Source organism: Tachysurus vachellii, chromosome 25 (genome assembly GCF_030014155.1).
Source record: "Tachysurus vachellii isolate PV-2020 chromosome 25, HZAU_Pvac_v1, whole genome shotgun sequence".
Lineage (NCBI taxonomy): Eukaryota > Metazoa > Chordata > Actinopteri > Siluriformes > Bagridae > Tachysurus > Tachysurus vachellii.
The window spans coordinates 3,950,255-4,022,343 of NC_083484.1; the positions used below are offsets into that span (position 1 = coordinate 3,950,255).

The following is a 72,089-nucleotide window of genomic DNA, read 5'->3' on the forward strand; positions in this document are numbered from 1 at the left end:
ATATATAATGTGAGAATTCTGATCTGTAGTACAGTATCATTGGTGGTTCGATTCCAGCCCTGGGGGTTTCCACTACTGTGATTAAATAAAAAAAAAATTCATGGACTAAAATGTTCTGCATGGAAGATCCAACATCCATCTGCAAGAGTCTCTAATCTTTAAAGGAGGTTTCACCAAATAATAAATGTGTGGGAGCCAATAATTTTGAAGTCTTTGTTTGGTAGGAAACTATTTGCACTACTACGTCTATGGTAAATTCTTCTATTTTTAAAACTGTTGGGTTTAATATAATAATAATAATAATAATAATAATAATAATAATAATAATAAACTTTATTTTCTATAGCGCCTTTAAAAATAGCATCTCAAAGCGCTTCACAGAAGAAAAAGGAAGCATACAATTATACAAATAATACGTTAAAATAAGTAAGATATAAAAACACACCAAATAAGAACATACTATCAAAACAGTTAAAAAGTTTAAAAAAATCAATTTCAGGTAAAAGGGAGGATTTAAAGACACTAAGGGATTCTGCTTGCCTAATCTGAACAGGCAAGGAATTCCAGAGTCTTGGAGTTACAGAAGAAAATGCCCTATCACCCATAGATTTTAAACGGGTATGTGGGATGATTGAAAGTCCAGTTTCCGAAGAGCGGAGAGCAGGGATGTAGGAGGTTAAAAGCTCAGTAAGGCAGTGAGGAGCCAAACCATTCAATGCTTTGTAGGTAAGCATAAGAACTTTAAAATCCACCCAAAATCTGACAGGGAGCCAATGTAAGGACTCCAAGACTGGAGTGATGTGATCCCTTGTCCTGGTTCCAGTCAGGATTCGGGCGGCGGAATTTTAAACCAGTAATAATATAGTGCTTTTGTATGTTTAAACTCCATCTATTAGAAATTGTATAATATATTATAAAATGAATGGATTTTTCACTGCATATTTACATTTTTGCTTATTTTTCTTTGAGTGTGCCAATAATTATAAGTAACTGATTATTTACTTATTAAAATTGTCTTGAAAGCAGAATAAAAAGCTCTCAAATATTTATCCCTGGGCTCCACTTGGAGAAGCAGTTGGATTATAATTGAAGGTGTCTCTTGTCTAGGAGGCTGATGGGGGATAAAACCCATGAGAGATCTTTCATTTGAGATGGTTGCTTCTGATGATACGTGGTCTGATTCTGGTAGCTCGCATTTCATCCTGGTTTGGATTTCTAACAGGACTGAAGTGCTTCTTTGAGTATCTTTGCTTCTCGATATGAACACGGACATCCTGCTGTGTCAATCACGTTGAGTTTTTCAGCGTGATCGTTTAGCTTCATCAAGACTGGTCACCTATTGTCATGAAAACATACAAGAACTAATCGAGATATCTCAGCTTCTTTCCTCACCTCCTCCAGAGGATGATACACTTCATAATCATACTGGAACACTGATCTGCGCTTTCTGTTTGACCGATACCCCGTCTGTTTCTCCATTTCCCTCTGCACGTCAGAAATAAGCAGTCTGTTGGGAACAGCAGGGGGCAGAGTGCAGTGAGACACCAAAAAAAAAACTCTTCACACAATCTGTTACTTTACAGTGTTCAAGAACGATACACATTTATACAGGATTATAGCAAAGGAAGAAGATGACTTAGGAAATTGTGCAGCATAACATATTCCGTTTATTCTGTTTACCTTCCCTTTTCCGAATTTACTTGAGCAAATCTAATTATTTATTATCAGAGCATACACAGATACAAGTATATATAGTGTCCAAGGTGAAATGTTTGAATAAAAAATGAGGGGAATTTTAGCCAAAAACGGCTGGATGACTGATGTGTGGAATGTATGATGAACGTCTGCCCAGACCGGCATCCAAGCCATGGGCCTGCAATAATCTTAGACAACTTATGAGGACAGCAAGCCTAGAGGAAAGTCTTACTCATGCTGAACGTGCGCCCGTCTGAGCAGATTTTTGAGACGTGCTGTCTTGTCTCGTCCCACATGGACGTCTACCTCTTTGCCCTCGTGGATAAGGTTAGAGCTGCTGGGCTGCCAGAGGTCCACCTGCACAACATCATGGGGTCAGATGCAGCCAAGGACCCAAACGATATTGATATCAAGATTTACAATGAAAGCTTTAATGACTTCAGTAACATCAAAATTTTATTGGTGTGCGTTTGAAGTTACAAAGAGAGAGAGAGAGAGCGAGAGAGAGAGAGAATGTGTGTGTGTTCTAACAAGCCACACAGTCCAGCAAAATGAAAACATATGGTGAAACCCCCTATAGTATCCATGTCTCTCTTCCTAATCTGCAGGATCATTGTTCTTGTCTTACCAACCAGCTCCAAACATGACCTCTAGAAAGCTACACACAGGCAGGATCTAAATCGCTCCTCTTTTTCCTACAAGTGTCCTTCAGTTTCACTTTAACGTTAATAGCCACTAAGGGTGATGAAATGTTCTACTCGATATCAGGAAGACTGAATGGTTAGGACACATGCCTTACACCTCCAGGGCTCTCTGTGTTTGTGTGTGTGTATTTACCCTGTGATGAGGCCGGGGTGTCCCCCAGGCTCCAGTTTCTCTGTGACCCTTTGCAGAGAATGGAGGCATGGATGGAATCAGGAAGGAGGCTAATACTTTTGCTCAGCACTAAGTTAATGCTCCGAAAGTCTTAACGCTTTGCTCTGAAGCTATTAATAAGTCAAACAAAAAGCTCTGACAAGATCCAGAGAAACTCCCACCAAATTGTAGGCATCGTACTCCGTGTGTGTGTATATGTGTGTTTATGTGTATGCATACGCGTGTATGTGTGTGTATATCTGTATATGCTTGTGCGTTTGTGTGTATGTGTGTGTGCCTAATCCCACAGCTCTAGCTCAACAGCTGCATCCCATTTCAGTACAGCAGCATGTTTGCTTGCACACTCACCTTTTAATGACTCAACTGTTTTTACACACTCGACACTGGAGAAAGTTCTCCTTGTTCTACTAGAATCGTGTCCCTCAAACAGCTAGAGTCTGGGTTTAATTCAGAAGTCCTGGCTCTCTAATAGTAGGACCACGTTTACTGATCGTTCTGATACGCTTTTAAAATTTTAATAAAATACCTTGGTGCTTTTTTGTATGCTGCTTATGATGCTGTAATTCAATCTATATTGATCATTATAAATATAAGACATTCTGTTAATGTAGTAATAAATGTCATAGTACAATTTGTCTCATTCAAAATTATTGGCACCCCCACATTTATTCATTCATCTGTTGGATCTTGCAGGCAGCTCCTTTTCAGCTTGAACTCTTATATAGTTAAATGCAATAACAGACTTTCTGAAGCTAAGAGCAGATTAAAACAATAAATCCGAACATTGTAGCTTGCTTGCATTTATTCCAAATACTACATTTATTTTTGTTAAAAGTATCTGATTAATTTTATTAAAATAAATACTTTTGCCAAAATGATGTACAAGCTAAAGTTGTCATTAATGCATAAATATTGTTTTTGTCTGTTATTATTACTGGAAGTTTCCTCCAATAATTCCTATTGATTCATTTAAAATAACGATTAGCTGTTTTTTAAGAGCAACACAATCAGGCAACTTTTCCTGCAATCCTGCAGTAGGCAAATAAATCTGATATGTTGTTACAGGCAATACAAATCTGAGGCAATGTCCACGATGTACACAATGTTCAGCTGCCACAATAAAAAAACCCTAACTAGCAACTTTTATACCGTTCCGATTCCAACCTGCCTCATTCTCCGACAGCATCGTGTTAGCGTGAATCATCTCTAAGTAAATGAAAGGACCTACAGGCAGCTGTGCAAACATAACACACTTGTCCCTGAAGTAGCAGCTTCCAACAGCATGCCGAGTCAATTTGGGCTCGAGGTCAAGTGCACGTTTCAAATATTTGTGACGCTTTAGACGAGACGAGACACTACAAAGTTTTTTTTGTCCTTCAAGGATTTTTAGGTCTTTAGAAATCTTTCATTAAAATACCACAAAATTCGACTTTTAGAAATAATTTTTAAAAAATTCCTTTATTTGGATTTTACTTCTTCACTCCCAATCGCATTTGTATATTGTTAAATATATTGTGTATAAAATGTGTGTAAATGTTTGCATTTATTCTAAATATTATAAAAAAAAGTATCTGGTAAACACAGTGATACAACTATAATGTTATATGTTAATTATGTTAATCACTACATCATTTGTGTCCAGATTTTGTAAGGGTGCCAATAATTATGGAATCACTGACATAAGGAAACATTTCAAATGCCTAAAAGCTTAACTTAATACCTTCAACTCGAACAAAACTTCAACCAGCGCAAGTGTCTTCTGTTTTATTCTCAAACAAAACTAGAAACTAGAACAATCCGGCTCTTGATCCTGTAATAAAAAACAGCAGCTTTCTCTGTTCTAAACAGAACATAATTATTCCCAAATGGAGAATCTCTTGAGTGACTTGCACATCCCCCGGACTGTTTTTCAGTTCCACTGTTAACACACAAGCTCGTTATCTCTGCTTGTGATTGCCATCACTTGTTCGTCATATTCAAATTTTATTTAATGATGATACCAACTAACTGTGCTCAACGGAGTTAAAACATTCAAATTCAATGATGAAATCACTTCATTTGACTGGAGGTCTGTTTTATCTACAGCATTTTTATTTTTATCACATATACATTACAGCACAATAAAATTCTTTCTAGGCCCAACAGTGGCAGCTTGGCAGTGGTAGGGTTTGAACCAAGATCCTCCGTTCAATAACCCAGTGCCTGAACCGCTTGAACCACCACTGCTCCATTTATTCTGCTTAATGATCTGGTCACTTAGACAACAATCCACATGTAACGATAAGACATCCATCTATCTATCCATCCATCTAAAAATGTATTTTCTGGGTTTATCCTAGTTGGGAACCTGGAGTCTATCCAAGGGGACTCGGGCACAATTTAGGGGACACCCTGGATGAAGTGCTGACTCATCACAAGGCACAATCTCTCTCTTTCTCACACACACACACACGCACATTTACACAGTAAATACAATTTAGAGATGCCAATCAGTCTATAAGTAGCATGTCTCTTAACTAGCTAACTAAAAATTCAAAACAATGAACAGTAGGGGATTCCATTATATTTATTCATAACTGCAGATTTCTGGCCATTAAACTGTAAAACTAAAACTACTACACAGTGGAACCTTCATAACATATCCACCAACTGGGTCAGAAATTATCCAACGAATTGTTGTTGTTCTTTTGGCTGCTCTCTGTTCAGGGTCACCACAGCGAATCATCTGTCTTCATATTTGATTTGGCGCAGGTTTTACGTCGGATGCCCTTCTTGACACAACCTTCCCATTTTATCCAGGCTTTCAACCGGCACAGAGAGTTAACACTTCAGTGTCTGGGTTAGAACCCTGCCCAGGAATCAAACTCGGGCCATGGCAATGATAGCTCAGGATCCTGACGCTGGACCACCAGGGGGACATTGAAAATTATCAACGAACAAGCGAGGAAGTCACATAACATACCTCGAAGCACACAGTGTATGTGTTACATGTACAAATCTGAGGTGTTAATGAGTAAAATAAAAATGACTCACTGTTATGTTCTGGAAAAGCTGTTGGAGATAATGGATCTCCCCTGGACTGCTGGGAATTATTCTCAGTACCTGATCACTGCAATAAAAACAAGGTTACTAACAAGAAGGTCATACATCAATTTACTGTTTGAAAACTCTTGTAATATTTCACTGAAAATTCTCACTTCTATCTAACTGAAGGCCTAACCAAGAAACCCCAGGGACAATGTTTTAAAGTCCTAGGATTTGAACTCACAAATCAAACTCGGTCGATAACTCAGAAATTTGAGTTAAGATGTAAAACAAAAATAAAATAAAATAAAATAAAAACAGCCACTTATAAAGTGGATGAAGAAAAACTTTGTGATCATTTTTATCTAAACAGATTTTAGAAGGTAACTATAGCTATTTGTGATCTGAATCGGTTTCTCCACAGACATCATAAGAACACATCAGACAACAATCAATGGTTAATGCGCACACATTTATAATTACAGTCATTACATGTTTACATGCACCGGTGGTCCGAAAGTATTAGACTTTAGTCATATTGAGACATGATCAGTTAAACAGAGATTGTCATAATCCAACTAATCCAATATTCAAGGATTATTGAAATCCTTATCAAACTTTTGTGACATCTCCAAAGACACGTGTGATGCTAGATTGACAACGGAGACATACGCGGAAAAAAGAAACAAAAAGGTATAAGAAAGAGACCTCAGTAAAGGTAATAGTAATAATTGTAATAGTTCTAAATCATTGCGATGAGTCTATTTTATTGACCTTGTTGTAAAAGCTGCATTCGCTCGTAAGCACAGCGCAAGCTGCAGGCCTGAAGCTCTGCATTGTTTGATAATTGCATTATCACTGTGGTAAGAATGTATTGCATGAACCTGGAGGGAAATTCCAGGCATGTGCATTCACATTGTAAACAGACTACATCCAAATGCTACGATAAACAGATTATTTATTCCAGGACGTTTCACAGAGGAAGTGAAGTGAGCTACTGTGTACTCGTAATCAAGTGGCGTTCACGGATAAATCATCCTGAAAGTCAGAGCTAGAGTCTGAAAGTTTCCAAAGCATGAGTCAAAGACCTACTACTTTCACAGTAAAAGGCCCATAGGCGACGAAATGATTTTGTACGATGACAATTATAATACAAACAAAACAGGCCCATAGGTATGTGTGAAAGGGTTTTAATTTTCCCACAGTTCACGATCCAACTGGTGAGTGTCTCTAATTGACTTGGTGCTAACTGATTCAAACTGAAGTTTTAAACAAGAAACATGCAAATTAAAAAGATTTTATTCCAGTTCAGTTTATATACAGTATAATAAATCGATGATATCATTGTTGTCACATAATTTGTTTTGTTGATTAATTTATTAAAAATGCATGAAATTCCTACATGAATTACATCGTATTTTAACTGGTGCAGTGTTAACATCCTTCTTGGGTGGCAGGCGTGTGGCATTTTCATCTTGTTAGTTCAGCTGTGATTGGATTGAGATTAGATTAAAAATCTTTTTTTTTCATTTAAAATAGATATAGGTCTTTATAACCAGAAATATAACCGGAACTAACCAGAAAGTTTATAACAAGTTTTAGAATTGTAAAAAATAAAAGAAAAAAAAGAAAGCAAATAGAGATTTGACATTTCTTAAAAATCCGATATGTTAGGTCACAATGATTAAAATTGTACAACGTAGTTGCTTTTAACACAAAATACGGAGTCCATGCCAGCTCGAGTGCACACTGTCCTTACAGCAAAAAGGGGAAAAAGAGGGATCCTGCATCTGATAGGTTTCCTGTGGGGTCTAAGATTTCCTTCTAAAAACCACAAGGAAGGTGAATTGGTGACTCTAAATTGCCCCTAGGTGTGAAACTGGGGTGTAACTGGGATCACATCCATGGTGTATTCCCACCTCGTGAACGATGTTCCTGGGATCCAACAACCACAATCCACAATCTGTTCCACCAGGATCTGAGGAAGCCCAGAGAGCAGATAAAATGACTGACAGGAGGTCTATCCAAACACAAACAAGCATTCTCATACACACAGTACTCAAGTTCTGAGGTCATGCCTTAAACCTAACCAAGCCATGACCTCACATTCTAAACGTCTTCCAGGTCAATTGTATGAATAAACCCAAATGAGCATGAGCATGAGTCTCAAGGTTTCTTCCTTATGTCATCTCTAGGAGTTTTTCTGCCACCATTGCCTCAGGCTTTCTCATTAGATATATATGTTACAGATAAATAGAAACTCAATTTTAAACTTTTTAAATTTTATTCTGCTTCTATGCTTCCTTAAAGCTGCTTTCAAACAATGTCAGTGTTAAAAGCGCTATACAAATACATTGAAATTAAAAAAATTCAAAATTGAAATTATTTGTACAAGTAAGAAATAAATAAAAAATGTGCCTTTAAATGCACCTTTAAAAAAAATGCACTAGTAGAAAATTCTACTCTAAAGGGACAATTATGTAGGTGTGTGTTGGTGTCTGTTTCTGGGATATGACAAAATACAAAATCTGCAAAATAGCACTTCTTGAGCTTCGATGACTCATTTTGCACTTTCCTTTAATCAAATCAGTCCACAAATCTCAAACACTTATCGACAGCCCTGTACCTGTCTTTGTTTTTAGTGAGCAACATCAGCCTTCCAGGCGAAGAGGAGATGAAAGATGGTCTTTATGGTTTGGCTGACACCTACAGTACACGTTCCATGACAAAGGCTGGGGGAATCAGACAATACAGACAATGACACCATTTGCATCACTGAATACCTACTTCTAATATTAGCAAGTGGGTAATAAGGGTGCAGCAAGTCAAAGCTGCAATTGTGCTCGAAGAGGGAATTGGCGATTTCTTCCCTAATATACACCCTGCGGCACTGCGAGCAACCGAGACTGCTCCATGATGTCACAACTATAGTGTTTCCTTTGTGCTGGGCTGATTTGTGTCAAATGGTGTGGTTGGAATGGTATTAATGGTATTTTTTTTTTAGAGAACCTGCAGGGTGTGATGTGAGCTCATACCTGCAGAGAGATGATATCTCGTTTAAAAGGCAGAAGATTCCAATGCAAACTCTTAAATCAATTAAGCTTCGATAATGATATTGACAACCTCTAAACAAGCTTACTTAATCAGTTTATAAGCTGATTGGTTAAAAGAAGCAATTGTCCTTATTTATGGTGTTTTTTTTTTTTTTTTTATAAACGTGAAAAGAATTATCCTGGGAGAATAAGGGTTATCACATGATAGTAAAACTGACTACATGATTTATCTGCACAGTACATGAGTATATGAGCTTCATGTTAGACAGCCTAGAAGTGATATTGGCCAAATGTAATTCTTTTGCCTAAATCTAACTACTTTGCTGGACAACTTAAGCTGTTCGGATAATATATTTTCTAGGTCAGACAGCTCCTGCTGGAAATGTAATAATGTCTTATCTAAATACTAACTAGCTTTGATTCAGTAGCTCAGCTTAGTTACTGCTAGGTTAAGCAGTATATACTGTAGCTAGCCAATTGTATTCTTTTGAGCAGCTAACCTAGTGAGCTAGCATTAGCTTGTTATTAGTCAAGGCTAGTTTCTCAGGTCTCAACAGTCATGCTAGTCAGCTAAGTTAGCTTGGTTGCTGTTACTTCTCCAGTACTAGCTATTTGACTACCTGATTTATTAAGCATTCAATAAACATGCTCATTGTGTTTAATTATGCAAACACGTAACATTGTCAGACAATTGCTGGCACCAGCTGACTGCCAGGTAGCGCACACCTCACATTACACACGTTACATGCATATTTGTAGGGTCATGTCTGTTGAATATTATATAAATATATCCTTGGCTTCTGACAGATTTGTTTGTTGCTGCTGAGACTGCAGACTCCTTCCAAAAAAAAAAAAACTTCTCTTCACAAAAATTCTGGTCCACTGTTGAAGTATAGTGTATGTTATCTTAGCTGTGGCATAACAGCCATAAATAAAGGAACAAACCCAAACAGATCATATATCAATTTGGATATTAACCCTTGTATGATGTTCGGGTCTGTGGGACCCAAATTCATAAACATCAATAGTTTTGAAAAATGTCGCTTCCTTGTAAATTTGTTGATTTTTTCCCACTCATAACTTGATTAAATTTGATTTTCTTTTTTTTAATTACATTTTATTAAAAAACAACAAAAACGAGTAGCACTTTAATTAAAAATTGTGATGTAATAAAGGTAATTAACGGTTGGATGTGGAATCCTACAACAAAGAGAATCCTACAACAAAATTCAGCACGATCAAAACTTTTATGTTAAATACTCTACAGATGTTTACTTCATCCCAATTACACATTTGTAGAGTATTTAACATAAAAGTTTTGATCGTGTTGAATTAAAAACCCAAAAAAGCAGCAGGTCCACCAGACCCACGAACACTGGCTGAGTAACAACATACAAGGGTTAAAATCTACCCCTGTGCTGTAATGGCTCACACATGCTGCTTGCCTTATTTTACACCCTCTGAAAGGTAAACGCGAGCTATAATCCGCAGCACAAAACAGTCATCCCTACTGGAATTTACTCCAGAGTTCAAGCACGTAAGATGCCACACGACCTTTACAAACCGCAAACCTAAATCAACAGCATCTACAAACACACATGACAGGGAAAGAAAGACCAGCATTCCTACAAGTTGTATTCAGCATGTCTATACTTGTCTCGTCCACGTCAGCGGACACAGAGCTGTCGTGCTATTTTCACACGTAATTAAAACGTCCCTATTAGGCATGAGCTCATAGTTGATTATATGATATACAATGATATGCAGTATACAACATTATCATATGCAATTAAATGTTTTAATATCAAAATCAGAGGAATGAAATCAGACATTTTCGATCAGTGGGTATAAACAAGTTCATTATATTCTGTCAACAAGTTAAGTGTGAAACGTGTGTTTTTCCCTCTGTTGATAACCTTATACAGAATTTTAATGGTTAAAGTAAACACCTTCAAAATTTCTAAGCTCATGAACAAGCATTTGTTCATCTCAGAGAGCTGACATGAATTTGAGTAAATTTGGGTGAATAAAACAAACTGGGTTTTTTCTGAACTTTCCTATGTATAGATCACCCCTAGTAGGCTAGAGAAAACCAAAAATACATAAACACTACAATTCGTAAAGCCCTGAGGGTCTACTGTCTGTCATATGAGCTTCATATTAACCACCATTGTGGAGTTAGATATGACAACAAAAAAGGAGAAAATTCCATTTCGGAATAACACCGGGAATAGGTGTTAATTAATTATAACATTACTAACAACAGGTTTTGGCCACGCCCCTTAGATATATTTACAGAAAGAGATATTTAAAGCACTAAACAGATAAAGATTGTGTCACTGTGTAACACACCTACGGCCCACGGTCTAATGTTTCTTGGCTCTGTCACTGGAATGGTGTTTCACACCTAACTCTAGTTAAACATAATTACAGCTGCTGTACAATTTAGAATTTATATTCTTTGATATTATGGGGAACAACATTTATATTCTTATAGTATTTTTGCCTAAGTAGGTAGACAGCAATGTAAAGGTGATGTTCCTGAGATAAAGTCTATTCCATACGGAATATATCAGTTACAGCCTTAAGATATTTAGCGCTTCTTCACAACTTGGTGTGATTTACAGCGTGCATTGTGGCTTTTATGTAATGGCCCTTGCTCTTTTTTCTTCTGTTATTCCTCCATGCTTTGACACAGGAAAGCTGGAATCCTTTTAACAAAATCCAGGAGCGTAGATTTATAAAAATAGAGGAATCCTTGTTGATGGGCTTGCTCCTTCATCTGACGCTAAAACACATCTCAGGCTTGGTGATATAACGTAGTTCACAATTATTTGTTTCATATAATAATGTCATATTAAATCAATTACTGTGTTTTAACCCCATAATGTACAAGCGTCTCATCGATTTATTCATCTCAAAGCATATTTCCAGTATCTAATATGAATTAAAATTATTACACTACAGTAAATAAAAGGCTGTCACTTCCTATATAGCTGACCAGTGTCTGCAAGCATGGAAAAAAAACCCAGGAAATCTCACTATGAATGTCTGCCGTGACACTCATATTGAACATCCTTTCAACACACATGTTGTTACTGTTTCATTTATTGTACAGTAACACTGATTGATAATCAGTTTGACTCAGGGTTCCTCACACCGTCTCAGTAGGTTGTCCCCTGCTGCTGTGTTCATTAGGGATTTCCATCTTAAACAATAAAGATATTCGACTTGTTACTAGTGTCTCCTTTTGTTTGACCAAACAACAAGAAAATAGAGTGTAAAAAATACACCAGAGGCTATCTGTTGGCATTTAAGGCTTACGTGTTTAAAATGTCACATCAGCTATCTCTGTGTTTACTTTGTCAGTGGAACATTTCCTACTGCTCTTTCACTGCTACTGCTAATTACTTCCTGGAACAGCTGGAAAAAAGTAGTTTTTTTAAATGTATTTTTAATGCATTTCTTTCTACTTTATGAGATATTCTGCATAAAAGTGCATGTGAAGCCCAGAATTGGAGATTAGAATTACTGTATTAGAATTAGAGTGAGAGAAAAAGTAAGGAAAATGTAACAATTGTAGCTTGTTAGTTAGTGAACATAAGGAGATTTATGAGATGTTGAATCGAAAATATTTTATTGATATATAATGTTCCAGCATTGCATTGTTTTGGGATCAAGCTTAATTTCTTCATTTCTGTGATTTGCCTGAGAAGGACTGCTGGAACAGAGCAATGCTCTCTGATCAGAATTGAAACTGTAGTAAAGCCTTGATTAGAGAAGCAGTCCAAAATGACTGAGAATCACCATCAGCTAAAAGTTCAGACAATCATACTTTATTTCCAGTAAAGACACAATCAGAGATAGTCTTTAGCGTGAGAAAGGTATCCAACAGTTACTACCCAATTCTCTTCTACACTAAGTATTATTATCTAGAATCATGGCTGGATCAGTGTTCCCAGATTGTCTGTTTCGATCCCATTCGTGCTTTTAAACCTGCCACAAGTCACAATAAACCATCAGCAACCTGGAACTCCTCCAAATGAATGTTAAGACTAGCTCTGCACAAATCACGAGCAATCAAACTGCAGTCTGAATGATATCAACCAGCCCGTTCTTTACTCTGCCAATTCTGTCATGTTATAATAGGCCTTTTGGCAACTCTAGAACTGATTTTATCAAGACTTTGGTGATAGGTATTTAATGTTATTAGATATAGCTTAATTACAGTTTGGAATTTGGACTCCACAATCAAGAACCGAACATGTGCCAGACTTTTTTCTTTTTAAAGTGCTTCAACATTACTCAATATTTATGTGACATAATCGTGTAGGTTCCTGCATAAATCACATGCAGCTATCACTAAGAATCTTTCCAGTACTTTGCACAACATTTATTAAAAACTATTTTAGTAGTCTCTCTATAGATTATGGCTATATTTACTGGCTGAAATTATTTCTTGCAGCTACTCCATGCACAGCAAGTTGTTAGCTGAAAAGGACAGAAGTTGCATCTCCATATATATATATATATATATATATATATATATATATATATATATATATATATATATATATATACAAAATAACCATACAAAATAATATCATAGTATTATTTTACACAAATAAAAAAGCTGCAATATACTTTTGGATACAGCCTTCAGATATACACATACACTTTCTTCACAGGTTATTTTGTCAGTAGAATTTCTGAATCCTGAATCGATACATAAGAGTCGATTCACACACAATGAGCATGATTCGACTAATTTGGAAAATTAAAAAGTAGGGAATTTGTGTCTAACATTGGGAAAACGTAATAAATGTTAAATGACAACAGACGTACAACAAGACGAGATCATCACTGCTAGAGTCTCAGGAGTAGCTCATTATAAAGCTAGAGCAATATTTTTATTATGGTACAAATCTCTGTTTTTCATCATATTACGTGTAACACTGTGTTTTGATATTTAATTAAATCTTCTATATGGCTTTTTTATGGATTACTTAACAACATCCGAACACTGCCCAGCGCTGTGCTTTACGTTTTTATGGAATAAAGTAAAATATTTACTTGTATTCGTCTCATGGAATCGACTCCTCACTCAATCGACTCAATTTTATATTCTCTTTAGGTTGGTATTGTTTCCATGAGGAACAGCAGAGATCAGAAGAAGAAAAAAGCCACTCTCTTATGTGTACTTAGTTTCACAAGAGAGAAATTAGTGAATAAGTGAATAAGTGAATGAATGACTGTGTCAGCTTCACTCACCCCGAATAGCGGTTGTTATAGAGACGGGCGCTCGTGGGCTTACAAAACACAATCCATCCGAGGAGAAATGCAGCGCACGCGCTCTTAACTTCCGATGCCATGTTAAAGTAATAAGGAATAAAGCACTTTGCTGCAGGTTCCTCACATTATCCAGATCTTCATGGAGAGATGAGAGGAAATGCTGCCGGGTTTGGCCCTGGTTCCCGGACTGCAGAGGTGTGATAAAGCTCAGGTGGGGAACATCGCGCGCTCATCTCGACTTTTTAAAGCGCGTGCGAATCGCACCACGTGACCCGGTGTCCCGTTTTGGGCTACAGCACTATAACGGGGTTGCCAGATTGGTCTTAGTGAACTTTATCTGTATGTGAATAAACACCCTTATAAGCTTTGAAAGAAAGAAAGAAAGAAAGAAAGAAAGAAAGAAAGAAAGAAAGAAAGAGTAACGAATAGACAGACAGTCACTAGCAGAAAGGTAGATGAATTAGAATTAGAGAGATACAAGTAAATAGATGGAGTGTGTGTGTGCGTGTGTGTGTGTGTGTGTGTGTGTGTGTACAAGTTTGGTATTGATACACAGAAACCCAGATACATAACAGATACATACATGAGTTCGAATCCCAGGTCCATCAATCTGCCACTTCTGGGCCCCTGAGCAAGGCCCTTAACCCTCAATAAAAATACCAATTTATCACACAAAACAGGGGGCACGATGGCTTAGTGGTTAGCACGTTCGCCTCACACCTCCAGGGTCGGGGTTCGATTCCCGCCTCCACCTTGTGTGTGTGGAGTTTGCATGTTCTCCCCGTGCCTCGGGGGTTTCCTCCGGGTACTCCGGTTTCCTCCCCCGGTCCAAAGACATGCATGGTAGGTTGATTGGCATCTCTGGAAAAATTGTCCCTAGTGTGTGATTGTGTGAGTGAATGAGAGTGTGTGTGTGCCCTGCGATGGGTTGGCACTCCGTCCAGGGTGTATCCTGCCTTGATGCCCGATGAAGCCTGAGATAGGCACAGGCTCCCCGTGACCCGAGGTAGTTCGGATAAGCGGTAGAAGATGAATGAATGAATGAATGAATGAATCACACAAAACAAATCTCTTGTTACCAGTACACACAAGAGAACCCCAACTAGATCTGTGTTTTTCATGACGTGAGCAGCGCTATTTGCCTATTTGTTTTGCTGTAAAAAAAAAAAAAAAAGTATGTTTATGTTTTCCATGCAGTATATCTTCTTCATTTCTCTCTGTGTCAAGCATAACAAGCCTTTTATTTTCATATCGCTGTGAAGGGATTCTCTAAACAGAGGCCTCCTCTTGACTTCTCAGTCCCTACATGCCTGCAAAAGGTTCCTGTATTTATCAAAGTGTGCTGAGATTAAAAGTCTGACTCTGACGCTTTGTGTCTGAATGGCAGCCGTACATTTTTCAAATGCTTTGCTCTGTGTCAACAGCACACCACCTGTTTGACACTCAGTTGCTTGTGCAACAAATGACTGGCTGAAACACACGCCGGCATGACAGCATGGTGCCCAGATTGTGCCAGGCCCCTTGCATCCACTAAGGGCAGAAATGCTACTCTTTTTGCCTCTCGCTTAAAGCACTTTAATGTATGAAACAGACTGGAGCCTTTTAGATATAAACAACATCAACTGGAATTTAATTAAAAGCCTATTAAATGATGCTCTCTCACTTTATTGCCACAAATCTCAGTGGGTTTTTGCTCTGTATTTATTCATCCAAATGGGTAAAAGGGGAACGGCACAAGGGCGTATATGCTGCAAAAGGCATTATAGTAATTCATTAGGCATTTACTTTTTTCTTTCTTCACTGACTCATTGCAAATCATGGACTTTGAACCTGCAACCTATCAGTGACTCACAACTTATACAAACAAAATATATTCGCACATATATAAAACAAACATATATTAATTTCTATCTCTAAAGTTAACAACTTTAGCACTGACATCGAAGAATTCTTCCTAAAATACTAGGGTTATGTGACTATTATGTGGATGTCTCATTTATAATCCTCTTATTGTTAGAGTTAAAATAGGTAAGCATGCAACCTACAAATCCCCTGAATGAGCTTTTACAATAGAAATGATAACGAGCGCATTAATATAAACCTGAGATTTGACAAAAGATCCAAAGAACTTCTGTTACAGGAAATGAATCATCAGCATCTTCCTAAACAGAGTATAGAATCCCAGTCTGCTGTGGCATAACTGCAATCAGATAAATCTGGCAAAGTTTAATAAGACAAGAGGGATTTGTATGATCTGATTACAACACTAAAGCATGTGTGTGTGTGTGTTATTTAATCCAGTCATAATATTTATACTATAAAATTTTAGATGATGTAATTCAGTGCAGAGAAAGCACAAAAAAAATAAATCTACCACCCCGGCACTCCTCGTCTGGGTGAGGTAATGCGAAGACGTACAAGCGTATCATTATCATTAGGTTCTTGCTGAGCTCACCTGAGCTACGTAATCAGACTGTTTAGTGGATTCAGCAGATTCTGTCTCCGGAGGTAGGAAAGAACAGAAAGGTAGATATGTCGGACAAGGGGAAGGAGTAAAAAAGTATTAAACCCCTACTGAAGCTAAGACACTAGCAGGAATATTAGTAGAGAAGTAGAGTATTAATCTGTGTGTGGAAAATTGGTGACAGGACAACCAAAAGAGCCATAAAATAGAGCAACACTCAGAAAATGCTGAAAAGAAAGAATCATAATTATCTGCGTAACTCTGGACAGCAGGTAATTATGTTTCTTACTGTATGTAGACTCATATCTCTGTAGAATCAGATAATTATGATTATGTTGAGTTCATTGTGCACTTGAAGTCCTAGTCCTCTGTGTTGTTCTATTTTGTGGCTCTTGTGGTTGTAGAGCAGTGGTAGCTCAGTGGTTAAGGCTCTGGGTTGTGGATCAGGGTTTAAGCCCCAGCACTGGCAAGCTACATCTGATGAGCCCTTGAGCAAGGCCCTTAACTCTCACTGCTCCAGTGGTGCTGTATCATGGCTGACACTCTGTTCTGACCCCAACCTCCAAAAGTTGGGATATGCAAAGAAAGAATTTCACTGTGCTGTAATGTATATGTGACAAATATATCTATGACGTGTGATGAACAGTTTAAAAAAAAATTACAGATGTGATAATTAAAGTTATGAATAAAGTAGCACTGCATAGGTAAGAATGTGAATGTACAAATTTGTTGCGCAACGTAGCTATCATCAATTAGCTGTCACCGTGGAAAATTCCAGCATTTACTTTCATTTCATTCCAATCCTAAAACCTCTCGACCTTTTGGAAACCGCACTAAGACGTTTTTGCTATCCGCGCCTCTGGGCTGCAATATCCTGAAGCGAAATGACCCAGAGGTGTTTGTGAGTAGAGACGTACAGTCAGGAACACAGGAACATATTCACAAACTGCTGCACGGATTCTACTCAGGGTTTGTGGCAGGATGGAAAAATGTGCTTACGTAAATAAGGACCATAAAGAGGCAGGGTTTTCTTGAGTACTTTGAATTGGGCCTCCGGAAAATGTCCTTAAAACAAACACGGCTACAGGGCTGTTCTGTGGTGCGAGGTTTGGACCACCTCTGATTTTTTTTATGTAGGTTTCCTCAGACCAGTATGAACATGGAGCAAGAAAATTAGGATTCATAAACTAAACTTAGACAACACATAAAGCCACAAATTCAATTCTTATTGATTGTTAATTTTGATCATTTAACGGCATCTTTAAAAAATATAAAATAAAAAAATATCGTTGTTAAAGCTTTGAAGAAACATTTATTTTCATTTAAAGAAGAAGTCTACAGCCGCAACACTTTTCCATCAGTCTTCGAGACTTTGTGATGGTCAGTTTCTCTGTAACATGAAAAACTGCTTTTAATGTCTTATAAATTTAAGAGATCTGAGAAAAAAAGACTGCTGTAGCTGATATAACGGTAGTGATAACAGGAACTCACTCTTTTTGTATGAAATCCACGAGAGTAAATTGATTTTTTTTTTTTTTTTTATATTTTTTTAATAGTTTCCTGCCTTAGTTAATACAGAAACTACACAGCTGGAAAAAAATGATGGGAGATGATTAAAACATTTCACAACATTATTTTCCTATAACAGTATGCTCTGTCTTGTTGGATATCAATCCAGTATTAAAGGTCAATTTTCATATCAGAGATTTCTTTAATATTATATGTCATTTTATTAAAAATCTTAATGTAAAATCTCTAATACCAGATTAGTCAAAAGTTATTGAAAATTGAAGCAAGACAGTCTTTCTACTAGAGCAGCGCCTTGAAGGCAAAGAAGATAATTTGATGGTTTGAAGTTGAACAGCAGAGCTGTGCTCATGCATGCTGTCTGCGTAATCTCTTTTATTGCTCTTCATTTTTGCTTTTGTCAGCTCAGATGTTCAATGTTTTTCCTCTTGAGCTTTTTCTTTTCTCAGCCTGACAACGACATTAAATTAAACGTGTTGCGATGTGCAGTCTTTTTACATTGTATTGCCTGATGCATCAGAACCACAATGGAGCTCTGTCAAAAGTTCACAAATGGGAACCAGCAGGACAATCCGAAAAATAACAATAAAAAATGAAACCCCTCACGTAAAATGGAGAAATTCGTGTGAAACAATGAATTGGTTTTAACTGCAAGGGCTGTCCATGGACATGTGAATGTCACCAGGCGATTTGTTCAGACAGCTTTCTACTGATTTATGAGCTTTGTTTCTGCAAAGTGCATGTGCAGCCTGCTGTGTCTGGGATGGATTAAATGAGCATGGATTGGATTAGGACTGAGCCGTTACCAGCGAGGTCATGGTGGCAGGAAATGAAACGAGAAGTGCACGTGAAGTTCAGCCTCTCGTCAGACAGGTTAATAGACTTCCTGTCCCCTCTTGTCGTCCTGCTGCAGGTCTTCTGTTATTATCTGATTCACCGGGACCGATGAAGCAGCTACAGCGTTCTGTGCCACGGAGCTCCTTAATGGGAGCCAAAGCCACATGTTTGGATGCTTTCCCACTCTCTCAGCATGCTGAGCAGTTGAGTTTCATGGCGACATTTGTGAAGACTGTCTCTCTGTGTAGCTATTGTGTTACAGCGCTGAACTCCAGACAGAACACTTTTGTTGTAGGAGGTATTAAATCATCGGCCTGTGGGAGACTTCAAAGCTCGCTCCTCAGATCTAAAAGGCTCCGATTAAGCTTTTCCAAGGCGCTGTAGATGAACGGATCATATCCCTTTTCTTCAGGCCCCCATTCCTTTGCTCTTTATAGGGTATATACGATCCTGTCCACCTTCCTGTGTTACCACAAGGCACATTATCAGAGCCTGTTTACTAAATGCGTGGTGTTGATTTCAAAGTGTAACCATAAATGCATTGATGAGTGACAATATTAAACAGCTCTTGGGTTGAGGGTTTGATGGTCATTTTAAACTGGAAATCACGAAGATGAATTACTCACTGTTCTTGTGGTTTACTACTATCTTCATGGCCAGGCAACTGTATGATAAAGTAAGCTCAGGATCAGTGCTGCTATTCTACAAGATCCTCCTTTTTCACCCTTATTCTTTCCTATGAACATTGTACTGAGTTCTCAAATCTGAACCTGGTCAGAAAGGTGACTACTTTTCTCAGTACAACAGCAGCTCACTGTAATTCAAATCACAAATTCACTGTATATTAAATACACAGGTGCAGAGGAGATGTTCAGCCATAACATTACTTCCACCTGCCTGATACTGCATATGTACTTCCTGTGCAACCAATACAGCTCTGACACATAAAAGTATGTATCATCAACAAGATCTTTGAAAGTGTGTTGTGGTAACAAGAACCAAGGTTTCCCAGCAGAACATTGCCCAGAGCATTACACAGTCACCACATAGTACATTCTGGACTCATCTCTGATGTATAAGAAAACATGATTTGTCAGACCAGGTCTCTCACTCATTTTCTACCGCTTATCCGAACTACCTCGGGTCACAGGGAGCCTGTGCCTATCTCAGGCGTCATCGGGCATCAAGGCAGGATACACCCTGGACGGAGTGCCAACCCATCACAGGGCACACACACACTCTCTCATTCACTCACGCAATCACACACTACGAACAATTTTCTAGAGATGCCAATCAACCTACCATGCATGTCTTTGGACCGGGGGAGGAAACCGGAGTACCCGGAGGAAACCCCAGAGGCACGGGGAGAACATGCAAACTCCACACACACAAGGCGGAGGCAGGAATCGAACCCCCAACCCTGGAGGTGTCCCCCTCAGACCAGGTCACTTTCTTTAATTGCTCCATGGTCCAGTTCTGCTGCTCACGTGCCCATTGTAGTAGCTTTCAGCAGTGGACAGCCATGCAGCTCCATAAACAGCAAAATGTAATTGATAGGACAGGACCAGACCAGACATCAATAAACCTTGGGCATCTATGACCGTGTTGCTGGTTTACTAGTTGTTTTTCGTTAGGTACTAACTACTGCATACCTGGAACACCTCAGACGACCTGCTGTTTTGGAGATGCTCTGGCCAAGTCGTCTAACCATCACCTTTTGCTTAGATCCTTTCCAGTGTTCCTGCTTCCAATGCCTCAAATTTGAGAACTGACGGTTCATTGGTTACCTAATTTATCCCACCTTTTGTTAGACAGATGACCCTGTAATAAGATAATCACTTCACCTGTATTAATGTTATGACCGATATATATAAAAAACATTTTAGGAAAGAGTCCCTAGTGTCAGTGTAAGTTTCTTGATTGATTGTTTTCCAATAACAGCACAGATTTGCTACCTACATAGCAGAGGTTGAGTGTAGGTACATAAGGGCAAGTTTTAACAAGTATGTTGTGGGACATTGGCAGAAAAATAGCAAGCACATTTTCACAGCATTTGGGTCCAAACACTACAAACCACATCTAAAGGCTTTCAGTGAAGTGGCCCAGCTGTGTGTTCTGGTCTGCATCATGCTGGAGATACGGTTTCATCAGGGTCGAGCTGTGTGTAGCTGTGTACTGGCAGCCAGATTTGGATGAGTTCATCGCCATCATTCCATCGCAATATGAGGGAAAGATGAAGATGTAAATGCGGGCCAGAATACGCCATTTGCTTTCTGGGAGACTTTGAATACCAATGAGTGTTCACTTTGAGAAAGAATGAAATGGAAAAGATGATAACATTTTAATATCCAGATGATCATTCGTTGATTTTTAAAAACCAAAATGAAACCGAAATGATTGACAGTTCTAAATCTGGGGCTCGTCTTTTCCTGTAATAAGGAAAGAGTTGACAAATTAAGATTGTCAGTGTGCAAAATACAACTATGCAAGAATGTTTTCATTTTTTTTTTTTTAACAAGACTATTATTCAGTGTCTGCTTTGTATATAGTGCTGGAGTGGTGCTCTTTCTGTTCCAAATAAAAACCAGCTGTACAAAAGATTTAAAATAAGCATTGGTGCACCAATGGGGAAAATAGCATCCCTGACTATCTGGTCTATTTAAAGCCCTTCTAACAGACTTTTAGGGGATCCTTTATGTGTGTGTGTGTGTGTGTGTGTGTGTGTGTGTGTGTGTGTGTGTGTGTGTGTGTGTGTGTGTGTGTGTTTTAAATATCATCTGTTCATCTGTGAGATATTAAATGCTATCCAGAATTAAAAGAGCACTTTGCCATGAAGCAGATAGACTGTCCAGATAAGTGCAGGTTTTGGTTTTCATCAAATGTAGCAGACAAACCAAAGAGCTAGAGACTGCTCAGAACGGTGATTGTCAAACTAGACAAGATTAACACACAGGTGAGAATACACTCTAGATGGGTTACCATGTACATTTACACTTAGGAGCATCCTAATGGAGGTGTAAGGAAATTGGAGAAACCTCATATAGACATGAGAACATTGGAAACTCCAAACAGACCACAGAATGAGCTCAAAATCACTGAAGCAACAATGTTTTTAATACCACAAACATTATTTATACATTTGTATAAAGTTCTTTCGCATCCATTATTTAGTTTATTTGTATTTGCATAGAAGTTTCTTGTCTTGGCCAGACATCTGAGTTACAGTACAACTTCATCCCTAGTCCTCAGAAAGAACATATGATTCACAAACACCCTTCTTTGCTCAATTTTTTGCTAAAATATGGGATGTAATGTGACAGAACCCTGGGCTACATAGTGCCGTGGGATGTGGGTTGGAATGAAGCAACAGAAGCATTCACCTGAAACATCAAAAGCATCAAAGCTGCTCTCTGTCATCAATGCAGGTCATGCCCTGCCTCATCAGACATTATTTTCCTTTTATACATTCTTTTTTTTTTTAAACATGTTTTAGTCCTTCACTGTAAAAAAAGTTTACATGACTGCTGTATAATTGACAATATGTAAAATAAACTAGAAAAAAAAAATACTGTAACCAATGTAACAATTATACCATATTACAATTTATCTAACATTTTGTTTGAGAGACATGAGCTGAATTTTGCCATAACAGCTGATAATACATGATATTAGCATGAACATGGATGCTGACTAACACTAATGCTAACATGTACCCTTCAGAAAACATGTTGGTTCTGTTAAATCATGAAAGACTAACGATTAATACTGTTCATATTCATTTATTTCTAATGAATAAATTAATCAATGATGTTTTCTTCAGTGTGTTGTTAGTAGATTAACGGAGATACAGGATAGCAAAAAGGAATAGGAAACCTTTAAAAAATAATAAAAAAAAAAAGGAAAATGCTGCCTTTTTCTCTCGGACATTTTTAACGGGATGAATTTTAGACTTCAACAAATAAAAAAAGTCAGACTTTTAAACTTTTAGTAAGTATAGATCTAAAGAATGGAGAAAACAACACACTAGACATCTGATAATTGATTCTTAAGTAGGTTGTATGTTGTCATTTCCTACCACAGAAGCTGTGCATAGAGGCTGAAATCATACTGATGTAATTATTAGCTAGAATATCCATACTTATTGAACATAAAGGAAGTTTTTGTTAGAATAAAATATGCCAGGGTTAACCTACGTTTCATTTGTGCCAGCAAAAAGAAACAATCAGAAATGACAGTTTCTAATAAAACTTGAAAGACATCCACAGACTACAGAACTTCATAGAGGCCACAGAGACCAGTAGTATTTGGTAAATTTTGTACAATTTTGTTCCCTATAGTACAAACCCTGAAGACTTAGAAGTTTATATATATATATATATATATATAAACCCAAACTCTTCTAATTTAATTTTTCATATATATTTAGGGGGTTCTTTTATTTTCTATAATAATCACGAGAAAACAGTGTAAACTTTAAAGGTTCTACATTTGACCATTTTGTAAAAGATAATTGTTTTATTTGTTATTTATTTATTTTATTGATTTGATTAATGGTTATTATCTGTTCAGCATTTTATCTTAGCATAATCAAAATAATAATATTCTATATTTTCTAATAATGATACTAATATTCTGGCCTGTTCCTAATAATTTGGCCTGTTCCTAATAATTTGGCCTGTTAATAATTTGGTTTTGCCAACTAACCCTAAAATCACTAACCCGCAATACCGCAAATATCCACTAGATGGCGACTTACGCGTCTAATTCACGATTCCACACTACCCTAAAACCACTAACCCGCAATTCCGCAGAGCTCCACTAGATGGCGACTTGCGCGTCTAATTCACGATTCGCCCTCCAGTCACAACAGTAGAGGAGTAGCGTTTCAAAACAGCCGGCGAGACTGAGGGGGAAAATGGCAGCAGAAAAAGCTTCGTTATCGTTGCAGCGTTCCTACATGCACTAATAATTCGAGCAGGAAACGAAACTTGAGCTTTTACTCGTTTCCTACCGACGTGCACCTGAGAAATAAAGCATTTAAAAGAATCGGACTAGTTTTATGATGTTTTCTCTTATTATTTGTTTTTACAGTGTTGTTTTAACAAAATTTTTCCTAACATCATCCAAACTGACTAATTTTCAGTAACTAAGCTGTCATTGTAAAAACTAAATGGATTATATATTGGACAAAACACTTAATAAGTAAGATCTCTATAGGTGATCACATCTCTAAGAGGATTTGCTTTCCCATACTGAAATGTTTATACACTCGTCCCAGGTCTCAAATGTGTACAAAAAGTTCACTTTTTGTGTGTGTTTTGTCTTTAAAGAGACAATGAATGAAAACCTTGTTGTGGAGGGGTGATGTCAAGTGGTGATTTTGTCCTTTTTGTGTTTTAGAACAAAAATAAACATGCCAAAAATGAAATACTTATAGATCATTATAAGAAATAAATCTTCAGCTGTCCACAATGGAGACTTTTTTTTTTTTTTTTTTTTGCATAAAGGAGGCTTAAATTAGAAAATAAATATTAATAAATTAATACATTTTCTATTTATTTACTGATCAGTTTAGCACTGTTTATAAGCTCCTGTGTTTAATTCATGTTGTATTTACTGCCTTTCTGACACTGTCCTTGTCCAGTTCACAATAAACTGACCTATTTCTGATATTATGGCCTGTTCCTAATAAACTTGAAATATTCAATATTTCTGACCTGTTCCTATTAACCCTTAATAAGCTTATTAACCCTTGGATGATGTTCAGGTCTGTGGGACCCATATTCATAAACATCATTCATTCATTCATTCATATTCTACCGCTTATCTGAACTACCTCGGGTCACGGGGAGCCTGTGCCTATCTCAGGCGTCATCGGGCATCAAGGCAGGATACACCCTGGACGGAGTGCCAACCCATCGCAGGGCACACACACACACTCATTCACGCACGCAATCACACACTAGGGACAATTTTCCAGAGATGCCAATCAACCTACCATGCATGTCTTTGGACCAGGGGAGGAAACCGGAGTACCCGGAGGAAACCCCCGAGGCACGGGGAGAACATGCAAACTCCACACACACAAGGTGGAGGCGGGAATCGAACCCCGACCCTGGAGGTGTGAGGCGAACGTGCTAACCACTAAGCCACCGTGCCCCCCTCATAAACATCAATAGTTTTGAAAAACTTTGCTTCCTTGTAAATTTGTTGATTTTTTCCCTCTCATAACTTGATTAAATTTGATTTTCTTTTTTTTTTTATTACATTTTATTAAAAAACAACAAAAAACGAGTAGCACTTTAATTAAAAATGTGATGTAATAAAGGTAAAGGGCAAATATTAACCATATATGCTGTTTATATTGCTTGTCATTGGGATGAAGTAAACATCTGTAGAGTATTTTAACATCAAATTTTTGATTGTGTTGAATTAAAAACCCAAAAATGCAGCGGGTCAAACAGACCCATGAACACTGGCTGAGTAACAAAAATACGAACAACATTCAAGGGTTAAATTACCAGAAATATATATTTTTGTAACTACTATATAGGTGTTGTATCTATTGTATATACGTTTTTTTAACACTGTCAAAAAAGAACTCGTAGCCCTTGAGGAATGTTTTCTAAAGTTCATGAGTGACTTTATAAAATGTGTGAGGAAATATTCAGGAAATTACATTTATATAACTACATCACTACAGTGCCTAAAGATGAAAACTTAAATAGCACATTTAGCGTCACACATTTTTATTTCTAATCCTACAGTAAAATGTTTCATTGAAATTTTAAACACAAAACATTTAACCATCACAAAGTCAGATCTGTCACTGTAAATTTGTCGTCATATCCATCAATAAATATTACTCTTCTACTCTTTTAATGCTCTATCTGAACCAGGAAGGGAAGAAAAAATAATATACAATAAAATATTATTATACATAATGATTAATATAAAAATCATCGCACATTTGCACAGTTTGTTTTTACACACAAAAAATAAAAATGTATTAATGATATATTAATGATCAAATAATGTACTTTGAGTATAATTTTTTTGTTGCTGTTTAAACCATTAGTGACACAATTTTGTTATTTTTTTAAATCATTAATACATTTATAATTTTTGGCATGTTAAACAGCGAATCAATGATTTTTATTTATTTATTTTTATTTTATTTGATATTATTACTTATTATATGACATGTATATTGAAAGTTTAATTATATAGAAATGCTTTTATTTCTTCGTAGATCTGCTTATGATTATTTGCACTTTATCCAGCATCACAGATCTTTAGACCTCTTATAACAGACTCAGATGAGAGAACAGAGAATTCTTTCAGAAAACCTCCACACACTCCTGCTTGCTCACAGGTAAAAGTTAGAAGTGTGTAAAAATCTCTTCCTCATATCAGTTTATGAAGCTTTGAAGACCAAGTCATCAACATTTTTCCAGTCTCCTGTATTTTCTTGCTAGGAAATATTCTCTAATATCTTCCTACACCTATTCTAATGCAGTACTGATCTTTGGCAGGAGGCACAAAGAGATGATTCCTCAAGCTCTGAGGAACAGATCCTTCCCTATGGTCCAGAACAAGCCTTTAAAAGAGAGAGACCAAGGACTAATCGAAAGGAGCACCGGATGTGAGGAATACATGAGTACCAGTACCAGTGTTTAAGCTGCAGGAAATGTTTTACTCAGCAATGCTATCTCCAAACACACCAGCGCAATGCGAGAAGACTTTTACACACCAGAGAACCTTGCGGTGACACGGCTGCGTTTACACTGGAGAGAAGCAGTATCAGTGCTTGCACAATGCAAAGAGTTTTTCTCATAAAGAACACTTTCCAAATACACCAGCGGACGGGAGAGAAACTCTATCAGTGCCTGCATTGTGAAAAGAGTTTTCATAGTCAGAGTCATCTTCAAAGACACCAGCGCACTCACACGGGACATCAGCCGTATCACTGCTTAAAGTGTGGGCGGAGCTTCTGTTACACAAGTACATTTAAAACACACAAGTGCGTTAGAATGAAGGAGTCAGCTGCTCTCTAGTGAAATCACAATATAAATTTCAGTGAATGAAAAGTGTCATTTTCAGATTGTCCTTTTTTTTCGTATTATTTAAAACCTTTTTAAATTTTTTTAAACATTTGTACTTGTTCAAATGACATAGCGATGTCAAGTCATATAACTCAAACTGTCTTGAGTTTCCAAAGCGAAAAAAAGAAAGAAATCAACCTCCTTATCACTTCCTCAACTTTATTGCAAATAATAATTATAATTATTCTAGCATGCTTCAACACTCCAAACAATCCTTAATGTGTGTTTTATTTTAGCAATCATTCATTAGAACATTTCATATATCCATTTATATAGTGCTAAAATACTGAAGAAAACAAGATGGCGCAGTTTTGAGAGCAGCAAAAAAAAAGTATTCACATTTTAACACTTTTCAACAACGAGGGTAACATAAGATGTATAAATTTGATCATAGCATTAGAAGTGTAGATGTAATGCATAAACTGTACATGTGCAACACTAGGGATTTGAAATTAAAAAAAAAAAGTTTACTCACTCACTTTTTTGTGAGTTACTTAGTGCATTTACTTGCGTACTTTCTTCTCTTCCACCCTGTTTCCATGGAAACCTTAATTACAAGTGAAATCACTTCTGACCGGTCTCTTGAATTGCCTCCTTATCTGAGTCATTGGAGCCAGAATGCCAGAACGACGAATAGAAGCATTCGTGGAAAACACTGCAAACTTGCACAGCCTGAAAAACAGTGTATTTTAAACAAACAAACAAACAAAAAACAAAACAAAACAAAAAAACAGAATATGCCCGTAAATAACCAAGAAAAAAGAGATCTTTAGATTATTGATTTCAAAGCAAAATGAACCTACCATTTCCACTTGGTCCGTCGTTTGAAACTTTAGCTGAATTAAGATGAAAAAAAAAATTATTATAATTTAGTCTATAATTTAATTTAGTATAATAATAGTACAGTCACTTATGCTAAATGAGTCACTTATGCTAAATGGCAAAGAGTTTGTCTGTGCTTTTTTTATACTACAGCTTTTTGGCATAAATACAGCTTAGAGGACAATTAATATGTTCATTATATTTAGTATATCCCTGTACAAGTCTTGTCCTAGTCTTTATCCTAATACAAGTCCTGATTATGTTTAATTAGCTACGTATTAGTTTTATACTAATTATCTGTAATACCATTATCTGTATTTGGTTTTAAACCAAATTGGTTGGTAGATAACAACCAACACACCCAGAATGATGTTCTAACCCAGTCGCTATTTTTATTTGTCCCTGATTTTAGTTGGTTCTGTGTCAATATGTAGCAGTGTAAATTAAATCTCCTGTAAAGTCTTGTTAAAAAAAAACAAACAAAAAAAAAACGCATGAAAGGTAAAACATTTCTGTTCTGGGACAGAACATTTCTGGGACAAAACATTTCTGGGACTCTGTCCCAGTGGATGACTTTACTCTCAAGCAGATGCCTATTAAACCTGGCAAGCTTTCTTAAAACACTGACTAGTACACTTCCTATTCTGTATTTGTATCTTGTTATCTGATTTGTATCTTGTTACAATTGTCCAGAATTTGTTTCCGTTTTTTTTTTTTTTGCTCATTTTCATCAGTAACCACGTTGTACATTTCAGGGTTGCTGTGGATCTGGAAATGATTCCAGGAACACTGAGTTTGGAATACACCCTGAATGAGACACCAGTATATCTTACAGCTTTATTATGTAAATTGGCAAATTGGAAATAATCTAATCATTGACTTAATTCAAGAAATTGGGTCTTGAAATCTTGAGTCAATTTACAAATTAGATTAGCCAGCTTTACATTTTTTATTTTATTAAGCAGATTTGTTTAAATTGAACAGTAATATTTAAAGTTCTGTTGCTAAGACAAAAACAAACATCATGTCAGTAAACATCTTCCATGCTTAGCTACACGTGCTACATTCTGGCAGTACAAATCGTAAGACCAAAATCTCAGAATATTTCCCAGAGCTTAAAAATAAATCCAATTCTTTTGTAAATCTAACCATCGATGGTGAAGGTTGTTTCCATGCCAGCGTGGATGTGGTCTGTCACATGGCAGTGAAGGAGCCACGTCCCAGGAGTTCCTGCTACCAGTTCCACGGTCTTAAATGTCCCGGGGAACAAGTCATACACGTCAGCTCTGTGGGGGTAATCCGTCTGAGACAGGAGAGAAGTGATATTAATTACACAGTATACATAATAAAAAGGTTACGCGTATAAATGTAAATACAGTTAAATAAATTGTATATGAAGCTCTGAGCGTGTACCTTGTATATGAAGCTCTGAGCGTGAAAGTGCACTGTGTGCATATCTATCTCATTTCCCAGTCCCATTAAGTACCATTCAGTCTTATCTCCTTGCTGCATCCTCAAGCCAAGTAGATTCGCATACAGCTTTCCATTTATGCCTGATCAGTGCATGGAGAAAAGGATATCATTAGAAATCAGGCAAATTCAATTTGTATAGTGACACATCGTCACTAAGCAGCTTAGAACTTTCTATTAATGTAGATTTACTTTCAGTCTAGGGTTTATTATATCAACTAAATGTAATTTTTCGGCTAAAAGTGACTAACCATGCATCATGTTACTCTCCATAAATCCTTCATCATCTTTGTCGAAAGGTTCTTGGCTCTTGTGCAGGTATGTTTCCATATTGTTCTCTAGATACCAAGATTCATTTTCATCAAAGACCATAAAGAGCAGAGCGAATTCTTTATCCACGTCTTTACGACGTCTGGCTTTGTCTAGAGTCCCTTTACGACACACAACCAATGGTCCAACTAGGCCACTAGCCAAATCCTGTCAAGGTCCACCAGACACAACAAAAATAATACAAACATCAATATGCATTGTTTTCCTTTTAATACAAAGAAATCCCACCTTGGAAGTGCTAGTGTTACAAGGTATGCTGTACCTTGACGAAATCAGCTGATGAATAATAAGCGAAGGTTATACAGTTGGGATCGGTGCGTCCAGGACCTGAACTGATAGTCCAGTTATATCTCATAACCTTATCTAGAAAACACACATACATACACAATATTATTTAGCATGCAAAGTAATGTGTTTGAGAATATCATTAATCATCAGTACTCTGTAGTTAAAATGTCTGGTTTACCAGGAGAAACTGGTGCAAGGTTTTGCTCATTGGGCTTCACACCATGAGCATGAACTGAATATGGCCTTGTGGCTTTGTTCTTAAACACAACTTGCAACCTCTCACCAACCTCTACCCTGAGAATTGGACCTGCAAAAAAAAACAAACCTAAACTCAGAATTAAAAGGAACCAATCTGTACATTTCTTTGTTGCTGGGGTCATGCCATCAAGGAACATCTGTAGACCTGGGATGGTGCTGTATCTTCTAATCAGCTTTTATTTTAAAGCGTTGTAAGAACCGATTCATTATTTCTAAAGGTTAAAAATTGACCCTGGCGACAAGATAATTAACCCCAGGCATGCTAATTATAATCTAGTATTAATAATAATAATAATAATAATAATAATAATAATAATAATAATAATAATAGCACTAAAATGCTCCAACACAGTTAGGCTGAATCCTTAATTATTTTTCATTTACTACATAGAGTATTGTAGTATGACAAATTACATTTACCTGATAATTTTACATCTGTTATTATTAAATCTGTTTTATTAAATACCATATTTCCTACATTATTTGAAAGAACTTTAAGGAGCACAAATTAAAAATGTAAAAGTAGAACAGTAACATCTTAATATTTTAATATATATTTATTTTGCTTCATAAAAAGCATTTTCAACTAAGTATACAAATAGTATTTACAATGTAAAAACAGTGTGTATTGTACCCAGAATGCCTAGATGCTCTTCATCAGGGCCTCTATGCTTCTTGGTTGTAAAGGTGTCATCTGTGTACTGGCGGTACACCACCTTTTTGTATTCCTGGCCAATCCGGCTCTCAGATTTATTCAGGAAAATGTTTCCAGGGCTGGGGAAGGAGAAGGAAATACAGAAAAAATATCAAATAAGGTGAGAGATTTGTACACACAGTATTTGGATCCTAGTGACCAACACTGACCTTTCATTTAGAATAGACATATGTTTCTTCATCTCCCATGTCCGGTTCGGGGCGTAGTTCCACACCACTTCTTCAGCAGCCAAATAGATATATACATCAGGCTTGAAGGTTGTAACCTCAGATTTAGGTTTCTGGCTCTGTGTGCAGCTCTTGACTGTGTACAGCTGACGCATGCCACCACGGTAGTGATCGGTTGTACGACAGCTCAACCCAAAAACACCTTGAGTTAAAAAGTAAATTCCAAGAGCAATGTCAGCAGTTTCGAATGAAATGATGATTCATTTAAATTCATAAAGCAAAGCATATCAACATAAAATCTGTCTTCTATAATGTCACAATGTGTGAGTTGACTTTAATAAATTCTTGCCATACTTGCATGACCTGTCGCAGGACCAAGAGATCACTCTCATAATAATTGTGGAAGTAGGAAGGGGCTAGTTATTTATTCACCACCTAGTTTATGAGTATTGTTTACTTTTTTGAAAAACCATGAAATCTCAAGCGGTTAAGTCTCTGGGTTGTTGATTGGAGTATTGGGGTTCAAGCCCCAGTACTGCCAAGCTGCCACTGTTGGGCCCTTGAGCAAGGCCCTTAACCCTCACTGCTCCAGGGGTGCTGTATCATGGCTGACCCTGTGCTCTGGCCCCAACCATCAAAGATGGGATATGTGAAGAAAGAATTTCACTGTGCCGTAATGTACATGTGACAAAAATAAGGGATTCTATTCTTTTTTTGTCGTCAACTTAGGTTATTTGTTTGTGTATGGAGTTTAGTAAGGACCTCACAATTGCTATGTACATATAAACAAAACACAGAAATGAACTAGGGTTGTACTTTCTTTTTCACAGGACTGTACCTTGAATGTTTAACCCTGAATACAGATACAGAAATCGATATTTAGAGCACTAAACTGGTACAGATAATGGCAATATTTCTATTATGAACATTTTTATTATTATAAACTTGAAGCTAGATTACCGTTGTTGTCTGGTACCATGGAGACAGTGACACTGGTGTGAGGAAACAGGTTGAGTGTGTCGTGTGTATTGCCTTCCCGCTGAAACGTGTTTCCCTGGAAGTAAACACCGTGGATATCCACCTCTGTGCCCAAGCCAAGCATGTGCCATACGACATGGTCCCCCTCACACAAGTCGAGGGCAGGAAGGTTCCCGTACATGTAGCCGTTTACACCTGAGAGGGAACACACACACGTACACACTCATTGTAATGGATTAAAAGAACATGTACATATATATATATATATATATATATATATATATATATATATATATATATATATATATATATATATATATACATAATATTTAATATTTGATATATACAAACAGCCGAAGTGCTTACAGTGCATTTTGTTGCTCTCCTGAAATACTGGATCATCTGGGTCTGAATCATCACTACCAAACTTATCCATGTTCTTTTGAAGATACCAGCTTTTATTCTCATCGATCACGGTGAAGAGAAGAAAAAACTCTTTCTGCACCTCTGACCCTATTTGCTACACAACACACATACAAACACAAAAAGATGGGTTCACAATAATACAAGAATATCACCATCTGTGAGGCTTTATGCATTAATGAAGTTAAAAAAAAATGTCAGTTTTCTGGATAGCTTTGCAGAGAGGGTGAAGACTAACATGTGCTTCATCTGACACTTAGAGATCTCACAACTGAGATTTGTATTTTAAAGAGAGAGAGATAGAGAGCGCGATTTATATATTTATACTGCTACATCCCATTTACATTTTTCCAGGAGTTTTCACTTGCAGGCCTGAAGATTTGCTAACAGTAAATCTTTCTGTAAATCTCATTTGTTTTTAAACAATGCTCACTAGATGACTAGATGAACTGATGTAGGTGTGTTGTAAAAGTACCTGTCGTCCACTCTCATCCAGAACTCCTTTCTTGCACACCTGCAACGGTCCCACCAAACCAGAGTTGGTGTCATGGACAGGATCTGTAGCAGAGTAGTACAAGTATGACAGACAGGGTGGGTCACTGGGTGAAGGACCTTCTGTCACCCGCCATCGATATGTAAATGTGTGACCTGGTGCGACACTGGCACCTGCTTTCTGAGAACCTGAAAAGGACAAAGAAAAAGTAAGATGTCTCCACTCAACCCAAGAGGTCTGTGTAAACCAAAGGATGTGTTTGTCTTACCATCCTGATACATGGCTCCTTCGTAAACTTTATCATACGCCAGACCATGAGGTTGTAAGCTAAAGTTTTTCAATGCCATATTCCGAAAGGTTACCACAATGACATCTCCAGGTTCACCTCTAATCACTGGGCCTATGAATGACAGGAAAGATACAGGAAAAGTGTGTCATTTTTTAAAAATGACTAGTACCACATTAATCACATTTGACATTGTTAGATATCAGAATATGAACAATGACATGACTAATATGCACTTTCCGTGTAGTTATCGTAACTTTTTAATTTTTTGAAAATTGTATTCCTGTTCCTCACCAATTTTTTTTTTTTTTTTTATAAGTTCTCTTTTATTTCAGCACAACTGCTGATAAGGTTTAAGGCATGCCTAATCCAAGACAAACTGCTGCTCATAGAACAATACACAGCAGCTGAAATTGCTTGTAGGAGTGTATACATACACATACTCATAGTTTGTAGTATTGGTTCAATGGTTTAGGCTAATGATCAGAAGTCTGGGGGCTCAAACCTGAGCACCACCAAGTTGTCACTATTGGGGTCCTGGGATAACAATGATCTTAAGGTGCTGTATCCTACTCTCTGACTTTCTAACAAACTAGGATATGCAAATAAAAAAGTACAATATGATGTAATGTGGTGAATAAAGGTTTTGTATATAGATGGTCACATTAGTATATTAGTATAATATAAATGTGAGTGTATCATCATTGTCCGTAGCCTGGAACGTCTATTAAAAGTATTATAAAGGTAGTGGATTGTTCTTAGAACAGAAGTCCCTGGTAGTATGTGTGGTTCTGATAGCAGTGGATCAGATACTTGATTCTCAGTGTTACTGCTGGGTTGAGAAACAATTGAGCAACCAGACATCTCCAGCACTATGGGCAAAAATGTACAATAGCTACACTTGTGATACACTCTGCATAATAGCTACCCTTGTGAAACATTTAGTCACAGCATATACACTTCTACTGTAGAAAACAATGTCTCAGTTTACCCAGAAATCCAAGATGGTGTTCTGAGCCATGTTGCTCATGCTTGGTGGTAAATGTGTCATCACTGTAAGCAACATATTTGGCTTTCCAGTACTTCCCTCCAAGCCTGCCAGCCTCTTTACCGAAGAATTCTGCAGCAAAACTACAGTGGGAGAAACAGAAACCATACACACATACAGACATATTTAAAAGTGCGTTATGACATTGTTTACAGACTGTATGGTTGTTTATGTACATGCAGAATCAAACCAGATCACCACCACAATAACCATGTGCAAGTATAATCACCTTCCCTCCTTGTCCAGTGGTTCACCTGTGAATTTATTAATCCCAGAAGGGCTGTAATCCCAAATCACTTCCTCAGCAGCAATGTAGAAATGTCTTTCATGGCCGGGAGGTACTGTGGGTGCAGCATTACCCTTCTCACACACAGACACCTCGTAGAAGCCCTGCATACCTGCTGCTCATCAGCAGTGGGGGGGGAAATGGAGGACGTGGTATAAGGCAGAATTCTGATTTACATATGAAGTCAAAATACATAATCCACTTACACGCACCAACACACACAGATAAAGGCAGATGGACCAGGTGCATTCATGAGTTCTATTTTTGTTTCAAGTCTGTAATGCTCTACTGAATTCATGCTATTTTACTTTCAAATACCATTGCAATGTCGGATCCATTGGTTTAACCAAAAATAAAACCCCACTATACTAAAGATATAATTAAATATGAATATTCAGATGGAATAAATAATGTGTGCATCAGAAGTGGGACCCCATGCAACACACAAAGAAGCCTTCATTCATTCATGAGCAGAAGGTACAGTATAGGAGAATGTTGTGTTATGTTGTGGGTGATATTATGGGTTTACAATGTTTGAACCATGGCCAGGTTTAGATCAGTATATAGATACAAATATATCGGGCATTAAATGATAATGATAAAGATAGCTGCATTGCTTTATACTAAATTGACAACTTTCATATATATTATTTTTACAAAATTAATAAAAAAAATTAATAACTGATGTTTTATTTTCTCTACCCAGTGGCTTTTATTTGTTATAAAAACAGAAAAAAATACCTTTCATGTGATCATTAACTTGGCAGCTTAACAGCCACTTTCCTATTGTCATGGGAACCATTTTTGCAGTAACAAAAGTGGCAGGAAATAGGCTGAGCACATCGGTACGGTGGCCCCGGTCAAGCAGGGTGTGACCGTGGAAGTAAGCAGAATGAATATCTACTTCATTTCCAATTCCAAAGAGGTGCCATGAAACAGTGTTTCCAATGCACACATTCAGTGTCGGCAAGTTACCAAAAACATAACCGTTGATTGCTGGGAAAAGAGAAAGAAAACATTCAGAAAAGTGACACACATGAATTTTATTATTCATAGAGGACTTCCCACTGAAACTGAAACTACGGATATAAAACTTCCTTTGTATTACTTTGGAACTGAAAGGCACAGAATGATTAAAAGAAATGTCTTGTTTGTACTTATTTAACCCCTAAATTAGATGCTGATCTCAACAACAATCACAGTCACAAACAAAGAAAACACGAATGCTGAACTGCTTACAGTGCGTCCTAAATTAGACGCTGATCTCAACAACAATCACAGTCACAAACAAAGAAAACACGAATGCTGAACTGCTTACAGTGCATGAGGTTAGACTCCTGAAATTCTTCATCTCCTTTATGATTAGCAGCATCAGGGCTGAACCTGCGAATGTTGTCATCAAGATACCAACTTAAATTTTCATCTACCACGCTGAACATCAAGAAGAACTCCTGATCCACATCAGAGCGCTGTACTCCAGAGCTGTCTAGAACTCCTGAGAGCAGAAGATGTATGATGCACGTTAAAGCAATGTTTGTGTTGTATGATACATATGCATTTGCAGAAGTGTGTCCCGAAGCGTACCCTTATTGCAGGTTAACAGAACCCCTATAAGTCCTGATGCAATGTCTCTAGGTGCTTCTACATGGGAGTGGTAGATCCAGGTGAGGCAGCTGGAGTCAGATTTGGTAGGGGCGAACTCTTCTGTCACCTTCCAAGAGTATGTGTAGTTTTCACCAGGAGCCACAGCATCATCTTTCTTAAAGCGACCAGATGTACCGTCCGGGTAAAGTGCACCTGGTAAACAGTACATATTGTTCTCAACCAACACAGACATTTCTACAAATTAGTAGAACTCTGGAAGAGTAAACTCACATAATATTTTTGGCAAGAAAAAGATCATTAGCTAACTAGCTAGACAGTATTACAGTGTGTTTAAATAATACTCTGACTAGGTAAAAAAAATGAAGAAAATGCCTCCTTAATTCCCACTCAGAAAATCAGAAAGGTTACCTCCAGTTTGTGTTTATAAATGAACCTGGCTGCTCACAGCGTCAAATAGCAAAATCCTTCTAAATATATGTACAGTATATATTATACAATTGGAGGTAAATATCAATTGCATCACTACCATTAGCTGACTGGATTGATGCTAGCAAACAACAACAATGTTTTCCCAACTTTGTAGCTCAAATACACTTCCAAGTTGGACACAGCATTCTCTACCCAGATACATACAGTATCTACACAACCTGAAAAGAATCAGCAACATGAGTTTTAAGTCCTCAAAAACTTAGTCTTATGGACAGAGAAAATAGAAAAGGGAAACCACATCTAGTAGATTTCTTAAAAATACTAGATTTTCATAAAAATACTAACACAGTGAAGACAGAGCTTGAGGATGATAAAATAAAATAATCTGACCTGGTTTAAAATAGCGGAATACTACATAATATAAAAATAAAATTTGCCGTTCCGATTGTTTACATTAGAGTATTACATCCAGAGACATACCTACAAAAAAGACCTATGTATGGGATTTATTTATTCATTCATTCATTCATCTTCTACCGCTTAACCGAACTACCTCGGGTCACGGGGAGCCTGTGCCTATCTCAGGCGTCATCGGGCATCAAGGCAGGATTCACCCTGGACGGAGTGCCAACCCATCGCAGGGCACACACACACACTCATTCACTCACGCAATCACACACTAGGGACAATTTTTCCAGAGATGCCAATCAACCTACCATGCATGTCTTTGGACTGGGGGAGGAAACCGGAGTACCCGGAGGAAACCCCCGAGGCACGGGGAGAACATGCAAACTCCACACACACAAGGTGGAGGCGGGAATCGAACCCCGACCCTGGAGGTGTGAGGCGAACGTGCTAACCACTAAGCCACCGTGCCCCCCCCGGGATTTATTTATATTTATTTATATTTACATTTATTTACTCCTATTTATATAGGACTTTTGTACCATTTCAGCGCAGTTCATAGTGTAGTAAATTAAAAAACTTACACAAAAAATAAAATAGGTTAAAATGCACATATAATTAAAGTTCATGATTAATGATTAAATTAAGTTTCTACAAATCAACAATTTCATATTTCCTATTTTTTTATTGTGGGCTGGCTTATACAAAAAAAAAAAAACATAAAAAAAACAGGGATGTTCTGGAAAAATATGCTTGCATTAATCCGATAGATATTTAACTTTAAGTTTTTTTCTTTAGTATATTTTCCTCACATATCCTGTAAACCAAGCTCATAGTCATGGAGTCTTGGGTGTATTTGTAGAGTGTCTTTCCTGTGAAAACATTTAGCAGAGCTCAATTTGACTAGAGAACAAACTTTACCAGTTGGCTATCCTATTTCAGTTGTGCAAGATGGCCTTAAGCTTCTCAACTGTATCTATCTCTACTTTTTGTTCTCCCTGATATGCAATAAACTAGGTCTGAAAACCATGGTACTTAGAAATGGTACTACGAAATAACGTGGGTGTTGTAGCACACTGTCAGTGTTGAGATCTTAATGTAAGATGCATATTTCTTTAGTCTTGATTGCTTTGAGATTTTCCCATGTGCTATGTTTTTACCATCTGAGTTTTCTGACTCACTGAGTTAGTTTTCAATGATTTAAGACTAAACTGGAGGTTCCCTGAAAGATGGATTGTCATGTATTCTAAATATTTTACAGATAATTTCCTGCCAGACTGAACTTTGGCACCACTTCCAACAAGATTGCCTGGTCATAGAGGTCAAGGTGAAACGCTGAGATACGTGCTGACTAGCTACGTCTATGCCAGTAAATTCTGTTATTTCTCAATGTTTCACAATATGGGCAAGCAGGTCCACAAAAAAAAAACTACACACCTGGATAATGAGGAAACATACACCACAATGAATGAAGACAATGACTAAAAATAGGAGAAAAAGTAAAACTTAATGTAACTTATGTTGCCAGAACAAATTGTACACCTTGGCGTATATTCTATAAGTTTATAAAACTAAAACTTTACCTAAGATAATTATTTCAATAATTTTATATATTGATAAATATAATATATTTAATTAATATATAAAATATATATATAATATATTTTATATATATATATATAATTCTTGAAATAATTATCTTAGGTAAAGTATATATATATATATATATATATATATATATATATATATATATATATATATATATATATATGGCCTTATATATATATATATATATATATATATATATATATATATATATATATATATATATATATATATATATATATATATATATATATATATATAAGGCCATAGCAAGTGTCTGACACCACATTTATCCTGATCAAACTAATCAGTGAACCCTTGTGCCCTATGGCTAGACTTGGGTTCATTCTTTAGGAGTCCAGTGCCATGGAGAGAACATAGGTTTCAAACATAAGATTCAACATAGGATAAAATTGAACAGTCAGAGGATTTGCACTGACTTTATTCTCCTGGCACAGGTGGATCTGAAACTGGGCTCACAGAATAAATATCTAATTAAATGTTCTGCACACTGTAACATTTTATCCCTTTAACTTCTCACCCATCTATTTTTGCACAACATGCAGAGTCAACAGGACTCTGAACAGTCTTAAAGTTTAAACAGTAATCATTAGTGGGATTGAACTGTCTCTCATTGTCTTTATTAAATAGCATATTGTAGTCACAAAGCTCAGTGGGCAAAGTTTCCTCTGAGAAACTAAAGATTGCACCAGCTATAGTGTAAAGATTCACATTACACATGAATCTAAATTAAGACCAATGTTGCAATGGATGTCTGAAGAGTTGCATTTGAATTTAGACTGCACAAAACCTGCCTAACAAACGTGAAGTTACTTGAATACCTACTGTTTAAAAGACATTTTCTGGCATCGTTGGCAGAAAAAAGATCCAGGCCAAAATGAATAGCAAAAAACCACACCCTGGGATTTGATGAGTATTAAGAAATGTCATCATTATAAATTATTTACAGTAAATTTGTCATGCCTTTCCAAAAAACAAAAAAATCAATAGATATAGTCAGAGGCCTAAAGAGCTTATGCAATTAGCTCTGAAACAGAAAACAAAATCAATACTAAAACATCTTTACTAAAAGCATAAAATGCTGGACATGACTGATCCAGATCTTTGTGTGTGTTGCCTCTCATTCTGACACATTTTCTCAGTCCAGGTCATTCCCGGAAACCAACAGAGAGTTCATTAGTTCATTAGGTTATTATAGGAGTTTCTGGATGCTGTGGCACAACTGTAGGATTCTGGTTTGTACATGAGTCTTAAAAGATAATGCAGATAAGTGATAATGATGACAAGTGTTAAGAAAGTAACACTGCAGTGTAAGCAGATTGAGGTGAGTTTTGCATGATATATGTACTTTGTCAAGTGCAGGAAATTCTCTAGATCTCATTAAAAATGAAAGATTCACTAGGCAATACAACAACAGATTGTATACATATTATTGAAATATGCTTGTCTGCAATCCCTTGAAAATGTACTAAAGGACAAACAAGACGTGACAATTTCTTATAAAGGTCGTTTTCAAAAGGTTTTTGTCTTTATGTCTTGTATCTTAGTCACCAAAAACAAAATGTCGCACTTGTTACAATACTTGTGAATGTGTGTTTCACAGAACCCTCCTAAAATCAACAACAGAGACCTACCTTCAGAGTCCTTCTCATAGAAGACTCCATGAGGATGGACTGAATAACGTCGAGACGCAAAGTTTTTCACGTGTACCACAATGTCATCACCCACTTCAGCACGGATCACGGGTCCAAGGAATCCCAACCATTCTGGCTTATGGACCTCAGTAGAGAAAGTGTCACTTGTGTACTGTTTATAGACAGCTTTTTTGTACACACTACCAATCCGGGTCAGACCCCTTTTCAGAAATATGGAGGCGTCCCTTTTTGAAATGAGAGGAGAAACAAAAAAGGGAGAAAGAGTAGTCATAAGTATCATAGATTTCATTGCAGATGAAAATATTTTTAGGGCAAGTCAGCTTATAACATTCATGGTTATAAAACATTATACATGGTTATTATACATAAAGCTGCTAGCATACGAGATGCTTTTTACAGAATGTTTTTTTCCAAATAAGTTATAAATTAAATTCTGTGTTACATCAGATGATGCAAAAGTAAAATAATTTTATGAAATGTCATGGCAATAAAATATCAGTATATAAGTCTATGCACATAATACATGCACTGGTTGTGTTTTATTAGAAGCCAAAGTCATCAAATGGCAAAAATCAGTTGAGTGTATAAAAATTTTGAAATGTAACAATAGTGATTTTACTGCAGGATTTTGAAGCAATCGAATAAATGATTCTGATGAAACTGGTAAATAAATAATAACAGTGAAGTGCAAGAAACCATTACAGATCATCAACAATACTAGAGACTTAACAATCGCAACATGGCAAAAATAAATGATGATGCTGGTCAATAATAGAGATTCCTGAGTAATAACATAAGGTATTTTAAAATAGCTTAATGGTTTTTTCCTGTTTAACATAAACCAGAAGCTGCACTGAACTTGAAGCTCAACTGTGAAAAGGGATTACAATGTGCAAATGGATTCTACTGGCTGTAGCCAAAAGGTCCTGGCACCTCATAATCCACCCCTCACTGTTTTAACAGTTTATCACATCCCTTTCCAGAGTCAGCTAAACAAAAGTCTGTCATGTGAGCTCTGAATTTGCAAAAGATAACTTGGGTTAAGTCCAAGTGTCTGTTAATATGAGAATCTGACACCACACTGATAGTGCTCTGGTCTTTTTCAAATGTAAAGGTCTAACTTAAAGTGCCATTAGCATTTGAAATGGTCTCAGACATTCGAAATTGTAAATCCTTGCTCTATTCTAATACTAACATTCACAAAAGACTGTAACAAAACATAATTTGGTTTCAGATGTAAATGACTACAGTCTGGTGGGAAAGGGTTAAGGATTGTATATAAAGGTGGGATAGGGTTAAAGGTGGGATAGGGCTAAGGACTGTATATAACAAAGCCACACAGCTCATTCACTGATTTGTATTCACGTGTTTTTTTCATTCACTGATTTGTATTCACGTGTTAATAAAACTGGTTGCACCAAAGCTAAACAGATCGGTGGGTGGGACTATTTTACAGTCTGGAATTTAACATTTTTTTACATTTTTTTTTTTAGAAATGATCACTACATGAAATAAGGAATTAAGCCCTGAAAGCGGTTCTATTTTGGGAAAAAAAAATCTAAAAGTTCCTGTTCCTGTTTCTTGAAGTTAATAATGACCATAAATAGTCATATGTCTTGAAGACTTTACCATTGTGGAAAGCTTGATGTTTTCTGTGCAAAGACATTTATTAACATTTATAGAAGGACTCTTCTGTGTCAGATCAAACACACATGCGCCTTAAGTCACATTAAGTAGAATGAGGGCACATCCTGCCATCTGATAAGAATCAAAAACATGCAGCAAGTCAGAATTCAGTTAAAACGGAACAAGTTGTTTCATTATGAACAAGTTGTTTCACCAGTTCTCATAAACTAGACATAAACTAAAAAAGTCAGTGAATTTAATCTTAGTAATCTGGGAGCATGAACTGAGAAGATTCTGCTTTTTTCATCCTGTTTCTTCTGCTTAGCATACTTCTGCACATCTGGCTCACTTTCTGGATCTTGAGAGGATAATCTAATGCTGATTTGTACTGAAGATACTTTCACCACAACACGAAAAACTGGGTGGTTTCCCATTCCAGGTCTGCCTCCTCTCAAAATGTCACCTCATTTGAAATGTAAATACATCCGCTTATCTGTAAATTTGCTTCCTGAGAATATCAGTTATATAAAGCGACATGAAAATATAGTTTAATGGAAAATGAACAGGGGGTTTGAGGCAGTGCCAGACATAGGAGCTCATGGATGCATCCGATCGATCACACTCACAGACGTTGTTGTTGTTTTTACTACTTTTCTTACCCCGATAACAAAAAAAACATATATTGAATTCCACAAGTCAAAACACTTTTATTTACACCAAACATTATGTAAGCCAGTTGAGATGTTCAAATCTATGAAATCAAATGGCGTCTACTAAACACAAAACAATTGAACTTACGGGTCTTGATCAATTTTCTGGCCATTGATAAGATTCTGTCCACTCGCTGCGTAATTCCAGTCCACCTCGCGAATCCCGAGATAGTATGTCCTCGTAAGACATCGGCACGAACCCAGAACGGTCAGAAACGTCAGAAAAAAACTCACGATTCTTCCATTCATTGTAGGAACAGTCGCAGATGAGACGAGTGCTCAGTTTTAGCTCGTGTTTTCCCCGAGTATGAAGAGACGCGAATGAGAAGAGCAGAAACACGCGTTCGCTGTCCCAGGACTGTGTGTGTGTGAGAGTGCGTGTGTGTGTGTGTGTGTATGAGAGAGAGAGAGAGAGAGAGAGAGAGAGAGAGAGAGGACGAGCTTGTGTCGAAAGTGAAAGTAACGTCTCGTCACTGTGCCCTGCCCTGACGCTCTGTTTTTCTCTCTTGAGAAGAAGAACGAAAAAGTGATAATCCGCACGAGGATAACGGTTATGTGGCTGGGCGCTCCCTTAGAGACAGGGTGAGGAGCTCGGTCACCCGGGAGGAGCTCAGAGTAGAGCCGCTGCTCCTCCACATCGAGAGGAGTCAGCTAAGGTGGCTTGGGCATCTGTTCCGGATGCCTCCTGGACGCCTCCCTGGGGATGTGTTCCGGGCATGTCCAACCGGGAGGAGGCCCCGGGGAAGACCTAGGACACGCTGGAGGGACTATGTCTCTCGGCTGGCCTGGGAACGCCTCGGTATTCCCCCGGAAGAGCTGGAGGAAGTGTCTTGGGAGAGGGAAGTCTGGGCGTCCTTGCTTAGACTGCTGCCCCCGCGACCCGGCCCCGGATAAGCGGTAGAAAATGGATGGATGGATGGATGGATAACGGTTATTTTCGGTGTACCCGACAGAGTCAAGCTTTATGATGGCTTTCCGGTTACTTGTTTGCCTACGTTTGCCTCGTACAAACGTTCGAGGAAACGTCCTAGTTTCCTCTCTCAGTTCCAATACATGCGTTTCAGGCTGATTTAGCATTTAGTCCCTGGGATAGAATTCAGGTTCAGGGATCTTTCCTATTAGTTACTGAATTTATCAGTATAGTTCCTGAAAAATATGCTTCAACCTAAATAAGTGACTAAAAAGCTCAGTGTCTAATTTGAGCAAAAGTTACAATCATATGGACAGTAAGCAATAAGGTATTTTACACATATGGTATAAACATATAAAGTAATAATGTTATATATTTATATTTCAGTGAATTTGTCCACTCATTCCTACATATATCTATGATATGATATAAATGTTTGACTATTTCAGGAAGTAAGAACCACTAAGAGAAGTTGCATGTTTTACTTGATTAATCCACTTCCTTGAAACTACTTGATAAATACATATTGATCTTAAAAAAATACAATATATTTGAGTCAACTGCAGGATAGCTACAGGAATTTTGTTTCCTATCTTCAGCTAAAGAGGTTCTAACTGATAAGCTGTTAGTGATTTGCTCAACATGAGAATGACTAATTTGCCAGATATCCTGTACAAGAATAGACTTAAAAAAAAAAGCTAATAGCAATGCATGTTTCTAGAACAGCCCTGACAAAGCTCTGTTTAGGAATGTTGATTCAATCCATCCTATTGTTTATCTTTGTTTACATCATACAGACCAAACTAGGACACGTGGCCTGTCTCAGTCATTGGTTGAATCTTTGTAAGTACTGATTGAACAACAAAAAAAGAAAAAAAAAGGAAACGAAAAAGAAATACTTTGGCAATACTTAAAACACCCCTGAAGTAATTAGTCACTCTTAAGAGCCACAGAAATACGGTTTAATCCGCATAACATCTCTAATGTAACAGCTAGTTAGAGCTCATGCACAAAAAGCCCTTGTTGAGCTATGAGCTGAAACTGAACAGTGTCTCACACACAAACGTTCAGAGCAACTGCTCTGTAATTCCACACCGGTCTCTCAAAACCAGGCCAGAGCTACATAACCAGTACTCTGTCTGGAGTGAACTGTATGTGCATAATCAGAGGCATTGTTCTAAACAGGAATTTGTTCTTTATAATGTCTTATAAAATATCCTAACTGAAGTTTAATCTTAAAAATAAAGGTGCATTCTTTGGAGCAAAGCCAAAATAAAGAAAAATAAAAATAGATAGATAGATAAATATATATTCTGTATATTTGTAGATATAATATATAATATATAACACTGTGTATATAATGTCTATAGCACCTTGTATATCTTGTATATCCATACCTGAATATCCATAACATATTCATCTGTATATTATCCTGTTCATACTGTAAATACTGTACTCATACTATAAATACTGTACATCTTGCACTTTCTGCTTATTGCAATTCTGGTGAGAAATCAAAATGTATTTTGTTGGCTTGTACTTGTAGATGTGTAATAAAGTTTAATCTAATCTAAAGATAGATAGATAGATAGATAGATAGATAGACAGACAGACAGACAGACAGACAGACAGACAGACAGACAGATAGATAGATAGATTTTTTATTATAATTCTTTACTCAACCCATTCTCATTTTTGCAAAAATGAACTAATTCGTTTAACTAATTAAACTTAATAATTAATGATAATAACAAGGTTAACACAACTAATTCATTACATAATATGTTAAAGATGTGAATGCTTTTCTTATCTCTGTCTTTGTCTACTGTAGGTGCATGTCTGAACATATTTAGAAGGGATTCATTCTGTTTTTTGCTCCTCAAACAGACTGAATATGAGTATTAAATTTTTTCCTGCATTGACCCAGTTGCTACATTATTAGCCAAAATACTGCACTCACCTTTCCTAACAACTCATAAGGCATTAAGTCCTGAAGCATGTTCAAATATCTCATTATCCTGGATACCTAAATGCAACATGCAAATCTGGTAATAAAACCAGCAACACGAGTCTTTTATGACAGATGGTCATTCAGGCTTTTGTTCCTCAGACATCCATGTGTACAGAAAAAGTAAAGAAGAGGGCTAAAGTACACTGAGATCTGCTGAATCTGCCCTTTACTTTACATCACCTTTGACACACCTATGTAAGATTATAGAAGTACATCTAACAGTAACTGTTTAACGCTGTTACATTCAAGGACGTATTTGTACTGTTATCCGGTGTTGGAATTGTGTTTTTGCTTTTGTGCTTTTTTTCCCGTTTCTTTTTTTTGACTCCCCCTACTTACTATTTAACAGGTAACTGATTGATTGTCCAGCTGTGCCGGCTTACCACGCATGAGTGAGGCTGTACAGTATAAAGCCAAGAAGACTGGGCCAGAGAAAGAGAAGGAAAAAATGCTTGTGTTGGAGGCCTGCTCAGGTCGTCATGATAGCTGTTATCATGCTTGTCGAATATGCTTTTTTTATGTTAGCAGTTACCTTCATCTGATTGTTCTGTTTTTGTGCTTTTGCTGATGGTATGGTAGTAGCACAGCGTTACTACCTTAAGATGAATTTGCTACCTTAAGTATCGCTTATTTTTTTTTTTTTTTTTTTTTTATTTGTTTGGAGGTTGTAGGTAGGTGGGTGACATTTTTGTTTACTTTTCTCTTGTTTTGTGGTTAGAAAGGGAGTTAGGGAAGTTTATTTATTTTTCTTTTTTCTCTCTGTTTATTTGGAGGTTTTACTTTCTTAGGCAGCCTGCCTTGTTTTGTTATTCTTGGTCTTGCCCCCTCCTGAAGTCCTAAAATACCACATACATATAGTGTGTTTTCTTCACTTTGTCCATTGGTGTATGTGTATTCATAAACATTTTACCTGTTATAACTGGAGAAAGAAAGAGATGAGAAAAACACGTGTGCACTTCACCAAGTTCCCCAGGGAGTTTTCCCATTAAAATCTCTTGAGAAGCGATATTCAGTTTCCAAATAGAGGTCCCACGCAGTGACAATACAAAATCGCATTTTTGTTAAACAATCACAACAACATTAGATCAAATTAAATAAATATGGAAATCACTGCCAGAGTAATTAAGAAAAAGAAACACAGATAAACAAATGTGCAACAACTTTTGTGGGTGCCACATATGCAACAATATACTGTATGTGTTCAGCATTAAAATATCTGTTTTTCAGTCAGTAAAGCATGTAGCAACCAGAGATTGTTTATTTTTAACATGAGAAAGGTTTAACGTTATGCAGATATTGAACAACTTGGTGCAGTGCCTACCCTCTCTAGGTGCACTTCCAACTCTAGACAGAATGCCTCAATACCAACTGAGTGTTGCTCATTTTCCTGGCCGTGTATACACTTTACATACTTCAGCATATACTGTACCCTCTTCTACCCTTACTATTATATGCTTTGTAATTGACTTCTTAATAGCAACTTTAAGATGCCCCTGGCCCCCATCTACTGTAGATTTCACCTTTAATGTACACATCACTGGTTCACCATCACTAATTAAAAGACAGTGCTAGGCTGTGGTCTCTGCTCCAGAGAAGTCAGTCAGAATCTGTCACAATCAACATATTTTATTGTGAGTATGTTAATCATGTAAACATGATGGTGAATGTAATCTGAAATCTGAGTATCTTTACCCAAGCATCACACACCACACTCAGTCTTGTGGACAAGTAGAGCCACTGTCTGTTCCTGTTAATGTATTTCACTGGAGATAAGGGACGATTAGAGACAGTGAAGCTTATTGTTTTACGAAGCTCTCTCTGAACACAGTTTAATTGCTCCCAAATTGATCTTGTGTGGCTTGAACATCAATTTGGGCTACTGTTTTATAGCAAATAAAGCTGAGAAAGCTGATCCCTGTCTGTCAGGGATATTCTTGCTAGGGGATTATGACATGGACTAACGTACAGGTGGATATGGAGTGTAAGATTCTTAAAAAGGCATAATTGTCTAAAATCCTTAAAAGCCATTCAACTTCCAGCCTGGCACACACTGCATTACTGCTCTTGGACATTAAAAGACAATGTGTGCTAATCTCATTAAAGGGTGAGTAGAGACAAATCTAAGACTCATCACTGAAATAAGACGCTGGATTCCAGAGTCTAATTAATTTTATTGATCTTTATATCTAGCTATCTACTTAACTATCTATATACATATCTATCTCCCTACATATCTACATATGTGTCTATTTTTTTGTCAGTGTGGCAAACACTGTTTTCTTGCTATTTTTCTTTCTTTTTTGTCCTAAATTTAGAGCCCTTTTGAGCAAGCCATCGGGTTGATGGCAAGTCCCTTTATATGAAAAAGAAACCTTGAGAGGAACCAGGCTCAAAAGGGAACCCATCCTTCAATTCGGATCTGAGGCAGAGTTGAAAGCTACAAAAGTATTTCCAGATTTTGTTATTTTTTATAAATTTTGATATTTTCATGCTGCAGTCAGAGTCTTAGTGAGAATAAATCTATTTAATAAAGGTAAACTGTACAAGAAGGCAGCAAAAGACAAAACAATTGGGAAAAAAAAACAATAAATATGTCATAAAAACATAAAAAATATTTTATAAATACTGATGTTTTCATGTCACAGTCTGTACAGGTCACATTCTGTTATTTCCTGTTTCCACAAAAGGAGCAACTCCAGCTTTTCAGCCCTCTGCCTCCAGAGAAGAAGCAACTCCAGCTCTTTAGCCCTCTTCCTCCACAGAAGGAGCAGCTCCAGTTCTTTAGCCCTCTTCCTCCACAGAAGGAGCAGCTCCAGTTCTTTAGCCCTCTGCCGCCACAGAAGGGGCAGCTCCAGCTCTTTAGCCCTCTGCATCCACAGAAGGGGCAGCTCCAGCTCTTTAGCCCTCTGCCTCCACAGATGGAGCAGCTCCAGCTCTACAGCCCTCTGCCTCCACAGAAGAAGCAGCTCCAGCTCTTTAGCCCTCTTCCTCCACAGAAGGAGCAGCTCCAGTTCTTTAGCCCTCTTCCTCCACAGAAGGGGCAGCTCCAGCTCTTTAGCCCTCTGCCTCCACAGATGGAGCAGCTCCAGCTCTTTAGCCCTCTTCCTCCACAGAAGGAGCAGCTCCAGCTCTTCAGCCCTCTTCCTCCACAGAAGGAGAAACAATATTCTGCAGGCTTCTGATTCCACAGAAAAAAAGTCTAGAAAAGCAGCTTGGTTTTGGAGCGCTTGTATGGTACTTTTTTCTGTGAGCAAGACGTGCAACAAGGCTCCTATTGATGGGAATGCTCTGCAAAGCCAAGAAATAAAATTTGATTAAACATTAAAATACACAAGAACAGAAAATACTAAGCAGTTGCTTAGACAATAATTTTCCTGTAATTGTAATTGTTCATCATATAATTACACAATCCTGTTGTCAGTTAAATATTGACTTAAATATAATCAAGTAGAATCATTGTAATCTAAAGGAATAGGGAAAGAATTTGTCAAATTATGTTTTAACACATTAAATGTTTATTATATTCTTGCCAGCTCACCTGCGTAGACCTCGAGCCGCTCTTCAACCAGCGGTTCTTCAGCAGTTGCTTGAACGATGGTCGAGACTTAGGCTTTTGTGCCAGACACCGTAATATAAACTTCTGGCAGTCTGTGTGTGAGATAGAAGATGACAGTGAGATGGAATAAATAGTTATGTGTAAAGTCATTATGCTATGCAAAAGACCTTATTTTACAGGTCTAAATGTGATGTTTCTGCACTTTCTTACCTTTAGACAAGTCAGGAGGAAAGTGCAGCTGTCCAGCAATAATTTCCTCCGTTGTCTCAAAGGGCCATTTCCCACAGAGCATCCGATAAAGGAGGATGCCCAGTGTCCAGATGGTGGTAGGACGGCCCATGTACTGTTTTTCTCGGCACCACTCTGGTGGGAAGTACAGTTTGGTGCCTGAAGGTACAAGATCGAGCAACAAACATCAGCACCGTCTCAAAAGTGACTCTCCACTGCATTTTCTTTCATTATATCACATCTATTATGGACTTACCTGGGCAGTAGGTATAGGGCGTTTCCTTCAGCAGGTCCCCAGCTCCAAAATCAATGAGCTTCACCTGAAGCGTCTCTGTGTTGATGAGGATGTTCTCTGGTTTGATGTCATTGTGGAACACTCCTCTGGCACAGCAATGACAAGCTGCCTTTTTTGTAATGATACATCAACTGATGCTAAACTAGGGCACATCATCAGTGATGTTCCTGATCTCATTGGGTGTTTTGGGTCTTTCGAAACATCAGACAACCTCCTTCAGGTGACCCAACTGAGGTTGATCAAGCCTCAAGCCTAGCTTGTGCCCTAGCAGCATTTGTCCACGGATCTGCTCTTTTGATCCAGAGCCACCTCGAAGCCTTCTCTGCAGCCTCTGTGTTATTACAGATAGCCCTTCTTCTTCTCTCACCCGTGATGCCGAGTGCAGTGTAGGCCCTGTAGAGGGACTGCCCTGCAAAGCCTCTGCACCCCACCTCCACAGGTAAGCACCTTGCCTTCCAGCCTTGGTCATGACAGTCGTTGACTAGTCCTTTATATTTCACCCTCTTCCGCTCAAAAGCTTCCTCCATTCGTTCCTCCCATGGCACAGTGAGCTCCAACATGACCAGGGTCTTTGTTGCCTCAGATACCAAGACAATGTCAGGTCTCAAGGTGGTATTGACGACATGCTGAGGGAACTTAAGTTTTCTACACAAGTCCACTTTCAGCTGCCAATCCTGTGCAGTGTTCAGAAGCCCTGATGTTACCCTGGCAGATCTTTGTGGTTTCTCTCCAGCCCTGATTAAGCTGATGGTTTGCTTGGGGTGCTTTGACTCCAGCAGTTGTTGATAGTAGCCTGGATGCTCTCTGCAATTGTTTTGAGCACCTGGTCATGCCTCCAGCGATACCGGCCTTCCCCCAAAGCTCTTGGGCAGCAGCACAAGATATGCTCAATAGTTCCCTTTCTCTGGCACAAGAAACATCCTGGTGTATGGACCAGACCCCAGGTGTACAGGTTGGATTGGCTAGGGAGGATGTCATAGACTGCCTGCACCAGGAACTTGATGCGGTGTGGCTCTGCCCGCCAAAGGTCAGCCCAGGTGATGTTCCTCTCCACAGCTTGTTCCCATCTAGTCCAGGCACCCTGACGTACCATTCAGACTGCTTTGCTGGACCTTTCCTCCTCCACCGCAGCCCTCACCTCACCTGAACCACCTGGACCATGATGTCCCTCGCCAGGAGTTCAGGCAGCTTACCTCCGTGGAGTTCACAAAAGTCCAGGAGGTCCATGCAGGGGTTTGGTTTTTCTAATATAAGCACCAGGTTGTTCTGGACCACAAACCATTCCAGCAGCTCCAGGATTTTCGGGCAACGGACTGGCTGGGAGACCATCTTCATCAGTCCGACCTCAGTGGGAATGGGAGTGGTCTCTCCAGGCTAAAATTAGAAGAGACACAGTTACCATGGGTTTGGAGTCAATACATTTGGATAAAAGAGATTTTAAGGCTTCAAGCACTTACTATATTATATAATTATACTACAAGGTATAATACTTGTCATATTACTTGGAACTTGGAACTGTCATGGAACTTGGAAAAAAAAAGTTTTAGATTCCTAAAATCTTATATACACACACTGTGTATGTCCATATTACCTCGGTGCCATCCGAAAGACGAACCCCTGCATATACTGCACCTTCACCTCCTTCACCCAGCAGCTTTCCTATTGAATAGGGGAGACCGGGTATGGTTGTAACACTTTTTTCTTCAGCACCTAAAACTACCTTTTTTTTTTAGGCTACACGTCTGAAACTTTTAGGCAAAGTACCCACATTTGTCTACTACAAATGGCAACAATTTTAATTTATTCAACTATGTCACAGACTTTGTGAGATGATGACAAATACAAGGTGGTCCTTTGTTTCAACCTATCCCACTACTGGGGTAGGTTGTAACACATACTGGGGTAAGTTGTAACAGGTAGACAAAATGCACAAAAACTAAGGGTACTCCAAGTGATAAGCCACAACAACAGTTTTATTTTAAATGAATGGCTGCAACAATAAAATATGTGTGAATATGGGGAGTGTATGAGCATATTGTGTGTTTTTGTGCATGCACACGTGTATGTTTGTGTGTGCATGTCTGTACGTGCACATTCATATGGGTGTGTGTGTGTGTGTGTGTGAGTGAGAGCAAATTAACATAAACATATTTACCCCCACTCCACAGAATGAACAAATGAAATGCATTCTTTATCAGTCACAATGGTGACAAGAACAAACAAATTAAATGCATTGTTAATCAGAGTCACAATGGTGACAAATAAAATTGGTCAGGCCTGGAGTGCATGCCTGGTGGGCCCAAAAGCTACATAAAACACACTTGACCCACACTTCTTTGGATCTTGAATTTCTGAATGGTTCCATGCAGACGACACAGAAATCTTCCTCTTCTGAAGAGGAGTTATCAGCCTTCACCATTTTTTTTACCTTCTTGTTTTTGCTTTCCTCACTCCCCAAGATTTTTTTTCTGATGTTTTTCCCTTTTCAACGCTCCTCCTCTTCCAATGCCAGCTTCACTGGTGTATCAGTGAGGATTTCCGAGCACCTCTTCTTCCTACCCCTACCTGTCTCTTTCCTTGGGCCTGCTTTTGGAAATGGCCTAATGAGTGATGGACTGAACGACTGACCTAGGTGAGCTGGAGAGGAGCCGGGCGGCAGGTAATTAGGAGAGGAGCCGGGCGGCAGGTGAGCTGGAGAGGAGTTCTGTTGAAGAGCCCCAGATGGATCAGGACGATCTGTGACTTGAGAAGGCGCAAAGTCACAGTCCTGAAAAACTTTACAATTGTATGGCCCCATGCCTGTACACTGGAAGCCGGCCTGTATGTTTTTCTGTGTTGCGGCTGTAGGCAGGGCGATCCTCACAATTCCTGGAATGTCGTAAATACTCATAGTTTTACCTGGATTTCCACTCATCCAGTCATCGCTCGCCGAATTCTCCATCCTTTTAAACGGACCAAACACACTACGATCAAGTGGTTGGAGTTTATGGCTGCAGTGTGGTGGGAACGTAAGTAGTACAATTCCATGGCCTTCGCAAAAATCCACAGCTCTCACAGAGATGTGGGAAGAGTGCTTATCAAGCAGGAACAACACCTTTCTTTCTTTCCTACACGAGGAAGGTCCCTCGATCCCTGGTCTTTCAGTTCTTTATATTTCTGTCAATATCTGTTCAAGGTTACATGACAGATTCCATGGGATTTTGCCACTGCCCTAACAGACTTTCCTTTCCTAACTTCCTCTGCTGCTCTTTTTAAAAGACTGGCATCGACTCCACGATCTGTTTTTCTAACCCAAGTTCTAGGCATTCTGTAAAATGATTAAAATCACAAAAATGTGCTTAGTTGTATATAAGGGGATGGTTGTAACACTTTTAAAACACGTGTTACAACCTACCTACCCCACCACTGTCACCCATTGTTTAGCTAGCTGTATTAGCATGGTGCTTTGAAATTGGCAGGAGGTTGATACACGATTCTTTACTAGAGAAACTACAGTTTGACATGATATAACTCATACAACATTATCTACAACGGTAGAAGTACTAAACAAAATATTATCTTGTTATTTTTTTTACTTTCTTACCTCAGAATTCGATTTTCTGCTGTAGCTTCAGGAGAGATAGCATAGCAACACAGACTGGAAAACCTCCATGTGGGATCGATAAGGAAGCCTGATGAGACTGAAACTGTCACATGACTCCTTTCTTATCCCTGATTCGTGGAATTGGTAGTGTTACAACTCTCCCCGTGTTACAACTATACCCGGTCTCCCCTACGAGTTAAATCAACAATGGAAAACACGCTAAAATAGTTATTACATCCATGTAAGTAAATAATGTACAGTACTTTATGGGTTGCAATGTCAGTTACAACCACTAGATGGCAATCAATAACAAGGAATCCGTGAATTTTAGCTCGCATGCGCACACATTAACGTGGTCTGTGCAAAGAAAAACTTACATTGATGTAAAACAAAGAATTTCAATATTTAATAAATATTTGACAAATTACTTGACAGATATAATTACTAGTATATTATTTTGCTACAAATAATACATTAAAGTTGACACAGCAGTGCAAGTAAAAGAAGTAAACCTGTGCATGAAAGAAAACCTATACATCAGATACAGTGTTAAATAGTATAGTATTATACAGGGCTCTCAAGTTTTGAAGACAAGCAAGCGTGACATCTCATACAAAGTATTTGTTCAACTTCCATTTATTAATTTGTGTGTGTGTGTTTGTGTGTGTGTGTGTGTGTGTGTGTGTGAGAGAGAGAGAGAGAGAGAGAGAGAGAGAGAGAGATTATGACTGCTGTTGTTTATTGTAAGTGTTTCTTGCCTTTTTGGACTCCTTTATCATTTGTAATGTTGCTCCCATATAAAACAGTTCGGCTCAAGCCCAGACATTTTATTGTCATGATCATGGGCGTAAATCCCGGGGCGGACGGAGGAGACATGTCCCCCATCCGAGGATTGTCGCCCCCAAAAAATTATTTAAAAAATATCGCACTCTCTACTGTGATAAACATATGTATGTATACCTAAATAATTGTGTAAGTAGAAAAAAAATGCATTTATAAACAGTTGAGTTCCCCCCCTCCCCTTCCTCACAGTGGTTTGACCCACTGCCTGCTTTCCCAGTTCATCTCACCTACTCTGCACACACGAGTCAGGTGTGTGTCTGCGGATCAGTTAATGTTGAACTCCATTAAGTCGGGATTTTATTCATTTTAAATAAAGCGATTCTCTTTAATGTAGTTGATGCAGACTCATTCATAAATTAGTTGCGGCAAAAATGCTGATTACCGATGTCATTTTCCATGAATCTGCTATATTAGCGATTAAAATATTACTTATCTAGTTAACGTTAGCTTGTTTACAATAGCTTGTAGCATAGTGCACTGTAACTAACACGCCAAAGCCTTTTGTTGTTTTTATACATAGAGCAGTTAGTGTAAATTGATTATTTAATTAATGATTTTGGTACAAAACATTACTTATTTTATATATATTTTTCACAATAACAGTCATGTTTATATTTTATTGTATGTTGAAGGCTTAACTGTAAACAACACAAACAATTCAATAAGTAGTTTTGAAGAAAAATCTGCTTTGTCATTGACCCTGAGAAAAACTTTCTCAGTGGTCTCCATGCTACAATAATAATGATAAAAGCAAAGTTTTTCACTGTGGGGACATATCTTTATACAGTAAGTACAATTTGACTGTATTATTTGTGTCCCCCTTCAAAAATATCTCATATGAAATTTTATATTTATTGCCCCCCCCCTACTGTTTAATGAAATTTATGCCCATGGTCATGATTGAGGACAATGTCCCATCCAGAGACAAGCTGTTTCGTGTTGAGGTTTTGTTCAAACCGACCATCGAAAATACCCTCTCTAATGAATATGTTTTTTTTTCTCCATTGGTTGTTGCGTTAAATCTTACCCAGATAGGGTAAATCTTACCCAGATAGGCCTCTCACAATGGTTCATCATACTCATCTACACAGAGGTCTACATGATGCAGTGCAGGCACAAGTTAAAAACTGCGACAAATTTGTCAATAATTTAGAATTTGAGAGTTTTTTTTTTACTCCTGCAAAAGTTCTCCTTGTGATTCTGATTTTTCTTTTTTTATTCTGGAGCGTGAGATCATTAGATCATTAGGGGATTATTACATGGACTAACATACAGGTGGATATGGAGTGTAAGATTGTTTAAAAGGCATAATTGTCCAAAATCCTTAAAAGTCATGCAGCTTCCAGCCTGGCACACACTGCATTACTGCTCTTGGACATTAAAAGACAATGTGTGCTAATCTCATTAAAGGGTGAGTAGAGACAAATCTAAGACTCATCACTGAAATAAAACGCTGGATTCCAGAGTTTGTTTAATTTTTGATTGATCTTTATATCTAGCTATCTACTTAACTATCTATATACATATCTATCTCCTTACATATCTACATATGTGTCTATTTTTTTGTCAGTGTTTTCTTGTTATTTTTCTTTCTTTTTTGTCCTAAATTTAGAGCCCTTTTGAGCAAGCCATCGGGTGACTGTTGCAAGTCCCTTTATATGAAAAAGAAAACTTGAGAGGAACCAGGCTCAAAAGGGAACCCATCCTTCAATTCGGGTCTGAGGCAGAGTTGAAAGCTACAAAAGTATTTCCAGATTTTGTTGTTTTTATAAATTTTGATATTTTCATGCTGCAGTTCTTAGTGAGAATAAATCTATTTAATAAAGGTAAACTGTACAAGAAGGCAGCAAAAGACTTAAAACAATTGGAAAAAAAAATGTCATAAAAACATAAAAAAAAAAAAAGATTTTATAAATACTGATGTTTTCATGCCACAGTCTGTGCAGGTCACATTCTGTTATCTCCTGTTTCCACAAAAGTAGCAGCTCCAGCTCTTCAGCCCTCTTCCTCCACAGAAGGAGAAACAATATTCTGCAGACTTCTGATTCCACAGAAAAAAAGTCTACAAAAGCGGTGTATCGACCAGACCCCAGGTGTACAGGTTGGATGGACTGGGGAGGAACGTCATAGACTGCCTGCACCAGGAACTTGATGCGGTGTGGCTCTGCCCGCCAAAGGTCAGCCCAGGTGATCTTCCTCTCCACAGCTTGTTCCCATCTAGTCCAGGCACCCTGACGTGCCATTCCTACTGCTTTGCTGGACCTTTCCTCCTCCACCGCAGCCCTCACCTCACCTGAACCACCTGGACCATGATGTCCCTCGCCAGGAGTTCAGGCAGCTTACCTCCTTGGAGTTCACAAAAGTCCAGGAGGTCCATGCAGGGGCTTGGTTTTTCTAATATAAGCACCAGGTTGTTCTGGACCACAAACCATTCCAGCAGCTCCAGGATTTTCGGGCAACGGACTGGCTGGGAGACCATCTTCATCAGTCTGACCTCAGTGGGAATGGGAGTGGTCTCTCCAGGCTAAAATTAGAAGAGACACAGTTACCATGGGTTTGGAGTCAATACATTTGGATAAAAGAGATTTTAAGGCTTCAAGCACTTGTTATTTGGACAGTATTGCTTCTCTTTTTCTCAGAATGTACTTACGATGGTTATCATTCCCAAGTAAGGGTCCACCTGGGAAACTTTTATGGCAACCTGTTGACATTCAAAAAACAATTAGAAAAAATGTTTACTACAAGGTATAATACTTGTCATGTTATGGAGGTCGGAGCAGATGCAAGTGCCAAGTTATTTGTTTATTTAATTAATTTAATTTAATTTAATTCAAATCATAATTTTAAAACTTGGCAAGCAAAAATACATTAATTAATTGAATCAAATAATCATACATTATTCCTATTAAGAATTATTTGTATGATTAACCAGCTTCACTTTGCATGGAACTTGGAAAAAAAAAGTTTTAGATTCCTAAAACCTTATATACACACACTGTGTATGTCCATATTACCTCGGTGCCATCCGACAGACGAACCCCTGCATATACTGCACCTTCACCTCCTTCACTCAGCAGCTTTCCTATTGAGTACCTTGACTTGATCTCCTCCATCAAGTACTCAAATCCTCTGTGCTCACCTGTGTTGTTAATAACAATTATACCATGAGTGACTTTTTCTTTCTGTGTTTATTTATAAGGCCTGTGTGTCTCTAAGCATTTACCTAATAGAGTTAATGTATTTTAATACTTAACAAGGCTTTCCTTCCGAAGAGCTTTAATACAATATAGAGGTTTGTGTAAGCATTTAACGTGTTATTAAACATGTACTGTATATAAATCTCTTTTGTTTGATATTTTATGTGGCTCTGGTCCGTTTTAAAATAGTTAAGCCTAAAGATCTCGGCATCAATTTTACTGTCTTATACTGTAAGTTGCTCTGTACTCTTACTTACACTCTGCGCTCGGGCTGTCCATCTCCAGAACAATTGGCGTCTCCACGCGCTGTGCTTCAAATGTCATTCTCTTCGTTGGTATTAGAGAAAAGGACTTTCAAATAATAGTTTTTGTAAAAAGACGAAAAGCTTTTCAAGACGGAATGCAAACAGTCAGTCAGTGTGTTTTTTAAATGTGTTGTCAAGGTGATTCGAGCAATAACAGCAACTTAAATATAATCATGTACGTAGCCGCGTCAGTGTGTTGATTTAAATTCAGCGCATTTTATTCTGTCCGTGTAATGACATGATATCTTCATTATAAGATTCAATACACTGTAGTTTACAAGTCTCTTTATTTCAAGTCTCTTTGGTCATGTTGGATCAAAACACTTGCTGTGTCTCCTGTACACTGTTACATATCTGTGTATTGCGATGAGATGCTGGGAATCAGTAAAACACTTCAAATATAATGGACAAATTAGGAAAAATCTGTAAACTTAACCCCATTATTGTTTACCTTCAAAAGTAAATATCATCAACTTTTAGCTTCACTTTGTCACTTTGCTTAATTCAGTGGACTTTTTATGAATACTGTACAAACAACTATAACATTAATAATCAGTCCAAAAAGAGATTTGTAACTTACATAATATCACACTCCAGTAGCATGTGTGTGTTTGTGTGTGTAGTCAACCGTACACTTAACACACCTGAACTCCTACAATAATAGCCTGTTACTAATCATTTATGATGCTTAATGATCTAATTTTCAGTAATGATGTCAATTTTTCCTTTGTATACTTCTTTGTCTTTTAGAGACAGGTTGTAGTACAGTGCACGTTGCAGTGATTCACAACAATAATTCACAGTAAATTCTTACCAAAAAGTTTAAATAAACATGCACTTGCGTTTGATTGATATTATATATATATATATATATATATATATATATATATATATATATATAATAACTTTAGTTGACAAGGTGGAAAAATATTTTATGTTTAGCACAATTTTTAGGTTTCTCTCATACAGTTTTAGTACGGGGCTTAAAACCATAAACGCTATAGAGAACATAGGCTTTTAAATGTATTACAATGTGCTTTATAATGTGTTTTGAATTGGTCTGAAAAATAAAAGATTTGACCAAGAGGTTATTCATTTATTAGTTTATTCCTGACATGTGTTAAGAATTTGTTCAGGTGATGATTGATCAGGAATTTGTTTATCTATAAGACAGAGATCAGACAATCACAAAAAATTAATCTCTACATTAAAGGACTTCACAGGCTGTTTACAGTATATACAGGCATTCTTGCAGAAGCTTAGAGGAGAAAAGGGAAAATATAGAGTGTGAGAGTAAAACATCCACCTGGTTATCTCTCTCTCCTTCTCCCAGAGATAAAAGAAACAAAACAAAAACTTGAAATTTAGCAGTGGACACATGATAAAAGCAATATAAAATACTGTTCTGTGTCTAGCATTTTTAATCTAACAAGCAATACACATTTTACTGTCACAACAAGATCAGTGTGGCAGACAAAGAAGACAAATATGAATACAAAACAATAAATACAACATAAAAAAACAACAAAGATACATACAGAGATTTATACAATAAAAAGGGTCCACCTGGGAAACTTTTATGGCAATCTGTTGACATTCAAAAATCAATTTAAAAATGTTTTTACTGCAAGGTGTAATTCATATAATACTGGTCATGTTAAGGAGGTCGGCACAGATGCAAGTGCAGAGGTATTTATTTATTTAATTTCATGTCATTCATGTCAAAAATTAATACTTGGCAAGCAAAAAGACATTAATTCATTGAATAAAAAAAAGTTTAATATTTCTAAAATCTTATATACACTGTGTATATCCATATTACCTCAGTGCCATCTAACAGACGAACCCCTCCATATACTGCACCTGAAATGCTTCACAAAAGACTGTAGATAAGAAAAATCTTCATACTTCATAAAAATGAAGAAAACAATCCTTCCTTGACAACACTGGAACACTTCTATAGAAATTTAACAATAATTAAATACACCAAAAAAAGATTAAAAAAAATAAAGAAAAAAAAACTATTAAAAAAAGACTATACGAGTTAAATCAACAATGGAAAACAAGCTAAAATAGTTATTACATCCATCTAAGTAAATAATGTACAGTACTTTATGGGTTGCAATGTCAGTTACAACCACTAGATGGCAATCAATTACAAGGAATCAGTGAATTTTAGCTCGCATGCGCACACATTAACGTGGTCTGTGCAAAGAAAAACTTACATTGATGTAAAACAAAGAATTTCAATATTTAATAAATATTTGACAAATTACTTGACAGATATAATTACTAGTATATTATTTTGCTACAAATAATACATTAAAGTTGACACAGCAGTGCAAGTAAAAGAAGTAAACCTGTGCATGCAAGAAAACCTATACATCAGATACAGTGTTAAATAGTATAGTATTATACAGGGCTCTCAAGTTTTGAAGACAAGCAAGCGTGACATCTCATACAAAGTATTTGTTCAACTTCCATTTATTAATTTGTGTATGTGTGTTTGTGTGTGTGTGCGTGTGTGTGTGTGTGTGTGTGTGTGTGTGTGTGAGAGAGAGAGAGAGAGAGAGAGAGATAGAGAGAGATTATGACTGGTGTTGTTTATTGTAAGTGTTTGTTGCCTTTTTGGACTCCTTTATCATTTGTAATGTTGCTCCCATATAAAACAGTTCGGCTCAGTTAGGGTCATGATTGAGGACAATGTCCCGTCCAGAGACAAGCTGTTTCGTGTTGAGGTTTTGTTCAAACCGACCATCGAAAATACCCTCTCTAATGCAGGGCCGGCCCTGGCCAATTTGCTGCCCTAGGCAAGATTTCACCTGGTGCCCCTGGAATCACAGACAATTGTGTTCCGATCATTTTGTTCATAAACTTACACAGAAACAAACTGCACAGCTTTGTCCTGTTTTTCTTTATTTTGAAAATATTTTGGAAACACACACAAACTATATTAAAAAAACTATATTACGGAGACCTTGCTTTCCTTGCCTTTCTTACAGCAATAAAATATATATAATATATATATATATAAATAAAATACTTCTCAGGTAATAAAATATATACATATATATATATATTAATAAATATATATATTAATAAAAATAATAATTTGGGCGCACGGGCGCCCCTAGTGGTGGGCGGCGCCCTTAGCATTTGCCTATTCTGCCTATGCGCAGGGCCGGCCCTGCTCTAATGAATATGTTTTTTTTTTTCATTGATTGTTGCGTTAAATCTTACCCAGATAGTGCTATTTTCTGATTGGCTATTGTGTAGCCTCTTTTTTTTTTGATTGGCTGATAAGTGTCAGGCTCGACTAAGAACTTGAACCGCGTTTTATTCCTGCCCGGTTCCATAGACACAGCGGTGCGGACTGATACATTTTGGGCGCTGCGGCATTTTAAATATATGATAAATAGTCAAAAAGTTTTTCTGCGTGACAAATACGACGTGTGGCGGGAGAGCGTGAGAAAAGACCAAAATGCGTGACTGTCACTCTCAGTTTAAATAAAAACATCAGCACTTATTTGGCTTGATGACGTCACTGATGGAACTATGACTAAGCAGTTTGGCCTCTTCAAACCATCAGTAGCAAGTGAGACATAGACATTGTAGTGCGATTATCGGCAAGTTTACAGCGATTAATAGCTATTTTAAAACGAGTAGAAGTTTATCAGCAGTATTTAACATCACTTCTGAAGCTTTTATTAGTGTTTTGCCAGCGTTTTTTTTTTTTTTTACAGCATTGTACCAGCATATTACCACCATTTTACCAGAAGTTTCAAAGTAAACAACAGCATCCACAATGGTTGCAGTGTTTGTTGGTGATCTTCACCCAGAAGTATCAGATCTGATGCTTCTAAATAAATTCAATAATGCAGGACCAATTCAATCGGTCCACGTCTGCAAGGACAAGAAGACCGGCTCGCCGCTCGGCTACGCCTACGTCAACTTTTACCGTCGAGCCGACAGTAAAACAAAGCAGAAACTCTGTTCTCTACACTGTTTAATATCACACAATTAATATCACAATTACATGTGTAATTTACTGTAGTATTTTATAGTTTTATTATGTGGATATGGTCATTTTTTAAATGGTACAACAAGATATGAACATGTATTTTTATTAGATTAGATTAGATTGAACTTTATTGTCATTACACATGTACAAGTACAAGGCAACGAAATGCAGTTTGGCATCAAATCAGAAGTGCAATAATCATCAACTGCAAGATGTACAGTATTTACAGTATAATGAGTTATATGTAGAGTATAATAAACAGATACTATATTGTCTTGTTTTTTTATTATTGAAATTTATTTTTATTGAGATCAATGACTTAATTCTGTTCCTACAGCTGAGCGAGCTATAAAGATGTTCAACTTTGAACTTCTTATGGAGAGACCCATGAGGGTCATGTGGTCCCGCTGGGAACACACCGCGAAGATTATCGAAGGGTGTAACATCGTCATTAAGAACCTTGATCCGTCAATCAATGGGATACTCCTGAAAGGCCGCCAAGTGTAAGTCACGTGTAAATTAGTATGTTTTTACAAGCCAGGGTTCAAATATCAGGGTTTTTTACGTTCCACTTTAACTTACTGCTTAAGATTTATTGAACTCTTTACATTGTTGACACAATTTTGCTGCCGAAGACATAACTTCTAACAGCAGGGTTTAGATAAAGACTCTAAGAGCAGCAGAGTCTAAGAGCAGCTTCTCTGTTGTGTTACAGCACCGTTGAGTACTTTAAGTCTCGGGAGGAGCGCAAGGCTGAAGACCAAAACCAGGGCAACATCTTGTACATCAAGAACCTGGATGACAACATTGACAACGACTGCCTGTACATGATATTTGCACAATTTGGAACCATCAAAAGTGCAAAGGTGCAAAAGTGCAATAATCGCTCCATTTTATTCTCAATAATCTCTATCCACTTCGCCTTACTGAGTAAAAAGCTTTCTCTGTGCTGATTGTTCATCATGGTCTTGCCTCTTACAGGTGATGATGGAGAATGGGCATTCAAAGGGATTTGGCTTTGTCTGTTTTACATCATCCCAGGATGCCATGAAAGCCATGAACGAGATGAACCGAATGATGTGGGGCAAGAAGACAATCTACATTGGACTGGCTCAAAAGAAAGAGGAGCGCCAGGCTCTCCTACAGAGAATGTTCAGGAAGGAGTTCAGCAGTCCTGCTGTCAAGACGCCTTGCTCTGAAGAAATTGTCCAAATTGTCGAGACAGCTGCCCCAAAATACATTGCGGAGGCTGTGGAGACAGCTGCCCCAGTGGGCACTGTAGAAGGTGTGGTGATAACTGCCCCAGTGGACACTGTAGAAGGTGTGGCGACATCCACCCCAGTGGACACTATGGAAAAGGTTCCAGCTACACTTGAGGTACCGAACACATCTACATCTGTGGAATCTGTATAATGATAATATTCTACATGCTTAATATTACAATATAGTGTATGATAGATACAGATAGAGCGTGCACACACAAACACGCACACAAACATGCACACACACAGAGGGATTTTTTTATTTATTCATTTATTTATTTATTTTTTAATTAATTTCTGACTTCTGCATTTTTCTTTCAGGAAACCCTGAAAATGAAGCATAGAAACAGCAAAAAGGAGAAAGGGGAGAATAAGAAGAAGATGAAATGTCGCAGACAATTATTTTAAATATATTGTAAATATATTGTAAACATATTGTAAATATATTTTAAATATATTGTTGTTTGAATTTTTAATACATTTTAAGAATAATCTCTGTGTGTGTCTTTATCTCCAACTCAAGAGCATTGAAATCTAAACTTTTAATGATCTAATAAAAGATATAATCTAATAAAATAAATATACAAATATAATAAATTAACCAAAGCAAATTAACCCCATTGAGTGAAAACTTCATTCTGTTAACAAGATTTATTTGGCCGAGTTAGATAAAGAACGAAGGTCCAGCTGCTGCTGGGATTTTAGCGGCTCTTCTACATCCTTGCACATTTTCACTGCCATTGTTTGACTCATTTGGTGCCCGTGATCGCTGAGGCATCAGGGAATAATCTTCACATCATGTCTTACAAAAATTTAGCATTTTAGCATAAATTCTTCAGTAGACCACAAGCATGCTAGTTATCTCAAAAACCTGAATAATAATAATAATAATAATAATTATTATTATTATTATAATTCTAATATCTTTGCTCTGAATGTAGAGTCAGTGAAAGTTTTTGTGGTTTTTGTGGATTAATTGCAGCTCTGCCTGTTTCGTGTACAGATGGACAACGACATGTCATTATGAATTGGATTCATTATTGGCGTTGGAGCTTGTGCTTAATGTACTACATGATATCAATGGGTCATGTGACCAACAGGGACATGTGACCCACTGATAAAGTTTGATTTAAACCGGGCTCTCAGGTTTTGAAGACAGGCAAGCGTGACATCTCGAAGACTGAACTAAATCAAAGAGCATGCAGGTTTTTGGAACATAAACCTTACATGTTTACAAGTCTCAATTTAATCAGGAAATTATTCTATTTACTGTTCTTCATTTTGTCAAAGAAAAAAAAGCAATTTCACAACAAAATCATTCATGACTTCTTAAATGCTCAGTATACAATAAAAAAAATTGTAGGCTGGTTTTGTCATAATCGTGTCAAGTATAATCAAAATTGGATTCCTATTTGTCATGCAGTACACTTTCATTTCCATCTCATCTGTTGAGTTTTTTGTAATTCACATTCATCAGAACCACAGCAAGCTTCATCCACACACATGCTGAGGCACAGCAGAATGAATGAAACGCTGTCAGAAAAATGAAAGGAAAAAAAAAAGAAAAAAAAAACCCAGGAGAACGGTTCCTTTAAACAAATAATACAATGACAGTAATATCTGGATTATACAATGGCAAGGCAAGGCAAGGCAAGTTTATTTGTATAGCACACTTCATACACAGAGGTCATTCAAAGTGCTTTACATAGAAATTAGAAAACAATTTATAAGAGAGAGAAAAAAAAATATATGTAAAAATAAGAGACACGATAAAATCATAATAAAAACAAAGAACAATTAAAAAAATACATTTAAATTAGATTTTAATAAAAACAGTTTAAAATATGTTAAAAAGAATAAAACAGGAGTAAAAGTGATTTGGATAAAAAGTGCAGTCATTGTGAAACAGCACAGTGCTCATTTAGTAAATGCAGAGTTAAACAGATGTGTTCTTAATCTGAATGTGTTTTTAATCTGTTGAAGCACATCTGATCTCTTCTGGAAGCTGATTCCAGCTATAGGTGGCATAATAACTAAATGCTGACGCACCTTGTTTTGAGTGAACCCTTGGTATCTCTAACTGACCTGATCCTAATGATCTGAGTCGTCTGCTTGGTTTATATTCAGTTAGCATATCTGTAATGTATTTCGGTCCTAAGCCATGAAGTGATTTATAAACGAGTAACAATACTTGATGAGAATTTAGCACTTCACATATCTGCTCACAAATAATAAGGGGTATTAAATTTTATATAGATAAAAAGTTAATTGTAAGCTTAAAAGTCTTGTAAAAAACAATTAGGTAATTTGTATGAAACAAAGTCAGTGGAAAGACTTCACATGCGTTTAGGGTGCGTCTCAATCAGCTGCCTAGTTCAGCAGTCAGGACACTGATCAGGGAGTCACTCATTTTAAGAGCATTTGTCTCTCATTCTCTCAACTGCACAATCCTTCCAGTTCACTTTAAAATGGGCTCGCTAAGAAAACCCCACAATGTACCACAAAAACTGGTTCATATTCATGATTACAGAGTTCTCTTACTTGCAATGACAATGGGAAATTATATTTTTGAAGCCTCACACTCAAACAAAATGGTGGATGAGCTCTGAACTTCATGTAAAATTGTTGAAGCTCTATTGTGATTTATTTCATCATCAATTTGTAACTTACTAGTTCTCTATATGGTTTGTTTGAGTCTAATGACTTCTAAGTGTTAATTGATTGATTTTACATCTACTAGTTAGCTGACATTCCTGCTTGAAGTGCCATGACAGAAATGTGTGAGTTTAAGCTAACAAGTTTATATGAGAGATTAAACCTAATATTTGATGTTTTATTATTTTTTTTACAAATGAAAATGAGAAAATATATACCATACCATAAATATATAGTCCTTACCAATGCTACAACCTGTGTTCTAAACACAGAAATAAACATCTTTTAAAAGATTTCAACTATTGCAAATTTTGACTTTTGCAGGTAAAGTGATCAATTCTTCTCAGAACACTTGAAAGAAATTATCAAGAAGAGAAAAAGTTGAGAAAACTTTTCATTATTTATTGTAATTATTTACATGATCATTTCAGTGAGCATCTCCACCCTGATAGCTGTTATTGATTCTATTTCTACTGACACAAATTGAACATAATTGCTTTAGTCCAGTGGACTCACCATTATCAACGTTTCAATGTCTTTTGAATAAGACAACAGGATCTTTGATGCCATGCAACACGTGAAGAAGAAAGGATTCTCTCTGCTATTCATTCTCAATTTTCCCACAAACTGATATAAACACATTTCTCATTGTGCCGATTCTGGATTTCTGGAAACTCTGCGTTTTTTGCTGTTAGCACTTTATAGATCTGACAAAGCGTTTCATTTGCTCGGTGTGCTGTTAAGAAGTCCTGCAATGAACTCAGGTTAGAGCCTTTTAAAGGCAGAAGTAAAAATGCCTTCCTGCACATTCCAGAGTTTATCAGGTTCAATCTGTCTTTCGGCCTCCACTCAAAGACACGAACAAGCTGTGAATGATCCATGCACCTTTTATCACTTCTTAAATTTGTACAAGATAAAGTAACAATAACTGACGCTTTTTAGTTTAGGTATAGGGTTTAGGTTAGTCCTTACTTCATTCATGAATAATGGAATCAAATCATTCCTGTTGGTTAGAAATCTTATGAATTGTGTATGAGGTTGGAGTTACTATTTTCCAACATGTAAGCTTAGATCAAAGAATGTCCTGGAGAGCTGTTATGAACCAAAATGTATTATAGATGTTGACATGGTGGACCAGAGATGTGAGGTGCGTAACTCCTTCATCCTGACAGCTGCACTTTATGTCTAACTTCTGAATATTAATGCCATTTCTGTATACGGTTTGTGTGAGTCTGAGTTTGCTTGAGTGTTTCAATAGCTAACTGACGATCCTGCTTCAAGTACTGTACCATAACGGAAATACAGTATGTGTGATTAAGCCTACAAATTTCTATGGGATATAATACATTAATATTTGATATGTTTTTACAGTTGTTACAGATGAGGACCGACGAGGAAATTAGAACACCACCAAAAAATAAGTCACTTGAGGAACTATAATGACTCTGGAACACTACACATACCTGTAGGGATTCATTCTAGCGAGTCCTAATAGTGCCTCACTGGTGTACATGATACTGATCCACCACATAGGGAGCCAACTGCGATGTTTCCAGTGAAGTCTTGCCTCTATTATCTAGTTGTGTGAGATCTGAGCCATGTTTCTGTTTTCTGTGTACCTTCCCTGTGTTGTTGACCTTTTGTGATTCTCTCTTTTGACAATTGATTGTTTTGGATTATCTCTGGCCAGGTCTGACATTTTGGATGAAAACATTTGACTGCATTGAACTATAGTTCTATAACCAATTCATCTCAGTATTTCTCAGATTTTTGCAGAGAGACAGAAATTGATCCAAATGTTAACAAGACTGTGTGTTACAGGCCTCGGTCAGAAAGGCGGATTACTAGTCCTGTTAAGAGGAGAAAAAAAAAGGGATGAGAGAAACAAGTGTGCTCTGCACCAAGTTCCCCACTGGGTATTTATTAAACAGGGTTCGTAATAATAAAGTTATAAACAACAAAGCTTTCCTTTTTCCACTCATTAATTACCATCTCAGCTTTTACATTTCTTACAAAGCATTTAATTTAATCCAGAATTAAATCGATGGTAAAGTTCATCACAGTACATTACAGTTCTTAACATGCAGGGAATGCTAATGATATCATTTTAATAGTTACACACTTTAAATTAACTCATTTCTTGTCATTCTGTGGGACTGATTACACTAAATTACTTAAATGACAATAGCTAGATGTACAGCCTTGCTAAGTGAGAGCATTAACACTGGAACCTAAGTAAACAATGTCCTAAGCATGAAAATGCATAAACATCAAACATCAAGAGACATTAGCCGACAGAATTACAGTAGAATATATAACTTCAGCAGCAAATGGAGCCATGCTAACATGCAATAAAACTCACGTGGTTCAATTGTCCCTTAAAAAAAAATAAAAATAAAAAATATATATAATTTCTGATTAAGTTGCGCTTGTTACTGCATCACAGTCTAAATACCACATACACAGTGTGTTTTCTTCACTTTGTCTGTTGGTGTATGTGTATTCATAAACATTTAACTTGTTATAACAGGAGAAAGAAAGGGATGGGAGAAACACATGCGCACTTCACCGAGCTCCCCTGTAGATATAATTAGCGCATGCGCAGTATCGCTCATTTACATGGGATCTCCAAAAATCCCCCGAGAAGCGATATTCAGTTTCCAAATACAAGTCCCACGAAGTGACAATACCAAATCTTATTTTTGTCAAAATATAACAATCACAACAACATTAGATAAAATAAAAAAATAAATATGGAAATCACTGCCAGAGTAATTAAGAAAAAGAAACACAGATAAACAAATGTGCAACAACTTTTGTGGGTGCCACATATGCAACAATACACTGTATGTGTTCAGCATTAAAATATAGGTTTTTCAGTCAGTAAAGCATGTAGCAAGCAGAGATTGTTTATTTTTAAGATGAGAAAGGGTGACTACCCTCTCTAGGCACACGTCCCACTCTAGACAGAAGGCTGATACCTGGAGGACTTGGTATTGGTGACTAGATTACCTGGTTAATCTATCCAACATAGTGCAGGAATTTAGGTGCTGTCTTTGTATCATTCACTGCAACCTAATTATTTATCACTTTTACAAATATACTAATGAAATAAATAGACAGGTTTCCACTCTTGCCTGAGGAAAGTTTATATAATCCAAGCTAATGATGTTTTTGCTTCCTCTCTCCATTACACATGTTAAAAATGCAGCCCAACCCGATTTAGCAGCTGTAACTAGATGCAGATTCAGATGAATACTTCCAACTGTCTGCTTGGCTGATCTGCACTTTATTTTTGGATATTTTTTGGCTTCTTCCATGGAAGGCAATTTTGTTTTACCTAGAAGTTTTCTTGGTTAAAGTTTTTATAAGCTTCTCACATACAGCCTCAATGCCAACTGAGTGTTGCTCATTTTCCGGGCCGTGTGCTCTTTACATACTTCAGCATATACCCTCTTCTACCCTTACTATTATATGCTTTGTAATCGACTTCTTAATATCAACTTTAAGATGCCCCTGGCCTCCATCTACTGTAGATTTCACCTTTAATGTACACATCACTGGTTCACCATCACTAATTAAAAGACAGTGTTAGGCTGTGGTCTCTGCTCCAGAGGCAGCTTAATTTTGAAAAGGGCTAATTGGTCTCAGTGGTATTGCTAGTAAAACTTTGCTATCAGTATTAACTTAGACTCCTATTTAAGTTACTGTCATTGTCCCTTGAAGTTTAAACTTTTCCCTTGTTTAAAAACTTAAGGGAATAGCTTTAATTCTGAAGGTTACAAAGTGCTAATACTGGAGACGCCTTCCAGAAAGGGTAAATAAACTCCTCCTTAGAAAAAAAACATATGACGCATTTTATTTATTTATTTATTTATTTATTTAATATGTGGGGCATCCATCATACCAAGAATTGAATAAAACCTTTTAATTTTCTGAAAAAATATTTTTTTAGAGAAAATTCAAAATTTTCCATGTTTTCTTTATATATTATTACTTTAGCACAGAAGATGAACCCCGTGATCTCTGTTGTCTAATGTGTTTTATGTCTTAGTGATTTTAGTATCTTAAGCTACTTTTGTCCACTAGATCACTGACTACAAGGGTGGAGGCATCATGAAATTGAGGCCACAGGTAACTTTGAACTGTGGCAATTCCGAAAATTAAAGAAGCCCTTCAGAATAATGTTTCAGCCACTAGCTTGTTAAAAAGAGCCTTCCTTATGGGTGTTGTTATCAGATTGGTGGTTCCAGTGGCCTCTTGTCCTCCACAGGAGCTGTTCATCCCACTGCAATTTCTCACTGTCAGAGTTTCTGCACTGGTGAACTTCTCTCCTCTACTTCAATTCGAGAGCAGGAATGAACCTTACTGCCCTTTAAAATGCTCAGCAAGAGAATAATAGGGTTCAGTAATGGAGCGTAAGTGTCTTAACACACACATGCTCCACAAAATGGTGTCAAATCCAAGCCCTGGTATAATGACAACCAAGTCAAGTCAGAATCTGTTACAGATTTTATTGTACTCACGTTGTATTGTACGTAATTTTTTGATAACATCACAGAGCAGAATCATGTAAACATGATGGTGAATGTAGTCTGAAATCCGAGTATCTTTATCCAAGCAACACACACCACACTCAGTCTTGTGGACAAGTAGAGCCACTCTCTGTTCCTGTTAATGTATTTCACTGGAGATAAGGGACGATTAGAGACAGTGAAGCTCATTGCTTTATGAAGCTCTCTGAACACAGTTTAATTGCTCCCACATGCACAGTTAGCGCCTAATTGCTTAGCACTGCTTAGCCTCCATCCTGTTCTGGATTAAAGACGGAGCTGCTATTTTTCTCCTTAGTGTTTAGGATTCAGGCCCAACACCCCCCTGTATGTACAGTACTTATACATGGATAGGTCATTATATATATATTTGTTTGTTTAAGTCTACAGTTTAGGATGCATTTGGTGGAAAAAAATCAGACCAACATTGTACTTTATTCCCAACATATGTACAAAATGTATAAGTGAAATCTAAATACAAAACAAAACAATTTTTGTCATTGTTTAGTTTAACAGTGTTAAAAAATAGCAGTTATCAAAATTGCTAATGATAAAATGATTCAAGTTTAATTCACGTTCTTGTAGCTGGAGAGTTTATGGCTCTGTGGGTGAGCAGGCAGGAGGTTTGTCCTTTACAGTGTTAGCTCATTAACGTCTGTGTGATGGACTGTGCAACCTTGAAGAGGCTCAAAAACATCAGAGCTGAGAGCAGCGGATTAATCACCATGGCTCCTCTGTCATCTGGGTGACAAAAAAGTGAAAAGCAGGAAGCTTTAAGAACTGTGAGCAGGTCAACTTTATTCACTACTACTACGCAACGGAATCCTGGCTTTCATTGTGACACTCCTTGAAGCGAGGAAAACACAGAGGAAAGCAGAGAAGCAGGGATCAGGTCAAACAATACGTTTTTCGTTATTCCTCTTTAAGCAGGAGGCAAAATCAATGTGCAAAGTAAGACATCTCAACAGAAAACTTGGTCTGGAGTGGAGCTGCAGGCTTGGTCAGTATGGGAGTAGTGCGGAAAAAGGTGGAGGGTAGCGAGGCTGGCCCCAGGAGTGACACTTTGCATCTTACACTATGGGCTATGATCTAGTGAATTTTAGAATATCCCTGTAGCAGACAAAAAGTGACATCCAATCATCTGAATTTTGAACTTTTTCAACTGCAGGCATTTAGATAAAATTTTACTATTTGCTATAAAACAGTAGCCCAATTTGATCTCTCAACTCACATGACATCCTCTAAAGCGTGGCTCCTCTGCAGATGCTCTGCAGATCTCCATTCACAGATAAAGGGTTTTTCCTCAGAAGACTTGTGCTACATTTTGAATGTCAGTCCCTATGTTTAACTCCTCTGTGCTGAATGTCAGCCAGCATTTGTTTCTGAAACTAAGAAGGAAACCACAGCACTGAATTTTAACTCTGAAAGAGTCTCACTATCTGTGGCCTGAGGAAAAATTCATTCTATCTTTAAACGCCAACTATTTCCTCAACTTCACTTTTATATTATTATATCATATTATATTGATATATCACATTTAGTTACATGGAGCATTAAAGCGTTTTCTTGCTACATCTGGTGATAATTTTTAATGGAAATTAACTATATATAAATATTCACTTTTGTGGCAGATGAATGAATAACGCAGTAGAGTGCTTTCTCATGTTTTTTTATCCATGTATAGTCTGTCTGGCAAAGTTGCCCACTGTTGCATAATGTTAGACTCCTTCTGAGAGGTCGAGAGACACTTGGGAGAGTGTAGCAATGCCAGATACGGCAAAGGAAAGCCGGCACAGGTCTACAGTACATGATGCAGTGCAGGCACAAGATAAAAACAGCATGGCTCAAATGTGTCAATAAATGTATAATTTTGAGAAGGTTTTTATTTACTCATGCTAGTCTCATTAAATGGTGAGTAGAAATAAATCTACAAAGGTTTGGATCTTGATGGTTTGGAAGAACCTTAGAGAAGAGCCACTGCCCCTCGAGCCAGTTGAGGTGGATCAGGCAGCTTCTGTCGATGCCCAGTTGTCAGCTCATGCTAGAGCTTTTATAAAACACATCTCACATGGATGAAGATTGAAACCCCTAGGGAAGACCCAGGACACAATAGAGAGGTTATATTTTACGCTATACAATTACAGTTTCAGAATGTCTGGGCATTTCCCACAAAGAAA

The 72,089-nt window shown here is 37.3% G+C and overlaps 4 protein-coding genes across 5 annotated transcripts in view; all 4 read right to left on the minus strand.

The window, feature by feature from the left end:
* Positions 1-14,190, minus strand: part of cpa6 (carboxypeptidase A6) — a 24,813-nt gene extending 10,623 nt beyond the window's left edge. For both annotated transcript variants that reach the window (XM_060862234.1, XM_060862233.1), the window contains exons 1-4: positions 13,920-14,190; positions 5,605-5,680; positions 1,928-2,052; positions 1,393-1,507 (exon numbers count right to left, since the gene is read on the minus strand). In XM_060862234.1, coding sequence (XP_060718217.1) covers positions 1,393-1,507; positions 1,928-2,052; positions 5,605-5,680; positions 13,920-14,020 — 417 coding nt within the window. In that variant the 5' untranslated portion in view covers positions 14,021-14,190. The remainder of the gene's footprint in view (positions 1-1,392; positions 1,508-1,927; positions 2,053-5,604; positions 5,681-13,919) is intronic.
* Positions 14,191-27,044: 12,854 nt separating this feature from the next.
* Positions 27,045-42,881, minus strand: hephl1a (hephaestin-like 1a). Its single transcript, XM_060861460.1, has 20 exons — positions 42,582-42,881; positions 40,137-40,381; positions 36,022-36,234; positions 35,756-35,932; positions 35,179-35,433; positions 34,381-34,552; positions 34,095-34,234; positions 33,086-33,217; positions 32,800-33,005; positions 32,268-32,421; positions 31,884-32,096; positions 30,906-31,125; positions 30,676-30,815; positions 29,962-30,090; positions 29,758-29,858; positions 29,417-29,642; positions 29,109-29,248; positions 28,845-28,998; positions 27,677-27,709; positions 27,045-27,545 (listed from the first exon to the last, which is right to left on the minus strand). The coding sequence occupies exons 1-20, from the start codon at positions 42,740-42,742 to the stop codon at positions 27,478-27,480; spliced, it is 3,279 nt and encodes a 1,092-aa protein (XP_060717443.1). The 5' UTR covers positions 42,743-42,881; the 3' UTR covers positions 27,045-27,477.
* A 5,634-nt stretch (positions 42,882-48,515) lies between these two features.
* On the minus strand, positions 48,516-56,162 carry LOC132839923 (uncharacterized). The gene is made up of 8 exons (XM_060861136.1): positions 55,838-56,162; positions 52,122-52,523; positions 51,085-51,152; positions 50,637-50,867; positions 49,455-49,602; positions 49,181-49,357; positions 48,953-49,062; positions 48,516-48,702 (listed from the first exon to the last, which is right to left on the minus strand). Exons 1-8 carry the CDS (start codon positions 56,160-56,162, stop codon positions 48,547-48,549), a joined length of 1,617 nt encoding a protein of 538 aa, XP_060717119.1. The 3' UTR covers positions 48,516-48,546.
* LOC132839924 (serine/threonine-protein kinase pim-1-like) lies at positions 56,143-57,440 on the minus strand. Its single transcript, XM_060861137.1, has 4 exons — positions 57,374-57,440; positions 56,934-57,058; positions 56,570-56,620; positions 56,143-56,443 (listed from the first exon to the last, which is right to left on the minus strand). Exons 1-4 carry the CDS (start codon positions 57,438-57,440, stop codon positions 56,204-56,206), a joined length of 483 nt encoding a protein of 160 aa, XP_060717120.1. The 3' UTR covers positions 56,143-56,203.
* Positions 57,441-72,089: the final 14,649 nt, after the last annotated feature.

What these genes read in the sequence shown, in the direction of transcription:
- hephl1a (XM_060861460.1), bottom strand. Translation starts at nt 42,742, where the DNA reads ATGAATGGAAGAATCGTGAGTTTTTTTCTGACGTTTCTGACCGTTCTG. An exon ending in TCTGTTAACCTGCAATAAGG is followed by an intron (nt 35,933 to 36,021) that starts GTACGCTTCGGG and finishes TTCTGCTCTCAG; the next exon opens with GAGTTCTAGACAGCTCTGGA. An exon ending in AGGAGCCATGTATCAGGATG is followed by an intron (nt 33,006 to 33,085) that starts GTAAGACAAACA and finishes TGTCCTTTTCAG; the next exon opens with GTTCTCAGAAAGCAGGTGCC.
- LOC132839924 (XM_060861137.1), bottom strand. Translation starts at nt 57,440, where the DNA reads ATGACATTTGAAGCACAGCGCGTGGAGACGCCAATTGTTCTGGAGATG. An exon ending in GGACAGCCCGAGCGCAGAGT is followed by an intron (nt 57,059 to 57,373) that starts GTAAGTAAGAGT and finishes TTAACAACACAG; the next exon opens with GTGAGCACAGAGGATTTGAG. An exon ending in GTCTGTCGGATGGCACCGAG is followed by an intron (nt 56,621 to 56,933) that starts GTAATATGGACA and finishes GAATGTCAACAG; the next exon opens with GTTGCCATAAAAGTTTCCCA.
- LOC132839923 (XM_060861136.1), bottom strand. Translation starts at nt 56,162, where the DNA reads ATGGCACGTCAGGGTGCCTGGACTAGATGGGAACAAGCTGTGGAGAGG. An exon ending in GCCCTATACCTACTGCCCAG is followed by an intron (nt 49,358 to 49,454) that starts GTAAGTCCATAA and finishes TTGTACCTTCAG; the next exon opens with GCACCAAACTGTACTTCCCA. An exon ending in GCGGCTCGAGGTCTACGCAG is followed by an intron (nt 48,703 to 48,952) that starts GTGAGCTGGCAA and finishes TTGGCTTTGCAG; the next exon opens with AGCATTCCCATCAATAGGAG.